This window comes from Lithobates pipiens, unplaced genomic scaffold (assembly GCF_037356315.1).
Source record: "Lithobates pipiens isolate NorthernLeopardFrog02 unplaced genomic scaffold, aLitPip1_a1.2 Scaffold_19, whole genome shotgun sequence".
NCBI lineage: Eukaryota > Metazoa > Chordata > Amphibia > Anura > Ranidae > Lithobates > Lithobates pipiens.
Genome location: NW_027507764.1, coordinates 543,722,963 through 543,795,051, shown reverse-complemented (window position 1 = coordinate 543,795,051; position 72,089 = coordinate 543,722,963). Strand labels below are relative to the sequence as shown.

Here is a 72,089-nt window from a genome sequence, read left to right as displayed (position 1 = left end):
GCAGCGAGGACGTCTCTGACGAAACGCGTACAGCGTCATTACGCACACTACGTCACTTCCGGTGCGCCAGACCCGTTGGAGCGCAGCTGGAGCGCACGCCGCACGCTCAGGGGTATTGCTCCGTGGCGAACCGGCATTTTTTCATCTTGGCTCCTGTCGGTGTAAGGATGCCTAACAATTTTTAATTTTTAATAATACAAATTCCTTTTCTTATATACAGCCCACTAACAGCCTAAATTAGCCTGGTAAACGGCCCCCCGGGGGAGGCAACCACCATTTATCCCCATTGCAGAAAGGAAAGTGCAGGTCTGGGGGAATAGGGCTTATAGGACTGAGTGCAGTTTCCTGCACATTTATGAAAAGGACTGTATGGTATATTTTTTAATTTTTATAAATTGTGTCTTTTGGTATATATATATTTTTTGCAATCTGTTTTATTTTTATTTTTGTTTTTTATTTTTTCATTATTTTTGGTTTTAAACAAAAAAAAAAAAAATTTTTTTTTACTGAAAAGGTTTTTGGTATATTTTCTTTGAGCCGTATAACCAAAATATATATACAGTGCTGTATTTGGTGCATGGTTTATAGACTGCATTTTTGGTGAAAAAACTTTTTTCTGTACAGAGCACTGTGAAAAAGTTTTTTGTATAAAAAAATCTTTTCTTTTTGTAATAAAGTATCTTTGAAGTGGCCAGTAGTCTCCCACTATTCTTACACAACTAAAAATACCTTTTTAAATTAAAGAAGAATATCAGACTGTTCCCCCCTCCCCCAATTATAATCAGAAATACTACACCATGAGGGGATTTTCTTTCCTTTGAGGAACCACTAGCGGATATAAGAACTTACCTGCATCTTCTAAAAAAAATCCTGAGGAGGACCTGTTGAAGACAGAACTGGATGGTGGAATCTCCGAACAAACGGGATACAGATTATAGGCGTATAACCCCCTAGGGGGTGAGTGGATCTGGTGAGTGGGGACCCTTGAGGGGGAACAAGCACGAAAGTCACCAATAAGCGCAGGCACTCTCACGAAAGTCACCTTCCTGTATTTTGAAGCAGCACAATTGCACATTGAGATATTTGATAGAAGATTGATTGTGGACTAAAATATTTTTATTTTCTATTTTTTATATTTTTCTCACTGATTTTTTTCACATTTTTTTAAGGATTGGTTCATATTTCACTGGAAGAAATTGTATATTTTTTTTGGTTTTTGCTTATAGCTTTAATTCTCATATTGGATATAATTGTATAAAAATTGTATTCTCATATTGGATATAATTGTATAAAAAAATTTTTTATATATACTTTTTACGCAAATCAACTTAGGGGGGTCATAGCGTAAAATAGTAATTAGCACAAGGGATGTGTATGTAAATTGTAGGCACGTTCTCTTCCCAATTTAGGGAGAGGCCTTAACACTACAAATTAGTTTAAGGTATCACGGAGGTTTGTGTGTGTTTTTTTGTTTTTAGTTTTTTGAGGTTTTATTTATTTATTTTTGATCAGGGCTTTTTGGCTTTTAAGTAATTTCTTTGTGTAAACAAACGATAAGGGTTGCCAGTTCACCTATGGTAGGTGATACAAAGTGTTGCATAATCACATTTGGTTGAATTTAAGGTGTTGGAAAAATAGGTTTAGTCTAATTATAATAGCTGGGATATAACATGAAACACGGTTTTAATCTATGCAGTCCCTAGGGACAGGTTAAGGTGACTGATATAAGTTTAAAATCTAATATTGTGAAAATAAATAGTCGGAGGTAGCGCCAATAACCCACAATCAATATCCATTCCATCAACGCAGGTTGTTGAATGCAGCCTGTGTACCTTAGGGAGGCAGCAACCTCATAAAACCAATTCCTATAAAACTTTCTAAACTGATAGGGTTAAAAATAAGTAAAAGAATTTAAATTAACAAAAAATTATATAGAGTATAAGGCTCTGGGTATACACAAATATCCATACATATTCCTGCTGATCGAGACCCATCCCATAAGCGCGGCTTCGCTTGCATAACCATCCCTCATTAATATGTCCACCCCGTGACCATCCTCACCTCACCACACTGGGCAGTCTCTCTGATATCTCCTGTATCCTGTCCGCCTGACCATCTCCTGTCCACATGACCTTCTCCTGTATCCTGTACGCATGACCATCTCCTGTCTGCATGACCGTCTCCTGTATCCTGTACGCATGACCATCTCCTGTCCACATGACCGTCTCCTGTATCCTGTACGCATGACCATCTCCTGTCTGCATGACTGTCTCCTGTATCCTGTACGCATGACCAGCTCCTGTCTGCATGACCGTCTCCTGTACGCATGACCATCTCCTGTCTGCATGACCGTCTCCTGTATCCTGTCCGCATGACCATCTCCTGTCCGCATGACCGTCTCCTGTATCCTGTACGCATGACCATCTCCTGTCTGCATGACCGTCTCCTGTATCCTGTCCGCATGACTGTGTCCTCTCTGCATGACCATCTTCTATCAGCATGATCATCTCCTGTATCCTGTCTGCCTGACCATCTCCTGTCCACATAACCTTCTCCTGTCCGCATGACCGTCTCCTGTATCCTGTCCACATGACCATTTCCTGTAACCTGTCCGCATGAACGTGTCCTGTCCGCATGACCATGTCCTATCCCCATGCCCGTGTCCTGTCCACATGACCATCTCCTGTATCCTGTCTGCATGGCCATCTCCTGTATCCTGTCTGCATGGCCATCTCCTGTATCCTGTCCGCATGACTGTCTCCTGTATCTTGTCCGCATGAATGTCTCCTGTATCCTGTCCGCATGACCGTGTCCTGTCCACATGACTGTATCCTGTCCGCATGACCATCTCTTGTACGCATGACCGTCTCCTGTCTGCATGACTGTCTCCTGTCCGCATTGCCATTTCCTGTATCCTGTCTACATGACCATCTCCTGTATCCTGTCTGCAGCATCTAACCATCTCCTGTATCCTGTCCATATCCTCTGACCACCTGTGCCATGTCCATATCCTCTGACCACCTGTGCCATGTCCATATCCTCTAACCATGTCCTCTGCCATGTCTGTATCCCCTGACCATATCCTGTATTTTTTGAAAAAGTCATGTGATCGTGACGCAACGCGTCAGGGAAGGAGCTGTGGTGTTGCACTTGTCACTTCCGGTCGCGGCCGAGACCGGAAGTTCGGATCGTAATACATCTATTCGTTGTTGTCTACTTAAATGTAAGTTGCTACTTTTCGCTATTAAAACGTTAAATCTGTATACTACACATGAGAGCCCCCCTGTCCTTTTGTTCTATACTATATGTATCGTACACCTTAACGGATGAGAGGTGAAGAACTTGGGAAAGAAAGATTCAGCTGGATACTAGCCGCTGGACGAATGTGGATGGATTAGCTTTGGCTTATAAATTGTGCTTCTATATCAAGTATTTGAGGTGAGAGGCTGGGGGAAACAGGTGGTGCACTGGCTTGGCACTGAATTGAATCACTGGATTGGCATACACTTTGGAAGTCACCTTTGTGCATGGACTTTGTTTATTGTTCACGATGCATTTGCATGAACTGGAATTAAAGAGCATTAATTATTTATAAATTTTTTTTTGGTTTTGAAAATGTAATTTTTTTTTTGCACATTTTTTAATGTCCTTGGATTTTATATTTTTTTTTTGGGCATGTATATATTATGTAAGCACATCTAATATCGCAGTAATTATTTTAGTTGCATCCATTGAATCGCACAGTTTGCACTTTGTGAGGTGATTTACACTTGTTGCACTTTATATATTTTTTAGTTCATTATTTATTGTAAATGTTTTTGTGGTTAGCGCCGCAATTTATTCATTTTTTACAGTAAAAAAATGGTGCCTTTTGTAAATTTTGCCAGTAAATTTCACTGGGGGGGGGGGGTTGGCAACACTGTTTGCAGTACATGAACTTTCACTGATTGTGGACTGTTTAATAAGCTTGTTGCACAAGTCACTTTATTACACTTTATTTATATCTATGGTTATGCAGATTTATAATTTATTTAATCTATATTGCGCACTATATTTGATTGGCTGCTTCTGACTGGCACACACTCACAACTGCACTTAAAACTTTTAAGTCATCATTGTGTGCGTTTGTGCCTGTGTGCCAGGCCCAAGCAGAAGCAGCCAATCAAATATAGTGCTCAATATGGATTAAATAAATTATAAATATGCATAACCATAGATATCATAAATAAAGTGTAATAAAGTGATTTGTACAACAGCTGTTCACAAATCACTTTATTACAGTTTATTTATGATATCTATAGCTATGCATACTTATTTAATCCATTAAGCACTATATTTGGCTGCTTGCTTCTGGTTGGCAATTGGCGCACACACATGAACATGATGACGATCAAGAAGTAGTACCTGGCTGCTACTGGGCTGCTATCCTTCTCCGTCGGCCGTCATCCCTTCCTTCTCCCATTCTCTCTTCTCCTCCTCACCTCATGTCACAGTCCCTGCTCCGGGGAGAAGATGATGCCGTGCAGAGGAGGGTAGGTGGAGCATTAGGCTGTTACTGTTACCCGGTCTGGCCAGTCATTGGACGTCATGGGGTTGCCTGTCACTCCCCTCCCCAGACCAAGTAGCAATATTAGCAATTGCCATGCAGATGCTGCACTCCGATGCAGGGCAATGCAGTAAAACCTCTGCCACTGCACAGTGGGGTTGATTTACGAAAACTGGAGAGTGCAAGCTCTAGTGTAGCTGTGAATGGTAGCAAATCAACTTCTAGCTTCAGCTTGTTCAATTAAGCTTTGACATAAAACCCAGAAGCTGATTGGTTTCTATGCACAGCTGCAGCAGATTTGGCACTCTCCAGTTTTAGTAAATCAACCAATGGCGGCTGGTGCTCCAAATTTTGGGGGCACAAACTAACATTACCACCCCCCCCCCCGGGGGGGAGGGGGTGAGTGGCGCCGAGCCCACCCTTTTTTGAAGCCTATTAGAGCCTCTGGCTCTAATCACCTGCTTCCAGAAAAACCCCATTGGAATCCATGTGTCTGGTGCCCCACATGTAGATTAGGGGGACGGATGCATGGAGGGGGGGGCGGCGCCCCTGCACCCCTAATGGATGGGCCACCACTGAAATCAACCCCATAGTGTGAATGAGCCCTTACCTGTGAAACAGTTCAGTCAAGTGGAGGACTGTCACTGCTGACAGGGCCAGTGTTTCCACCTTAACCTGGTCTGCTTTCCAGATTCGTGAGCTCTGGCCGTTTTAATGGCTGAGCTGCTATGATGTCACTCCCGCACATGCACAAAGGAGTCATGGCCACGGCACAGCGTTCTGAATGGACGGCACATTTGAGAATGCCATCCATTCAGAGCGCAGTGCACATGCGCAGGTGATGTCACCAGCTGTCACAGATGTGAATATCTTCTAAACCGTGCATGTTCAGGAGATATTCACTATACCTACAGGTGAGTCTTATTATAGGCCTACCTATAGACACAAGTGAAAAAGAACACAAATACAAAGAACACTAGGGGTGTAGGTATAAAACAGTCGTTATGATGCTGAAACAGACATCCACACATTTCGAATAAACACTGCAATGTACTTTATGTAGTTTCTATATTGTCATCGGCACCTAGTGGCCGTAATCCCTCAGTCACTGGGTGGCACTGACAATATAGGAACTACATATATTAGAGAAAATATGGCAATTTGTTTTTCTCTAAATGTGTGATATTTCTTACATCCACATAAAGAACGTTTTATACATAGACTCTTTAGTGTTATAAAATGAACTAGTTTTAATAAACACTCGCCCCACAAAAAAACATATACACACACACCCTCCAAATTAAGTTAAAAAAGGTGTAACACTTGATTTTGTTTTACAAGCAAATTTCAATAAGAATGGAGGAGGATATGACCTCTCCTATGTGCCAGTGCAAAGACCTAAGGGAGCAAACACCATGACTGAACATTGTCATGTGGCGGATGGGGTGTAATGACATTATCCGACTGGTGTTGGAGCTTAGAAAGGCAGAGATGCTGCAGCAGGCAGGAAGGAAGTTAGGGAGTGTTGTTGGGTAACTATACATTATTATTATTATTATACAGAATTTATATAGCACCAACAGTTTGCGCAGCGCTTAACAAAACGAAGGCAGACATTACAATTTGGTACAAGAGGAATCAGAGGGTCCAGCTCCCTAGAGCTTACAATCTAGGAGGGAGGGTCAGTTGATACAAAAGGTAATAGCTGTGGGGGATGAGCTGATGGTAGATATGGTAGGTAAGTAAAACAGTGTATCAGTTAGAAGCAGGATAAGTTTCTTTAAAGAGAAGGGTTTTCAGGGATCGTCTAAAGATGGATATATTAGGAGACAGTCGAACAGATTGGGGTAGGGAGTTCCAAAGGACGGGAGAAGCTCTGGAGCAATCGTGTAGACGAGCATGGGAGGAGGTGACAAAGGAGCTAGAGAGCAGGAGGTCTTAGGAGGACCGAAGAGAGCGGCTTGGTTGGTATTTTGAGACTAGGTTAGTGATGTAGCTGGGGGCAGAGTTGTGGACGGCTTTGTAAATTATTGTTAGTACATATAATTTTATTTGTTGGGTGAGTGGAAGCCAGTGCAGGGATTAGCAGAGAGGTGGATGAGTCTTGCAGTGGCATTCATTATGGACTGAAGGGGGGATAGTGTATGTAAAAGGTAGACCAATGAGGAGTGAGATGCAGTAGTTGAGACAAGAGATGACCAGGGCATGAATTAGAAGCTTGGTGGTATCATTGGTTAAAAAGGGGCATATTCTAGAGATGTTGCAGAGGCTAAGGCGGCATGATTTGGACAGGGATTGGATGTGGGCCTGACAGGACAGTTCAGAGTCTAGGGTTACCCCTAGCACCCTGGCATGTGTGGACGAACTGATAGTTGTGCCATTGATCTTGACAGAGAAGTCAGGGGAAGGGGCACGTGGGGGAGGAAATATTATGAGCTTGGTTTTAGATAGATTTAGTTTGAGGAGGTGGTGTGACATTCAGGCTGATATGTCTGTTAGTAAATCAGTGATGTGTGAAGAAAACTGATGGGGTGAGCTGAGGGGTAGAGAGATAGATTTGGGTGTCATCGGCATATAAATGGTAGTGGAAGCCATGGGAGGCTATTAGCTGACCCAGGGAGGATGTGTAGATCGAGAATAATAAAGGTCCAAGGACAGAACCTTGGGGGACCCCAATGGTAAGAGGTGTTGGAGAGGAGGAAGTAGAGTTGTAAGTGACACTGAAGGTGCAATGAGATAGGTAACATTGGAACCAACGGAGAGCACAGCCATGCATACCAAGCAAATTTAGTTTTTTTGAGGAGGAGGGGGTGATCAACAAAGGCAGTGAAGAGGTCCAAGAGTAAGAGTACGGAATAATGACTGTTGGTTTTAGCTGTTAGTAAGTCGTTTGTGAGTTTTAGGAGAGCAGTTTCTGTGGAGTGCTGTGGACAAAATCCGGACTGAAGGGGATCAAGAAGGTTATTCTCAATTAAATGATAGCTCAGTTGGTTGTAGACTAAACGTTCAAGGAATTTGGAGGCAAAAGGGAGTAAGGGTCTTAGGTTTTTAAGATTGGCGGGGTCCAGTGAGGCCTTTTTTGGTATGGGAATGACTAGTGCATGTTTTGGAGGGTTGGGGAAGATGCCAGTAGAAAGGGAGAGGTTGAAGATATGAGTTAAAGAGTGTAGGATAGAGTCAGAGGGTGACTATAGTATTTGAGAAGGAACGAGGTCCAGCAGGCAGGAGGTTAGGTGGGCATTAGAAAAAAGTTTGACTTCCTCTGTAGTAGTTGGGTTAAACAAGAGTTTAACAGGAGGACAAAGAGCGTAAAGTGAGGGAGACATGTGTAGAGTGGAGGAGATCTCAAGACAAATTGTCTCAATCTTATTTTTGAAGTGATTAGCAATCTCCTGGGCATTGAGTAAGTTAGTGGGTGGAGGGAATGGCGGACGAAGTAGAACATTAAAGGTAGAAAAGAGTTGATGAGGTCCACGTGAGAGGGTGTTAATGAGAGTGATCAAGTAAGTCTGTTTGGCAGCATGGAGACAGGAATGGTATTTATGGAGGGCAGATTTATATTGGCTGAAATCTTGCTGTGACTTTGTCTTACGCCACAGACGCTTAAGAGCACAGCTCTGTTTTTTGAGGCTTTTGTTAATGTCTGTCTGCCAGGGTTGTAGTGGTTGGGGCCTGATTCTGTGCATAGTGAGGGGGGCCAAGGTATCCAGGGTAGATGACAGTGAACTGTTTTAGATAGAAGTGGCCAGGTTGGGGCAGGACAAGGATGAGATTTTGGCATAGAGACAACCTGTAATAGAAAAAAGAAAAGAATGGTTAAGTTGGTGAAGGTTTCTATGGGTTAAGATGGTGAAGGTTAAGATGGCGAACGTACATACCTTGGGGGTCATCTAGGTGCAGACCATACCATATTACCCTGAATGGTCAAAGTGGTAGGGGCTCTTTCAGGAGTGTAGGCAAGTATTGTTTGTTCTACATTCCTTTATTTGCCACACACAACCACCACCACTACTACTACCACAAAACCTCATCAAGCTGCATTATAGGACACTCTAGCTGGCAGGAGCATCCACAGTGAGCAGAGGAGAAAGTAAACATTCATCAAATTCTTTCAGCAGATGGGATATGGAGAAGAGTCAGCTATTTTGTTAGACATGCTGGTAGAAAGTGATTGTGGAGGTATATCAAATCCTTTTGCCACTTACCTGCGGGAGTTATAGGGATGGAAATGGATGGGAACTGGTGTTTGTAAATCCATTGAGAGAGGCTGGATCATGTGCATACAAAACGCTTAAAGGGGAAGGCGCAGTAGACCTATTTCTCTCTTGGAGAAGAGATATTAAAAACGCGTTTCTTGTTCACGTTCTCTAGATTTAAAAAAAACAATATATATTATTTCATTATTTCAAATATTTTTATTTTTATTTCTAGTAGTGACTGATTGATGAGTAGGAATAATGTGGTGCTCCCTATCACTATCCTATTGTATGTATTATGTGAATAAATATGCGTCACTTTCTATAAATAATTCAATAAGTGCAGAAAATTATTATAATATGCCTCACTTTCTATAAATAATTCAATAAGTGCAGAAAATTATTATAATAAGTGCAGAAACAGACTGAAAAAATAAGCAAAAATTATATATAACGCCCTGTAATCACAATATATCATCAAAAGCTTCCATGATATAATTCAGTCCATAAACATCTGTAACTATATTATTAATAGAATAAAGACCCACATTAACTCCTTCTTCACTACATGCATAAACAATAAACTGTGTTCTCACTGTCATGCTGTCAGTACTAGAATCCCTTTAGGACCCAGCACAACTCACCTGACACAGCCTGTGTCTGGGAAACAACAGTGATTGGCCTGCTCACGTTTAAATCACCTGTATCAGCATTCAGTCAGCGCTCGTGTTAGAGTTCACTCGTGTTTGATCCAGCTGATATTTGCTCTGTGACTTTCGTGTTTGACCCGGCTTGTTTGACCCTCCGTACTTGCTTCTGATTCTGTACCGTTTGGATTCTGATCTACCTGTGTATGACCCAGCTTGCCTAGACTACGCTTTGCCTGATTCTACTAGTACCCTCATCTGCAGCAGTGAACCACAAGGTCCAGCAATCATCTATCCTCATCTACAGCAGTGAACTACAAGGTCCAGCAATCATCTATCCTCACCTACAGCAGTGAACTACAAGGTCCAGCAATCATCTACCTTCGTCTGCAGCGGTGTACTACAAGTCTCAGCTGACCTGCTCTGCTTAGACCTGCTCATGGTATGTGCTTTGAACTCTTTGTATAATCAGCACACCTGAACTGTTACTTGTTATCTGCACCTAGCCTGACATTAACACGAGCCAATACATAAAGGGAAACCTATCATGAATCCTGAACAGGCTCAGTTGTTTGCACAAGAACTTTGCTGTTTATCACATCAAGTTCAGGAAATGGCCACAGAGCTCACCAAGGTGCAATCTCCTTCTACTACCACCATTACTAAAACTCCATCTGAACCTAAAATTCCTTTGCCCGACCGGTTTTCTGGTGACCGTAAAGCGTTTTGCAACTTTAAAAACAGCTGCAAATTATATTTCAAGTTGAGGCCATACTCGTCTGGCCATGAAACTCAGAGGGTTCAAATCATTATCTCTCTGCTACAGGGTGACCCCCAGGCTTGGGCCTTTAACCTGGAACCTAACCATCCAGCCTTACTAACAGTAGATGCCTTCTTTGAAGCCCTTGGGTTGCTATATGATGATCCAGATCGTGCTGCTACTGCAGAATCGACCCTGCGTAACTTAAAACAAGGAACTACCACAGCTGAAATGTATTGCTCAGAGTTTCGCAGGTGGGCCCCGGAATCTGGCTGGAATGATGCAGCTCTCCGCAGCCAGTTTAGAATTGGCCTTTCAGATGCGATTAAAGACGCTCTGGTCAACTTCTCCTACCCAGCCTCACTGGAGGAGGCTATGTGTCTAGCTATTAGAATTGACCGCCGCCAGCGAGAGAGGAGGCGAGAACAAACAATGGCTGTGGCAAACTGTATACCTTCCTTACCACCTGATTATTCCATCTCCAGTGCCAAATCTGAGGAAGAACCTATGCAGTTAGGCTCCACCCGGTTATCTGCCCAGGAACACAAACGCAGGCGTAATATGGGACTCTGCTTATACTGTGGCCTCAAGGGTCATATGCTCCGTTCGTGCCCTACACGTCCGGGAAACGCCAGGACCTAGGTGATTGCGGGGAGGTCACCTTAGGTCTACTCTCATCTCCCCAGGGGGATAATCGCATACTTTTACCCGCTGTCATTCACTTTGGGACAGGGGCTCATGAACTGCTGGCCTTGGTGGATTCTGGAGCAGCTGAGAATTTTATTGATAGAACTCTGATCACCTCTTTGTCCCTGGAAACTCATGCTCTAGATTGTCCAGTCCGCCTGATCTCTGTGGATAATCGGCCTCTCTCACAAGACCTGGTGCTCAAATCCACCAACCCTTTCCAGTTACAAGTAGGGGCTTTGCATTGGGAGAAGATTTCTTGTCTTGTCATTGACTCTCCTTTCTTTTGTGTTTACGGGTTGCATCCTCGTGTGTGCTCCTTTGATCTTCCGCCCTCTGATGTTCCAGATGCCAACACCACTATTGAACATTTCTCCAAAATCTGGTCCGATGTAAATCATGCTATTTCCCGCTCTGTGCAGGCTTTTAAGAAAACTGCTGACAAGAAGCGCTTAAAGGCTCCAGAATATAAAGTTGGTGACAAAGTGTGGTTATCATCTCGGAATCTGTCCCTGCATGTTCCATCTAAAAAGCTTGGCCCAAAATTCATCGGGCCTTATGAAATCTCGGAGATTGTTAATCCTGTGTCCTACAGATTAAAACTTCCCCCATCCATGCGCATTCCAAATGTCTTTCATGTTTCATTGTTGAAACCTGTTCATTCCAGCCTCCTAGTAAATGAACCAGAACCTGTGGATATGTTGGACAGTCAAGAATATGAAGTGGCATTTATTCTTGATTCCAGACGAGTGCGCAATTCCTTACAATATCTTGTTCATTGGAAAGGGTTCGGTCCAGAGGATCGATCTTGGGTACCAGCTCGTGATCTTCATGCTGACCGACTTAAGAAGAAGTTCCATCTCCGTTATCCAAGTAAGCCTGGGGGTGCAGGAGCAACCCCTCGAGAAAGGGGGGGTACTGTCAGTACTAGAATCCCTTTAGGACCCAGCACAACTCACCTGACACAGCCTGTGTCTGGGAAACAACAGTGATTGGCCTGCTCACGTTTAAATCACCTGTATCAGCATTCAGTCAGCGCTCGTGTTAGAGTTCACTCGTGTTTGATCCAGCTGATATTTGCTCTGTGACTTTCGTGTTTGACCCGGCTTGTTTGACCCTCCGTACTTGCTTCTGATTCTGTACCGTTTGGATTCTGATCTACCTGTGTATGACCCAGCTTGCCTAGACTACGCTTTGCCTGATTCTACTAGTACCCTCATCTGCAGCAGTGAACCACAAGGTCCAGCAATCATCTATCCTCATCTACAGCAGTGAACTACAAGGTCCAGCAATCATCTATCCTCACCTACAGCAGTGAACTACAAGGTCCAGCAATCATCTACCTTCGTCTGCAGCGGTGTACTACAAGTCTCAGCTGACCTGCTCTGCTTAGACCTGCTCATGGTATGTGCTTTGAACTCTTTGTATAATCAGCACACCTGAACTGTTACTTGTTATCTGCACCTAGCCTGACACATGCAAGGTAGTTCCCAACACCTTCACTTCAAAGTGCTCACCTAAAGGAACATACGTTGTTAGGTCAAATGCACTTGGACTTCCTAGGGGTATGAGTAGGTTGATGTTCCTCCAACACTAGTGTCCTCTAAAGGCCCGTACACACGATCTGACTTTTTGACAACAAACATGCAAATTAGCTGTTTTAAAGGCAACATCCGACCGTGTGTACGCTCCATTGGACAAACTTTTTCGGTTTTCATCAGACTCTTGTTGGCTGTGCGAATGTACAAACTTTCCGACAACATAAGTCCGATGGAGCAAAGTCCGATCGTGTGTACAGAAAACCACCGGACTTTACAAACACGCATGCTCAGAACCAATGCAAAAGATCAGACAACAATACAGAAGTTGACCAAAGGTGGCGGTAAACAGCAGTAAAACCACGTGATTTGGTGAAAGATGGCTGAAAAAGTCTGATGGTGTGTATGGTTAACAGTGAATAAGAAAGGTAGTGGTGCGCTGTACGTAGGGAAAGTATATCTATTGGTAAAAGCAATATATAAAATCCACAATAAGGGGATATGCAGTAAACAATACAGGTATACTAAAAGGGTATGCCTATGTGGCTAATTTAAACAACAACACTCATTTCTACTAATAATCTTCAACATAAATACATAAAATAGTGAAAATTCATATAAAATCCAAAGTGCAGCGTGTTGCGATCGTGAAATCGCATAAAATGCAGGTGTTCCACTGTGTCACTGTGGCTGATTAAACAATAATACTCGTTGCTATTAGTATAAAATCTACAACATAAAAACGTAAAATAATGAAAAAAAAAAAAAAAGAAAAAACACAGTATAACATTCAAAGTGCAGTGTGTTGCGATCCTAAAATCGCATAAAGTGCAGGTGTTCTGCTGTGGTGCGCATAGGCAAACCTTCAAACATAGACGGTAATTAGGTGACAAAAATATAAGTGTATCAGACAACAGTCCGTTTCAGGTGCAAAGTGCTGCGATTATTCTCAAAATCGCATAGGGTGTGACTCCTTCAACAAGATATACAATGTGGAGCTGTTGCAATGGGAAGGACAGTGGTGCTGGTGGAAGGGGATATAACCTTCGTGGTCCCGTATATACCAGTAATGGATGTCCCCTTACCTTACCGCTGTAAGGTAACAGCGCATATATAGAGAGCTTTGGGATCCTTTAGCGGAATTTTCCCTTTAGTGTGGGGTGCCCAGGTCCTGACCAATGTTATGGTTCCTTTAAGGGGGTTTCCTCTGCGATATTGCAGTCAGGGTTCCTCAGTGGTGTGGCATATGCATGGGTTTAAGCAGAGATGGAGGAAGAATACTCCATAGTGTAAAGTGCTTCAACAGGTTTAATTTTATTTAAAAGGTTTAAAAAATACTCACAAACAAACAGTCTGTACAAGCAGTGTATAAACGAGCTGCGGGCTCGGTCTACGTCACTTCCGGTCGCTGTGTCCCGACGCGTGTTCGTCACGGGTCACGTGACTTCATCAGGGGATAAACACAACTGTAGGAAGTGTCCTTAAATAGCTACAAAGCGCTAGTATATGGCAGCCATTATTGTGGAGACCCGGAAGTCAGCCGGCGGCCATTTTGTTGGTGTCTGACATACCTATTGTGATTAAAACCCGGAAATGGATCAAAAGCACTCGCCCATTTAATATCCATAATACAGGAAATGCGGCCAGTGCCATTAATTTGGTTATATATCACAGAGTAATTGGTTATATGTCACAGAGTGATTGGTAAACATGCTAAATATAGGGGACCGTCTACATATGTAAATATTATTAAAAAGATGTGTGAACACAGATAAATTTAATCTGTATATAAAAGCAAATTGCTAATTAAGGGACGTTTGAGTTTTGAGTCGCATCTAAATAAACCATACACTTGTTAAAATATAAAATATATATTGATAAGTATATAAATATATATATATATGTATATATATATATATATATATATATATACCAATAAGTATATATATAACTATAAGGGGAAGGTGAAGATAAAGATGCATTTAATATAATCAGAGGGGAAAAAAAATTATAAAAATTTCTAGAAAAAATCTTTTTAAAAAAAATTTGAATTTTTTTTTCGAAAAAATTGATAAAACATTGATATAAAAATCGCATAATTAATAAATATATCAAAATTATATAAACGTACCCGGAAATGACGTATATCGCCGAGTAAATAAAACCATTCATCTAGAGGTTATATTAAAACATGAGAATAATGGACATAATAACACTCATTAATCATAAGAGAGGAGGGGAAGGGAGGGTGACTGTAAAAAAACGTGAAAAGCCTATCCATAATGAGGGAAGTACCCTGAATGTGCCTACGATTCTACTCAATTATATTCAATAAAACAATTAGAGCAGAGTAGATTAATTTTCTATTTTCCTGGAATAAAACTTGCTGGTGCGATTTAAAAGTCGCTAATAAAACAGTTGAGGTCAAACTCAATATTCAATCCATTTGGTGTCAATGTATCTAATGTATATAACCATTTGGATTCGAGTTGGCTCAGGGTGCGGACCTTATGTCCACCACGCCAATGTTTCACGTAGGGCTCAATCCCCCAAAATTTTAGTTGTGACGGGTCCTTGTTGTGGTGGATTAGAAAATGTTTGGACACGTTATGTTTGTCGAAGCCTTTTAATATGTTTTGCACATGTTCTTTTATACGTGTTCTTAATGGTCTTTTAGTGCGCCCAATGTACTGAAGTCCACAACTGCACTCCAGGGCATACACGGCCCCCACGGTGTTACAGCAGATGAATTCATTGATGGTATAGGTATCGCCAGTGCTTGTGGAAGTGAACTCCTTTTTTCTTTTCATTAGGGCGCTTAGTTTTTGTGCAGGCAAAACACCTCTTACAGGGGAAGAAACCCTTCCCTGTGAAAAAGGTGAGTCCTCTCCCTGGGGGATCTGGGATGCTCTTCACGATCTTGTCCCTAATGGTAGGGGCTCTTCTATAGATGAATTTCGGGCAAGTGGGTAAAATATCATTCAAGAGTTTATCGGCTTTTAGTATTTTCCAATTCCGCTTAATGATTCTTTCAATCTGTTTATGTTGGATGTTATAGTCCAAGATGACTGGAATCGTATTCTGTGATGTGGCATTGTTGGATTTCTTCTTTATCGGGTTTTCCCGACTTAGTTTTCCTACTTCTGTAATTTTTTGGTGTGTATGCTTAACAAGTTCAGGGCCAACGCCCTTTGTACAAATGTCCATGGGAAAGTTTGTATAAAGTCCGATCGTGTGTATGAGGCTTTAGATTTTCAATTTCCTTGATGGTATTAATGGGCTTGTGTCTCTTTATGGGACACTCCGTTTCATTTCCTTGGCACTCAGTCACTCAAAGAAACACAGGTGGGTATCCATAGTGTAGAAGGTATAACAATATAGAATTTTTTAAAAGAAATACACTTTCATTTAAAATCATATATGGAAAAAACCCTCATGATGGGAATTTAATGGCGTCACCCGGCTCCTCCCACATGTTACATCACTGCCCTCGTCACTTCCTCAGGGACTGATTGAGGTGTACAGGCACATATGGTGATTGATGGACATTTATTTGCACAAAGTTTCCAGCGTGATGGACAATATTTACTACTGGTAAAAACTTTATTTCGGTGTTGTAAATATTGCATTGTATTTTAGGGGGTGTTAATGACTACATTGCACTTTTAAAGATTTGTATTGAAAGGAATGGTTAAAAAAAAAAAAGAAAAGAACATCAGTATTTGCAATTGAGTCTAAATTTGCATCCCAAAGAGCAGTTTTACCCTCTGAACCTCTTGTAGTTGCAAGTACTGAGGGTACAAAGTTGTATGTTAAAACAGTTTTAGCGGAGACCTGACAGGCCCTCTTTACAATTACCATTTCCATTTACGATGACTCCTCTCCTCCGCATCAGGCCATGTGTTCACTTTTCTTTCTTTCATCACTTAGTGAGCCGTCTAGAATCCTCTGTTATGAATTGCAAATTCCTTTCTATTAAGCTTGCCCAGGCAACCGGCTGTAACCTGCAAGTCACATGAAGTTAAGAGATATGGATTTCTCAGAAACAAGTTTGTCCATTTTAAATTGGATTACTGTATCAACTGAGTGGGAACTTAGCGAACGGATTCAATTAATTTCTCTGCAGTCAGATTTTATTAAACCATATAAGTAAATGTTTGTCATAATATTTAGAAACCTACCCGCCACTTACAGCATTAAAAAATGATACATAATGTATCGTTTTAAAAGGAGATAGCAATTCCCCCCCCACCTAATTTTCCAGGACAGAATCTTGAAGGCGCACCTTTTATTTCCCCTTTAATTAGCGGCGAGAGCATTGATTTAATTTCTGCCCTATGCATCCACTTCATTTGTTTCCATCAAAGTTTCAAGCTGCATCATGGACGCTGTAGACGGCAGTAAGATTAATCACTCTTTTTTTCTTCCACAGTGGAAAGATGCATCTCAACATGTCAAATGGAAAGTGATTTTGATAAATTTCCACTTTATTTTAACATAGTGTTAGGGCCAAAGCGCCATGACGGTGGAATAAAATACAACAGTATTCTAATGAACGATTAACAATATTACACACTATGCAACATGAAAAGTTTATCAAGCAAGAGATATCAATGGCACCATATTTATTGTATGAGGAAAAGAAGAAATGGGGAAGGGAAGAAGAAAAGGGGAAAAAAAGGAAGGGAAGGGTAGGCGAGGGGAAAGGGAAATGAAGGGGAAGAAAACAGAAAGGAATGGAGAGGGAAAGGAAGGGAGTGGAGGAAAATTATTATTGTACACCATTTATATAGCGCCAACAGTTTACGCAGCGCTTTACAATGTGGAGGGGGGACAGCACAATTACAGTACAATACAGAAGGGATAGGAGGGCCCTGCTCATAGAGCTTACATTCTAAAGGGGGGGGGGGGGGTTTGGTGGTGGTACAAAAGGTCATAGTTACATTGAATGATTTGATGGGGAAAAGAAAAAGACTAGATGGGGAAATGAAGGGAAAGGAAAGGGCAATAAGAAAAGAAAAAGAAACAAATGGGGAAGGGTAGAAGAAAAGGAAGGGGAAGAAAGGAAATTAGAGGAAAGGGAAAAAATTGAAATAAAGGGAAAGGAATGGAGAGGAAAATGAATTATATTAATAGCACCATATTTGTTGAACAAAGAAAAGAAGAAATTGGGAAGGGAAGAAGAAAAGGGAAAAAAGGAAAGGAAGGGAAGGGAAGGGGAAAGGGAAGGGGAAGGAAATGGAAAAGAAGAAATGGGGAAAGGAAGAAGAAAGGGGAAAAAAGGAAAGAGAAAGTAGGGAAAGGAAAGAGAGTAAGAAACAGAAAGGGAAAGGAATGTAGAGGAAAAGGAACGGGAGAAGATGAAAATTAAAAGAAAGGGAAAGTAAAGGACATGAATGAAGAAAAAGAAAGAAAGGGTGGGGAAGGAAAAGAGTGAAAATAATGGAAGTGAACAGAAATTAAAGTAAAGGGAGGGGAAGGAGAGGAAAAAGTTATTAAAAAATACAACCGTATTTTAATGAATGATTAACAATATTACAATCTTTAACGTGAAAAGATTATCAAGCAAAAGATATTAACAGCACCATCTTTCTTACAGGGGAAAGAAGAAATGGTAAAGAAAAGGAGGTGAAAGGAAAGAAAGTAAAGGAAGGAAGAAAAGGGAAAGAAAAGCAAAGAAACGTAAAGGAAATTAAAGGAAAGAAGAAGGGAGGGGACAAGAGGAAGACAAGGGAAAGGAAAAGAAAACGAAATTAAAAAATACAAAATATTCTAATGAAAAATTAAAATGGTTGTGATGCCTAAACATTTTTTACCTTAATGCATTCCTTGCATTAAGGTAAAAAATGTTCAGGTGTCAGCATCTCTCCCCCCTCCTTTTTCTTACCTGAGCCCTCATTGGATCCGGGGCCATGCACGTCTGGAGCTCTTCTCCCCCCTCACTTCCAGGGATCACTGGCTTTGCTGGAGCACCAGGAGCCATTGGCTCCCAGTGCTGTCAAAGCCGGTGACGAGGAAGTGAGACACAGCAGCGGGGCTCGGGTGTGAGCATGCATGAGTGCATGAAAGCAGAAAGCGGCTACCCATGGGGGCACTGGACAGAGGGAAGGGTCCAGAAGCGCAGATGGGGGACCCGAAAATAGGAGGTTTGTGCAAGTAGGTAAGTATAGACATATTTGTTATTATTTATTTTTTTATTACCTTTACAATCACTTATCAATATTACAAACTCTGCAACATGAAAAGTTAATCAAGCAAAAGATATTGACAGCACCATATTTGTTGTGCAGAGGAAATAAGAAAGGGGCGAAGGAAAGGAGAAGAAGAAAGGAAAGAAAATTAAGGGAAGGAAGGAAAGGGAAAAGAAAAACAAAGTAAGGGAAAGGAAATGAAAGAAAAGGAGAAAGAAGGGAAAGGAAAAACATGTAAGTGACAGGAAATAAAAGTAATAGAAAATATATAAAAATGAAAGGAGAGGAGGAAAATAAAAAGAAAGGAATGAAAGAGAAATAAAAATTAGAGGAGAGGAGGAAAATAAAAGGAAAAGATTGGAAAGGAAAGGAAAGGAAAGGACATTGAAAGGGTAAGGAGGGGAAAGCAAAAGATGAAATAAAATTTAAGGGAAGGAAATGAAAGTAATGCCGCGTACACGCGACCGGACTTTCCGTCAGAATAAACTCTGACGGTCTATCCGATGGAGTTCCGATAAAACGGACTTGCCTACACACGATCGCGCAAAAGTATGTTCATTTATAACGCAATGATGTATGATGGGACTAGAAAAGGAAGTTCAATAGCCAGTAGCCAATAGCTGCCCTTATGTCTTATTTGGTCTGTTGCAATAGCATACAGACAAACGGTTTTCCCGATAGGAATTGATTCCTTCGGGAAGATTTAAAACATGTTCTATTTCCAGGCCCGTCATAATTTTTGAAAAAAAAAAGTCAGATGAAGCCCACACACGATCAGAATATCAGAATAATATATGGAAATGGTTCCATCTGGCCTTTTCTGCCGGAAAGTCCAGTTGTGTGTACGCGGCATAAGAGATGTGAAAGAGAGAAGAGGAAAGGAAGGCAAGGGAAAAGAAGGGGGAACAAAATACAACAGAATTCTTATGAAGGATTAACAATATTACAAACTCTTCACCATGAAAATTTTAAGTAAGAGATTTTAACAGCATCATATTTGTTGTACAGGGGAAAGAAGGAAGAGGGAAGCAAAGAAAAGAGAAGAGAGGAGCAGTGAGGAGATGAGGAGAGACGAGAGAGAAGAGCAGAGAAGATTAGAGAAGAGAAAGGAGAGAGTAAAGAGGAAAAAGGTCAGAGGAGAGAGGAGGGGAAAGAATTAAATGTTCTATAATCCGCATAATGTCCTAAGATAGGCAGCAGCAAATAAAATCAGTAAGTTAAATGCTAATGCTACTTAGAAAACACTGCAGCAATGCTTAAGTCAGAGAGTTTACTGAAATGTAGTTGACGTTGGTTGAGAATGCCTTAAAATAAGAAAACATCCTTTTTATCATCAGCAGTTTCTATGCTCTGTATAGCACTTCCTCTGGTGTACGTGGGTTTTTAGTGATCTACAGTGTTTGTAGTGTAACACTTATCCTCTTATTAATGGCTTCTCAGGGAAGAAGCTTTCTCAGTGTTATTTGATTCAGATCTTTGTATGACAGGAGGTATCTTGAGGGCTGTTTATGAATAGAGAGAAGGTGAATTCGACTTGTCTCATCCTTTCAGCTCAGATTCATCATATATACTCTTTCTCCTGGGATTATACAGCATGTAACTGCTTTAGATTGAAATATAAAATTCACTCCTTTTTTGTGATCCCCAACCTGTTCAGTTTTGAGCTGTAGCCTATTTATCATGAAATGCTCTTTGTAAAAATAATCACTGCAAAAAAATTGAACAAGACTGTATCATGCTGGCCATATACGCAAATTTTCTACTAATTTCAACCATTTTCAATTAGATTTCAATCACAGAAAAGACCAGATGGATTAACCAGTTGTTAACAGGTTTCCTGGATACATTTAGTCATTTTAATCACAAGAAACTAGTAGGAAGTTGTTGCAAACACTGCAGGCCGCTGGGGATGGTCTAAGTTAGGTCTTATCACCAGCATTTCTTGACCTGACATGTGTCCTGGATCTCCTGCATGATGCTGAGGGTCTAGAGATGACCATCTACGCCAGTAGTGCTGGGCTGAGTGATCTCCTGTCTGATGATGTCTGGATAGTTCTGATGTCATTTATCAGAATTCGGGGCCTGGTGCTAGTAGTAATGAAGCACTACTTATCAGTTGCTCCCACTGATCACCAAAGAAAGGGGGCACTTACCACTGCCCAGCAATAAAAGGGACACTTACTCATGACCAGCAAGAAATAAGGCACTTACCAACATCAAGGGGGGTTTCTACCAGTGATAAAAGTGGGAATTTACTGGGGGCCACCAACAAACGAGTGCACCTTTAACTTACTACCAATTGGGGTGCACTAATCGCCAATGTGTAGGGCACTTCAATATCGACCACTAACAAAAGAGAGCACAAACCACTCAACCTACCATTGCCCAGTAAAGAAAAAGAGCACTAACTACAGACCACTAACATAATAGGCACTTTACCGCTGACCACTAACAATAGAGGGCATTGACCACCAGTGTAAGGGGCAACTCGCCATTGACCACTAAGGAAAGAGAGCATTGACCACCAATGTAAGGGGCACTTCAACACTGACCACTAATGATAGAGAGCACTAATTGCTGATGACCAATGTAAGAGGCACTTCACCACTGACCACGACTTACATAAGGGAATTTCACCACGGACCACCAATGAAGAAAAGCACTTACCAATGACCACCACTAAAAGGGGGCACTCACAGCTAACCACAAATGAAAAAGAGCACTAACTACCATCATATGGGGCACTACACCAATGACCACTAATAAAAGTTAGCACTAACCACTGATGACCAATGCAAGGGGCACTTCACCACTAAGCACCGGTGAAAAGGGGTATTTACTACTGACCACCAATGTACATGGCACGTCAATACTGATCGATAAATAAAAAGAGCATTGGCTGCCAACGTAATGGGCACTTCACCACTGGCCACTAATGAAAGAGAGCATGAACTACTGAAGATCAATGGAAGAGGAACTTCACTACAGACCGCCAATGAAGGGGGGTATTTACTACTGACTACCAATGTAATCGGCACTTCACTGCTGCCCACTAATGAAAGAGAGCATGAACTACTGAAGACCAATGTAAGGGGCACTTCACCACAGACCACCAATGAAGGGGGCATTTACTAGGGGTCGACTGATTATCGGAGCGGTCGATTAAGGACCGATATTCCCATTTTACAAATAATCTGTATCGGTCAGAAATGAATGCCGCGTACACACGACCGGACTTTCCGACAGGCTAGGTCTGAAGGGATTAGTCCGTCAGACAATCCGATCATGTGTGGGCTAGTCCGATCGTTTTTCGGGAAAAAAATCTGATGGACCGAGAAATAGAACATGTTTCAAATCTATCCAACCGACTCAATTTCCAACTAACTAAAAATTGGGAAAACCGTTCATCTGTGTGCTAGGCCGACGGACCAAATACAACGCAAGGGAAGCTATTGGCTACTGGCTATTGAGCTTCCTTGTTTAGTCCTGTTTACGCCATCACGTTCAAAAGGAATGGACTTTTGAATTAGTCCGTTCGTGTGTGGCCAAGTCCGTTAGTTCGAAAAGTCAGTCGGAAATCCGCTGAAAGTCCGTCGGGAAGACCGTCGGACCCAGTCTGCCAGAAAGTCCGGTCGTGTGTACGCGGCATTATCGATATTACCAATATTGGTCAGACCTCCTCCCCCTGTCCACATACGGCGCTCACTGCAGTCTCTGCCAATCTCTGTCAGTGGTGTGGCGGGCAGTGATGGATCATGTTATTGTTGCTGTTCCACCCCTACAGCAGGGCCTGCGAAGGCTTCTCTTGACAGAGCTGCAGCCGTGGGTGAGCAGAGAGATAGTTACATCATCTCTTACCGCCTGCATGTGGAAGTTTACCCACTCGGATGCGCTGTGGAGAGGCTGCCAAAAGTAGCGCAAGTACCACATGCTTTTTGTTGCCATACATTGGGTCACAGCAGTAAATTAGCGTTCCGCAGCTCTTCCCTGGTCGCAAGTGCTAACTAGAATGGAAGCTACCAAACTATCCAAACACATTCACCACACAATGTATGATACTATGCATATTTATGATAATAAATGGAAGCATTGGAATACCATTTTTTTATGACCTAGTAATGTACTTCTAAGATTTTCTCATCATATGTTCAATTGTCTATACAAAAACACATTGATAACGGTACGCTTTTTCAATGTTGATCCCCATTTTCTGGACTTCAACAGTTCACTATGTCTGTAGCTGCTATATCCAATTCAAAATACTAGACTTTGTCTGTCACATTGACTGTATGTACATGATCTTTCAATAGAAGCTTTTGTAATCAAAAAAAGTAGCGTAAGTAGTGACAAGCTGCATTTGAGTGGCAGGTGACAGTGGCAAGTGACATGCTGCATCTGGGTGGCAGGTGACAAGCTAAATATGAGTAGCAGGTGACAGTGGCAAGCTGCATCTGCTGGTAGGTAACGGCGGCAAGTGACATACTGTATCTGGGTGGCAGGTGACAGTGGCAGGTGACAGTGACAAATGTCATGCTGCATCTGGGTGGGAGGAGACTGACGTACAAAATATCGGCACCTGTTATTGGCTATGGGCCTGAAAGGTGGGCGAAAATCTGTTTTGGTATCGGTATCGGCCCTGAAAAAACTATATCGTTCAACCCCTAGCATTTACTATTGACCACCAATGTGAGGGGCACTTCACCAATGACCACTGATGAAAGGGAGCATTGGCTGCCAATGTAGGGGGCTCTTCACTACTGACCACTAACCACTGATGACTAATGTAATGCCGTGTACACACGATCAGACTTTCCGGCAGACTTAGTCCGGCGGACCGGAATTAGTCGGACAATTCGATCGTGTGTGGGCTCCAGTGGACTTTTTTTTCCCCAAAAGTTCGACAGACCTAGAAATAAAACATGTTTCAAATCTATCCAACGGACTCAAGTCCGACGGACTAAAAATCAGGTAAACCGTTCGTCCGTGTGCTAGTCCGACGGACCAAATACAACGCAAGGACAGCTATTGGCTACCGGCTATTGAACTTCCTTGTTTAGTCCTGTTTACGTCATCACGTTCAAAACGAACGGACTTTCGAACAGACTTAGGCCGCGTACACACGGGCGGACTATCCGTCCAACTAAGTCCATCAGACAATCCGACAGACAGTCCGTCCTACTTTTGAATGAACGGACTTGACCACACACGACGAACAGACAGTCCGCTGAAAGCTTGCGCGATGACGTGTACGGCACGTACGACGGGACTAGAAATACGACGTCCAATACACTGCAATGCAACCTTGGGCCGTGTAAATCCTTTCTGAGCATGCGCCATACTTAGTCCGTCGAACTAGCCTACTCACGAGCGGACTGTCCGCTGAAACCAAGTTTGGACGGACAATATTACGGAAATTCCGAAAGACTTAGTCCGTTAGACTGTCCGCTGAAAAAGTCCGCTGAAGCCCACACACGAGCGGATTGTCCGCTGAAACACGTTTCAGCGGACCAAGCCCGTCAGACAGTCCGCCCGTGTGTACGCGGCCTTAGTCCGGTCGTGTGTGGCCAAGTCCGTTTCGTTCATAAAGTCCGTCGGGAAGATAGTCGGACCTAGTCCGTCAAAGTCCGGCCGTGTGTACGCGGCTTAAGAGGTACTTTACCACTGATGCACTTACTACTATCGACATAAGGGGTGCTTTCCATTGACTACCAATAAAGGGGATACTTACTGCTAACCACAAACGAAATGGAGCACTAACCAGTAACCACCCAAAAAGCAGCCACTGCACTGAGACTTGCAGGTAAACCAAACTCAAACACAAACAGCGTTTGGAACAAATATATGTGTTTGAGCAGTAGTATTTAAATGTAAAAAAACAGCATTCTAATTCCTAAATTTTCTAAATGTATTTATTGAAACCTACCTTTGTTTATATAAAGAGATGGAAAAGAAAAAATAGAGACTATAGATCTTTTTGGTCTTAGTCTACAAAATAAATAGATAGAAAGAAAGCCAGATACAAAGTTTCCCCCCCACTCAGTTCTGCTTTCCAATAAAAGAACCCAAAATAAAACTGGCAGAAATCTCAGCTTGCATACATATGGAAATATATTGGAAAGATATGAAGGTGCTTCTGTACAACGCTGTCTGTAGAATTGAATGCCTCCTTGTTCTGCACACCTGTAGTCTAAACGGGCAGGAGTTTGATGCTTTATATGTAACTGGTGCCATCATTTTTTTTTTTTTTTTTTTTTTTTATTTAGTGCATATAGGTATTAAAATAAATGAACCCATCTGTAAATACAGAATAAAATCAGTTGTTGTGTGTTCTATCCATAGGGGGCAGTAGGTTTCCATGCTGAGCTGTTAGCAAGGCTAAAAGCAGATGAGCCATAAACAGTACACAAGGTATTTATTCAAATGTTATTAGGGAAAAAATAGAAGGTTCAGTCATTCATCTATATAATGTGCTTGCTGGAAACAGCCCATAGATAGCAGATTACCTCTCACAGTCCCAGGACAATATGTGTGTGCGTGATTTGCTGATTTACACCATGTCACATTAATAATGTGTTCACACAGAATCATTCCAATTAAATCCGCCGTGTAAAATTCCTTGTGACACGTTACTTCAATTCACTCACATAGAGAAAACATAAAACAGACCGACCGAGGAACATGGAATGAGAATTAATGCATCTAAGAAGACCGGATGATCCTCCAGAAGACTGTGAGACTGATATGAACTAAACATTTATATCCAGGGACATTTATCATTAGGATTAAGATACAGCCTGATCCATGCTAGTGCTGAGTCTCATCAGGCAGGGATCAAGCTGTGTAGGCCTTCACAATCAACAGTAATAAGCACACTGAACCGTCAATCGGAGGAAAAAATAATGAGACTATTCATGGGTCAGAATCACTCATTGCATGCAAAGACTTTCCGACATGTTGGAGAATCTTTGCACAAACAACAGCCAATCCCCATAGATTAAAGTAGGGGCTAAAATCTAACGAGGCAAATGGAAACATGGTCAAAGTGAACCTCAGTTGCTCTGAGATAAGTTTGAAGATCAGCATATATGTTCTCGAAAAAACATTGAACTGTCCAAGCCTAATGCAGGCCTTAGAGCTCATCTCTACGACCCTCTCCATTGGTATAATCCAATGTTATCTCTGAAATTACCTTCCCAAACATCAAATGCTGCAATTGTATGTGGAATGAAAAGGTTTTTGGGAAATTAGATTGTTCTTGCATGTGCAGTTGCAAAATTGTCATAAATAAGGATGAGCTCAGGCGTGTTCGCAAAGAGGCAACCTTCTGGGACCTGTGACGTGTCCCAGAAGATTGCCTGGGGGGGCGCCTAGGGAGAGAGGAGGAATCGCCTAGGTGGCCGAGAAGCAGAAGAAGGAAGTGGGACAGGAAGTCCCTCTCTAAAGTAGGCACCCCCCCCCAAAAAAAAATTGCATGCCAAATGTGGCATGTAAAGGGGGCGAAGAGTGCTTAAAGTGGAAGTTCCACTTTTGGGTGGAACTCAGCTTTAAGCAATAAAGGTAAGTTATTTACCTGTCCACATCCTGTAATTGGAATGCAGAAAAAACATTGCTGGGACTTTGATACAGTACATAAAGAGTAGTAAGAGGACAAAAATATTCCAAGAGCTCGCTGACTAAGATTAGGCCACTCAACAGACAAAGCTATCCTCCAGTGGGTACCAAAAAAGTGCCAGAACAAATAAAAAATAAATAAAAAAAAGTCCAAAATAAGTAATTAGTTCACACTAAGAAAACAACAAATGCATTTCTGAAGCCAGAAGAAACCCCCCTTCATCAGAGCTTCAGTTAAAATAAAAACCTTGAATGGACTCAAAATAGGTGTTCCCTGTGTGAATCTATGTATATAAGTTAATTGCTGTAGTAGGAGAGTTGCTAGCCAGCAGCAACTGCATGAGCAATCAAAGCTTTGCTGCTGGCGAGTAACTCTCTTACTCTGGAAATAGCCATCCCCTCCTGTCGTGCCCAAATCTGACAAGGAGCTGCTTCATAGTAGCAGTTTATCTCAGCTCTGGGCACTTTTCACAAATAAGCAACAGCAAGAGGAATGCAGAGACTGATACTCCTCCCTCTGCATTGCTCTGGCTGTTGGCTTGTTTGTGGATGGTGTCCATAGCTGAGATATGCTGCCATTATGAAGTTGCCATCTCTCTCCTTGCTGTTGTCAGATCGGCCATGGAGGGTGGGGGGTCATACAGATCTGACCTCATGACTAGACTTATAAAGCTGTCAGTAAAAAATGAATGACAGATCTTCTTTAATGAATATGTAACTAATTACTTGCCATTTTTAATGTTTGCCAGGAGTTTAGCCTACCTTAAAGGATGTGACTTCAAAACTCCTTGAAAACATTTTAAAAGGATGGCAGCTTCCATATTTGACTCATGATGCGTTTCCTTTAAGCGGAATTAAACCTACACCAATTTTTTCTTATTGGGCTTCATATGTGCTTGTAGACAGGTGCCTACTTGGGGGGTACACACTTATCCACGTTCTACCTCATGTAGTAACTTTTGTACTATTTTGTTGATTAACATTTGTTTATTTGGCTGTCCTGAGGTAAGGAAGGGGTTAACGTGCTAGCTCTCAAGTGTTCATGGCTCTGCCCCCTTTTGGCGGGCTATAAATACAAGTCTAGGCAACCTACCTGGGTTCTTGGGTCTTGGGGAGGAAGCTACTGTAACCACTTTTGTGGAAGAACCATTGTCTGGTGACTGGGGGGACCAGCTCTCGTTAATGGACAGCAGCGACCACAGCATATTTCAGTCACCCTCTGCGCACATCGGACCCTGGATCGTTTAGGTGCTCAGACTTTCTGCGGAGGAGAACCGCTATTATGGTGATTATCGTACAGCCTCTAAAGCTTACCTGCCTGCCTGCAGGTCATGGTCGTGGGACCCAGTTAACGTCCTTTTCCTGGTTGCGGAGATATCTGAGCAAATATGTATGAGCACACACACACACACTGGACATTCCTTATGTTCCTGAGGCACTCTTTAGAGAGAATGAGAACATGCTGCAACAAATCTATGACAGAGTTGTGTAGGAATACCTCTGTTTACCGGCACCATTTCGCAACTTGGACAGACTGATCAAGTGGTTGCAAATTTTCATATGGTCTATGGAAAGTTGAGTTTGGGTCAGCATATCTATATAGACCCGATTAAACATATTAAAAGGAGAAGAACAGCAAGCCAAAGCTGGTTTGACTGTACTTCTCCTGAGGATCACAGGAGTGCAGATAATTCTGCACTCCTGTGACCTGTTTTCAGCCAACTGCGGGCTAAAGCCTGTTGTCAGATTTGGTCACAGAGCTGGTCCACCCGGCTCAGCCTCTCAGTGAGCTGCTGGGAGCCTGAGCCAGCTGCTCCCATCCCCTCCTCAGCATGCGGGGGGTGAGGTCAGAGCAGAGAGTGGGTGACTGGCAGTCATGGCTCTCTGCTCAAAGCAGCAGGGAGAACTGAGTGATCGGCGGTGTTTGATCGCTCAGTTCTCAGCCTTAGAGACAGCGGGGGAACAGATGCTGCATATACCTAGGTAAGTGTGATTTAAAAAAAATACCATACTTGGAGCAGACCACCCCGTAGTCCAACAAATTGGGAGATGTCACTTGGTCTATGGTGAGTGGGTAAGCTTTTCCAACCCTGTATATTATATTTCACTGTGGAGTTTGTTCTTTTTTCTAAGTAATCAATTTTATGCTACAAGTAATGCATCCCTTTATTTTGCCTAATGTACTTTACTGCTGTGATAATAAATGTTTATGGTTGTAAGAGGTATTGTGTTGTTAGATCCAAGTACAGATCAACCATTAAGGGGGCGGAGTGTAGGCAGGTGCCTAGTTGGGTGTACACACTTTACCATGTTCTACCTGATGTAGTTACTTTTGCACTATTTTGTTGATTAAAATACATTGTATGTTTTAGTGAGTTCTTGTCTAGTTGGCTGCTCGGAAGCCAGGAAGGGGTTAATGTGCCAGCTCCCAGGTGTTTATGGCACTACCCTCTTGTGACAGGCTATAAATACAAGGGGGGACAACCTAGCCGGGTCCTTGGGTCTTAGATCCTGGAGTTGTTTATGGACAAATCTGTGAGAGACTGTTTTATATTGCTCTGTCTTTATAAGAGTTTTCAAGTAAAAGTTCTAAAGTTACAATTAGGTGCCTTGGGTGGGAAAAATAGAATTTTTACATCATACTTACCTGTAAAATCCCTTTCTTTGAGTACATCATGGGGCACAGTTAGGCTAAAAATCATTACCTACTGGGTTATACTTCATCTCTAGGTGAATGGACACTGGTAGACTAAAGGTCTTTAGACAGGAAATGATCCCCCATATAACCCCTCCCATACAGGAAGTACTTCAGTTTTGTAGCACCCACTGAACCCTCATAAAAGAGGGGAGGGAAAAGGAATTTTACAGGTAAGTATGACGAAAAAAATCCTATTTTCTTTTTCATACATCATGGGACACAGAGTTAGGCTAATATTCATTACCTACTGGGACCTGCCAGAGCAGTAGCCTTGAGGGGAGGGAGACACCCTGCCAAACAATAGCCATCAGATCTTATACGGCAGCCTGCAGTAGACTGTGGCCGAAAGCCGAATCCTCAGCTGCTCGAACATCTACTTGATAAAATTTTGTGAACATATGCACTGAAGACCAGGTAGCAGCCTTACAAATCTGAGTCACAGATACCTGATGACAAAAAGCCCAGGAGGTACCTACACCCCTGGTAGAATTAGCTCTTACCCTAAAGGGAGGAGCTTTACGTTTCAGACCAAAGGCCTGAATGACCAATTAGCAGACCCAATTGGCAATGGAAGCCTTGGAAGCTGCCTGCCCCTTTTTGGGTCCTTTTGGTAAAACAAAAAAGGAGTCTGATCCTTGGATCTCTACAGATCTAGACAAATAAACCTTGACTTCCCAGACAACGTCCAAGGAATGCAGTGGTCTCTCTTCCACTGAACGAGGCTAAGAGAAAAAAGAAGGCAAAATAATGTCCTGATTTAAATGAAAGGCTGACACCACTGTTATCAAAAAGGATGAAACTGGTCGTAACATGACCCTGTCATGATAAAGGATCAAGTATGGTTCCCTGCAAGAAAGGATGGCCAACTCCGACACCCTTATGGCCAAGCTGATAGCCATCAGGAAGATTAGCTTGTGTGAGAGCAAGTCTAATGGAATTTCATTGATAAGTTCAAATGGTTGTTTCTATAACACAGACAGCACCAAATTCAAATGCTAAGGACACATAAGTGACCTAAGGGGGGGAAGCAAACGAGTTGCCCCCTCATAAAGATTCAGACCAGCGAATGGGAGGCTAAAGGCCTTTGGAAGAATATTGACAGGGCTGAAATCTGACCTCTGATTGTACTCAAAGCCAATCTGATTTCCACAGCTGACTGTAGAAAAGAGAATTTTCCCAATCACGTATTTCCGAGGATACCTTTTTTGTCTTCACAACAAGCAATATGAGTCTTCCAGACCTCATGATAGATCTTCCTGGTGACAGCTTTTTTAGCATTCACTAGGGTAGACACCACTGGTCCCAAGGTGCCACGGTCCTTTAACACCCTAGCTTCAATAGCCAGGCCATCAAATTTAGAGTCTGTAAATTGGGGTGGAATATAGGACCTTGAGACAGTAGATCAAGACGACGTGGAAGAGTCCATGGCCCGTCTATTGTCAGTCTCAAAATCTCTGGGAATCAGGGCCTTCTGGGCCAGGCTGGTGCCACCAGAATGACTGACTGGAACCCCCTATCTCCGAATCCTACGCAACAAATGTGGAAGGAGAGGGATCGGAGGGAAAGCATAAACCAGAGAGTACTGGCTCCATGGAACTACCAGAGCATCTGCTCCAATTGCCAGGGGATCTTTTGTTCAGGACACAAATTGCTGTAGCTTGTTGTTGAACCTGGATGCCAGTAGGTAGACCTCTGGCCATCCCCAACGATGGCAAACTTCCTGGAACACCCCTGGGTGTAGGGACCATTCCCCCTTGCAGATCTACTTGCAGCTGAGATAATCTGCCTTCCAGTTCTCTACTCCTGGGATATGGACTGCCAATAGAATCGGCATGTTCCTCTGCCCAGGCTAGAATGTGGTTCACCTCCTTCAGAGCTGAACAATTCTTGGTACTGCCTTGGTGGTTTATATAGGCCACTGCAGTGGCATTGTCAGACTGAACCCTGATAGAGCAGTCCTAAAACTCCACCGTCCAGGACCGTAGGGTCAGACGTACTGCCCGTAACACCAGGACATTGATGGGCAGGATTTTGTTTTGTCCTTGACCATTTCCCCTGATCTTTGAGCCCTTCTAGGGTCGCTCCCCAGCCTGAGAGACTGGCATCTGTAGTCAATACTCTCCAAGTTACCGAGAGGAAGGATTTTTCCCTTTTGCACGTTCTGATCCTGCAACCACCAGTTTAGGCTTAAGTGTGCCCGAGGAGATAAGAACATTGGATAATCCAGGGCTTGTCCTCTCCTGTTCCAAGCCAACAAGATGTCTTGTCATAAAGGCCTGGAATGGAACTGGGCATAGGGCACTGCCACGGAGGACACCATCCTCCCTAGAAAACTCATACCGAATGGAGGGTTGTCTGGTGCCCCTAACTGACGCACCTGACCCTTCGGGGCACCGATCCTTATGGGCGACAAAAATACTCTTGCTTAGACCGTATCTAGGATCAGACCTAAATACTTTAGACTTTGAGCTGGTCTCAAGGTTGACTTTTTGGTATTTATGATCCAGCCTAAGCTTTCAAAATACCACATTGTGCATGGTATGCTCTGTTCTAGAGCCTGTAGTGAGTGATCTCTGAGCAGGAGGTTGTCCAGGTACCTGAGCACCAAGATCCCTTAGGCCCTTAAAAGACTCAGTACTGGTGCTAGGATCTTTGTGAACACTCTTGGAGCTGTGGCAAGCCACAAACTGAAAATAACGTTCCTCTACTGCAAATTGCAGAAACCTCTGCTGAGGCTGAAAGATAGGTACATGTAAATACTCGTCTTTTCTATCGATGGAGGCTAGAAAGTCTCCCATCTGGAGCGAGGCTACAACTGAGCGGACAGACTCCATCCGAAAGGACTGGATTAGTAGATACTGGTTGAGGGATCTTAGATCCAAAATGGGCCTCATGTCCCCGTTTGGTTTTCAAACCGTAAACAGGTTTGAGTAAAACCCAGTGCCTCTTTCAGATACCGAAACCTCTACAATCACTCCTTGATGCACTAAATGATGTAGATCAGATTTTTTCAGACGGATTTTGTGCCAAACTTGTCTTGCATACACACGGTCGGACAAAGTCGATGGAAATTCCGAACGTGCTTAACGAGGTTACATACAACAAGTACGTCTGGACTATAAACAGGCCAATAGCTGTGGTCTCTTAATTTATTCTGAGCATGCGTGGCACTTTGTCCGTCGGAAGTGTCTACACACGATCGGAATTTAAACGATCAGATTTTGTTGTCGGAAAATTTTAGATCCTGCTCTCTGACTTTCGTGTGTCAGAAATTCCAAAGTCAGATGGAGCCCACACACGATCGGATTTTCCGACAACACAATCTGATCGCACATTTTCCATTGGAAAGTCCGACCGTGTGTACAGGGCATAAGTCTCTCTGAGGGGGAACCCCCACAATTCCAGCTTGTAACCGCGGGATATAGTTGAGGTGACCCACTCGACCTAAACTATTGTTCTCCAAATGTCTGCAAAGTGGAGCAGCCTTCCTCCGACCTGATAGAGTGGGGGCATCACCTCAAAAGGAGGGCTTGGTGCTGGGTTAAGAAGAGTTTTGGATCCCGGGCTTTTTCTGGCCCTGTCCTTGCGGCTTGTCCCTGATTCTAGTGCCCTGTTGGCACCAGAACTGCCTTGGCGCTGAAACACCTGAGAAAGCAGTCCCCGAGGTTTTAAATTAGGGACACCTGGTGCTTTTCTTCTCAGGAAGTAGAGAACTCTTCCCTCTGGAAATCTTTTGGATATATTTGTCCAAATGATCACCAAATAAACATTCCCCATGAAAGGGGGAACCTGCCAATAACGTTTTACAAGGAAGCTCGGCTGACCAGTTCTTAAGCCACAAAAGCCTGCGCATAGGTACAGACAAGAGAGCCCAACGAGAAACCTGCTGTATATTGAATCCTTTAAGTCGCCAACAGCATAACACAGTGCTCAAGGAATATCTGTCTTATTTTCAGCCAGATCATCCGTCTGACCTGATCCTTTACGGACTGGCAGATACCAACTATTGCAACAGCTGGCTGAATAGCTGAACTGGCCAAAAAAAGGGAAGCCTTTAATAATGACTCCAATTTCTTATCAACAGGGCCTTTCAAGCCCTGTGCGTTATCTACCGGACAAGTTAAGTTCTTATTTAAGTAAGAGACTGCTGCATCTAAGGCTGGCATGCTCCACTTCTTAACAAACTTTTCATACATGGGATATAAAAGGGAAAACCCTTTAGGAGTAACAAAAATCCTGTCAGGATGTTCCCAATCAGAATACACCGCCTGTTCCAACAATGGGTGTAAAAGGAAATGAACAAAAAATGCCCCCGTTGATGCCCCTGTTGATGACCATTTGAGTCGAAATGCGTAGGGATGGCTATCTGAGAGTCCCATACTGCCTTTTTTAACGATTTTATGCTATTTTTATTACATTTTTGTGTCCTTTTTCATGTTTCCTTGATTGGGAGATATTTTCCAATAAAACATTATTGGCTGATCTGCACTATATGGAGCACTTTTTTCCTCCTTTTTCATGATAATTTCGGTACTGGTGAGCACTGACGGGGTGAATTCTGAAGCTTTGGACGTGTGTTGAGACCACTTGCGGCCGTGAACATATCCCTGGGATCGGGATTGTGTCATTTCATTCAAAGACAACCACCTAGCATCTTGGTACCACACCCAAAAGATCACCCTCTATGCACATTTGACCCACTGCCAGATGGTATGTGTGTCTACCTCTGCTGGTAAGAGTACCTTATTAAGTTTCCATATTACTGATGTTCTCCGTGTTATAAGCATCACTCCCATGTGCAGTCATCACCTCTGAGACACCACGGTTGATTTACATCTGGATTTAATTGACTGAGAGGCAGACATCAACTGGATATCTTCTTGTCCAGATTGCTCAGAAGCAGACTCATCCGCCAGGCCCTTCACAGAATCCTGAGCTTTTAGCTCTTCCCCATCCTCAACCCATTCCTGCTCCAAACTAGGAGGCTTCAGGGAGGGGGATCTGTCACGCTTCTTGCCACTCTCCTGTATGGGAGGGGTTATATAGGGGATAACTTCCTGTCTAAAGACCTTTGGTCTTCCAGTGTCCATTCACCTGGAGATGAAGTTTAACCCAGTAGGTAATGAATATTAACCTAACTCTGTGTCCCATGATGTATGAAAGAAATACAAGGAGGTCTGGAGCCACATCTAACTCCAGTCTGCTCTTGGGGGACTTCATTTTGGTGGGTACCCAGTCAGGGTGCCGAAGACAGATCATGGACTGTACTGAAAGGACCTTACATTATTTACGAGGTATGAACTGGGCAGCATGGAGAAAGGAATAACTAGAGTTGTGTAGGGAGAAATCTGTGAGAGATTGTTTTATATTGCTCTGTCATAAGAGTTTTCAAGTAAAAGTTCTAACATTCCAATTACGTGCCTGGTCTGAAGTTCTTTAGAAAGGGGTGCATGCATAGGCATATCAAAAGAACAGGGCTTAGTATGGGGAAGAGGAAAAGTAGTGAAGAAACAATACAAAGGTCTAACATGTAGTGGTGTGGAGTGGAGGAGGTTATAATTGACATTGCTAAGGGTAACCGTAGTGATGTCGGGTGCTGAAGCAGCTAGCCAGCGGGAAGTGGTAATGACAGCCACAGGTGACGGAAGGCCCTTGAAGATAGAGGGCAGTTTTGAACCCCTCTCTAGTGACCGGTGCTCCACATACAGGGACCAATATCATGGCACAGGGTGTTCTATGTACCTAGCCTACGAAGTCACAGAAGAGAAGAAGAGAGAGCGAAGGCCCTCTGAAGAGGGGAGGCTCAAGAACATGTGAAGAGGCAGAAATGATGTGTGTGTAATGCCACGTACACACGACCGGACTTTTTGACAGCAAAGGTCCGACGGAACGAGTCCCTCGGACAATTCGATCTTGTGTGCGCTCCATCGGACCTTTGCTTGGCGGACTTTAGAAATAGAACATGTTTTAAATTTTTCCACCGGAACTCCGCTGGACCCAGTTCATACCGAGAAATCAGCTCGTGTGTATGCTAGTCCAACGGATGGCAGCTATTGGCTACTGGCTATGAACTTCCTTATTCTAGCCGGTCGTATGTCATCACATTTGAATCCGTCGGACTTTGGTGTGATTGTGTGTGGCCAAGTCTGTTCATTCGGAAAGTCCGTCCGAACTCCGTCAGAACTCTGCCGAAAGTCCATCGGACCTAGTCCCTCGAAAAGTCCGGTCGTGTGTACGCGGCATTAGTGAGAAGTCTCCTATAGTCACTGGGATTAAGACATACAGAAGTCAGAAATGCTGCATCCATGGGAAGAAGTCAGAGTACGGTTAAAGTGAAATGGGAATCACTGAGAAGCGAATCATACACAAAGGGTTAACTGTGCAAGTCAAGTCTGCTCGCTTCTAAGACGTTTAGGTTTAATTCCAAGGGTAAGAAATAAATGCAATTATGCTACAAAATACAATAAAGCTGGATAAAGGGTATTTTTTTATATGCAAAAAATTTCAATTAATAATTCAAATTTATATGCACAGAAAAGGGTAGAAAAAAAGGAAACGGATTTGTTGCCATTCTCCAAGCACAATTATGCAACCTTCCCTTATATAAACGCACACTCACCAAGGAAAAATGGAGCTTGGAAAAAAAAAAAAGCCGCAGACAAGATCGTTGGACACATAACAAGAATCTTCATTAAGTATGGATTTTTAAAGGAGGCATCTGATCAATAGCCACTGAAAGCCTTGTATCTACCGGCATCAGATTAAATCATAAAGGACTCCCAAGAGGGCAATGGAGCATTTCAATCTCCCACTCAGTGAGATGAGATTACACTCTGCTCTACCATTAAAGTGGAATTTTACTGTACTATAACACTTTCATTGTGCCTCCATCTTAATATTGCCCCTCTTAAAAGCCTTTCGGTGACAAGCTGAAGCTAAATTTAACAAGCATTTGAGCAATCTATGCTATCAATGCACATATCTGCTAAGCCATTAGAAATTCTTTGAAAGGTAAAAAAAAAAACATAACATTCTTAGGACTGAATAATTATACAATTGCACAACCAGTAATTCAAATCTAGAAGCCAATGACATTTTTTTAGAGGGATACGTGTAATTCTGCAGAAAACAATATAAAAGCCTCAACAGGCAGGGTAGGAGCTATAATTGTTTGCCACTTTATCTACCACTCTTCTGGAATTTGTCCAGCCCGTGTTTATATACTGATTAATCTGCGGCAACCACTGGGGCGTTATCAATCACAGCATGGCCTTTCTTAAAGATATCATTGAAAATCCTTCTTTATAGAGCATATTGGACTTTTTAGGTGCCAAGCTAGGATATAACTGAGGTCAAAATAAGTGAAGTTTATATTGCCATACATCTTAAAATCACATAAAAGAAGAGCAGTCCATGCAATTGTATACACCAATATATCAATAGATCACTTTAATACCCCCATATATACCCTCAAACATCCACTCATCAGCAAACTTGTTTATCCTTAGGGATGTATAAAAAGAAGGTTATTTAAATTCAGTTGGAGGCGATTCCCGCATTGGGATGAGGATAATTCTCAATGCGTTGAGATCATACTTCATCAGAAGATATAGGAGATATATTTCTTAATGAAATATTCAACCTTTCTAAAATAAAGAAATAGCTAGGAGATGGGGAAAGACATAAAACCAGAGGATGTAGAGCAACAGTAGGTTGGGACATAAGCAAGGATTTTTCCTTAAACAAACACATTAAAGTGATACTAAACTCACATTATATAAAATAAAATAAATGCAAAATGTTTAATTATAAGTAGGATGTGCCTTTCTATATCTCTCCTTCTTTATTTCATCCCTCAAAGCTTTTTTTCTACTATTCTCAGACTTCCTGTTCTAGGGTGGCTATGTACGTTCTCTATGCCCCCTATGTGTATGTGAAGATCAGGGCTATCTTTAATATTGATTGGACCCCCCCCAGAATCCACTTAACTATTTGCGGGCAGCGTGGGCTGAAGGGGTAGCTGCTTTGGGCCCCACAACAATAACTGGACCCGGGGCAGCTGCCCCTTTTGCCCTGTGTTAAGGTTCGCCCTGGTGAAGATAGCCACCCTCTCCTGTTTGACCCCAAGATAGACTACACATCTACCCGCAGACTCGTTCAGTTCTATGAGAATTGTAGTTATCGTAGATTAGATTGTGTGACCAGAAATAATGGCAGTACTCACTCTACTCCAGTAGTAGTGGGGTGCATCACTGGAGGATTGGGAGCATGTACAGGACAAAAAAGAAGCCTGAAAACATAGATAAGAGACTTTTTAAACATAAAAAACAGAGCCATTATATAGACTTGATATTTTAGAGAAAACAATTGAGAAAAAAATTACATTTATTGTCACTTTAAAGTGTTACTAAACCCACAACAGTAAAATCAGTCTGTATATGCAGGGGTTAATCCTTCACATTGTTTAAAAAGGCTGTTTGATCCTGGCTTCTCTGATCCTCCCCTCCTTCCACTGTCCCCTGATAATTTCCTGATAACACAGAGTCTATGGAGTCAGGCTGCACATGCTCAGTTTGATGTGTATTGCTAGAGAGTTTTTTTTCTTGTTTTTTTTAGTGCATGTGATCGGCACAGGACCAAATCAGCACTGTCCAGACAGAGGGTCAGGGGTCCTACAGTCTCATGGGGCAGTCAGAAAACTCTTCCTACAAGCTTTAACCAGTGCTTGGCTGGAAACTGCTGAAAGTCACAAGACGGCTCTAACTGCTGATTAGAAAATTTATTTAGCAGTTTATATTTACTAAAATAATTGCATTTCCATGTTTTGTGTACTGTGGAAGACCAGATATAGTGAATATCCTGGGTTTTATAACACTTTATGGTTAGGGCGGGGCTGAACATTACTGCGAAGGAGCAAACCCTAATACAAAACAGTTATCCTATGTTTCTAAGCACTTGAGGGACATACATGGAGGGAACATGTCACATACTTTTATTTCCATGGAATAGAGAGAGTGACAGAACATTGAAGGGGATGCGATCTTCCGGCTTCATACTGGAATACCCATTGGACTTAATTACCGCCGGATGTGGATCTTTATTTACATTTTTTTTTTTTTTGCTGACCTATCTGCGGCTATGGTTACTGCAAGAGCTGTATTATATTTTTTTGTTTTATGTATGTTTTTTGCTCACTTGTTTTTCTGCTTTCCTATGGGGCAATTATGTCTAATTAATGTCATCTGTGATTTTCTTTGTGACATTTAATATAATCTGGCAGAATCCAGCATGTATCTATGACCCTTTAGGCTAAAACATCGGCTTTTCATGCAGGGCTCTGTTTTTAGCCTTATGTATCAATAAAACAAATACATTTTTCACACTGGAACTTTTTGTGATGTGGACTTTCTACATGGGATCAATGGGATATGCGTTTCCATCTATTTAACAGTGTAACTGCCAAATACAGTTGCATTAACTTTGGATTTTGTAGAGGGTGGGCAAGCAGGCACTTTAAAGTTGGCCAGACATGGATCGAAATTCATCCACTTTATGAATAGGCACTGTGGCTGTACAAAAGTTTATCTACCAATCAACTGCTGCACAACCACCCTCTTAGATTTTCCCTGCTTGATCAGCACCGTAGGTTATAGGCAGCAACGCTGATCATTGTAATACAAATGCTCAGTGGGAGGATTCCCCATCCACCTTGAGTGTGTGGATGGGGGAATCAAGTCATTTGGCTGAATGAAAAAACCAAAGCCTTGTACACCACTACTATTTTTTTATTTTTTTCCTTTAACCCACTGGCTGCAGGAGCCCCCCATTCTTACCTGAGCCTGATCTGATCCGATCCAGTGAAGTGCACAAAAGCAGTGTCTGGCTCCCTCCTCATTAGGCAGATTGATAGCAGTGGCAGCCATTTGCTCCCACTGCTGTCAATCAAATGCTGAAATGAGGGAGTGGGGGGCAGGGCCGAGTCGCCCGGTCTGTGTCAATAGACACAGACTGTGTGGCTCAGGAGCAAGCATGCATGGGTGACCCCAGGCCAAAGAAGGGGGGCCTGGAGCGCCGGTAGCGGACCCCAAAAAAGGAGGATCGGGGCTGCTCTGTGCAAAACGATTGTGCGGAGCAGGTAAGTATGACATGTTTGTTAATTTAGTTTTAAAAAAAATTGAAGGTTTAATATCACTTTAAGGCTGCCCAATTGTTTTGAATAACAGAAAATCAGACATAACCGATCTTTTTTTTTTTAACACAGCACACCACATGTTCATCATTTGGGTGCCAATTAAAATATATGGCATCAAGACACAATACGCATTTTATTGCAGCACATAACTGAGAATGGGCTCTTCTACTTTTTTTTCACATGAAACAAGACAGTTTTTGCCTGCATACGTGACAAACTGGTCTTTTTTTTCATTGATAGTTGAATACACCATGGCATAGGCTACAATTACTTTGTAATAGATAAATGTAGTAAGTAACGACCCATCTCACCTGTATACTCCGGAGCACACATTTTATACCGCAAGTTTTTTTTTTTATGTTAGTAGTAAAACATATTCATAAATGTGATCATATGTGAACAGGAGCTCGGAGGTAATTAGTGACATCACATAAGTGTTGTCATGGAAACCAAGGTTCTATGATTCTTGAAAGACTCATAGAAAGCCCATCAGCTGCTCCAGCTGTGAGCTGGGATGTTCCCTCTTCCTCCCATCAGAAGGATGTCATCCTGATCACTTATAGGAATTAAATTGCAGCGTACTGGATATGCCGTAAATACACCAGGAGCACGAGTCATTAGCAGAGGGCACCATTCCCTGCACTTTATCCTATCAAATGCAACTTCAAACACGTCATCCACTTAGCTAAAGAAGACACAAAGTCACATTCTGTTCTAGAAATATAAACCCCCTGCGCCTTTTCTCTAACCTCGTACTTTTTTTACATGACAGAATATCCAGTAAAAAACTACATGTGAGAGAGCAGTCTATACACGGATATGCATGTAAGTGTTCCCTCCTACATCATAACATACTCTGTGTTGCAAATTTGCAACCTGTTCTACACTGAGCAAAATTATAAACGCAACACTTTTGTGTTTGCCCCTATTTATCATGAGCTGAATGCAAAGATCTACAACTTTTTCTATGTACAAAAGGCCTATTTCTCTTAAATATTGTTCACAAATCTGTATAAATCTGTGTTGGTGAGCACTTCTCCTTTGCCAAGATAATCCATCCACCTCACAGGTGTGGCATATCAAGATGCTGATTAGACAGCATGATTATTGCACAGGTGTGCCTTAGGCTGGCCAAAATAAAAGGCCACTCTTAAACATTCAGTTTTATCTCACAGCACAATGCCACAAATGTCATAAGTTTTGAGGGAGCGTGCTATTGGCGTGCTGACTGCAGGAATGGCCACCAGAGTCTTCCCTTTGATTGAACGTTCATTTCTCTACCATAAGCCACCTCCAAACGCACTTCAGAGAATTTGGCAGTACATCCAACCAACCTCACAACTGCAGGCGGGGGGGGGGGGGCTCCGGCGTGTTCGCACAGCCCATGTGCAGAGCCTGCGAGGAAGTCGGCACTGCGCTGCGCTAATCACATGCAGTGAGACATTTCCCAATCTCTGCAGCCGCGCATTGGGACAATGTCTCACTGCCTGTGATTAGAAAAGCACAGTGCCCACTTCCTGGCGGGCTCTGCACGTGGGCTGTGCGAACATGCTGGAGCTCATCCTTACCGCAGACCACATGTAACCACACCAGCCCAGGACCTCCACATCCAGCATCTTCACCGCCAAAATCGTCTGAGACCAACCACCTGCTGACAACGGCTGCAACAATCGATTTACATAACCAAAAAATTTCTGCACAAACTTTCATGAACCGTCTCAGGGAAGCTCATCTGCATGCTTGTCGTCCTGATCGGGGTCTCAACCTGACTGCTATTTGTCATTGTAACCGGCTTAAATGGGCAAATGCTAACCTTCCATGGCCTCTGGCACTTTGGAGAGGTGTTATCTTCATGGATGAATCCCGGTTTTCACTGTACAGGGCAGATTGCAAACAGTGTGTATGGCGTCATGTGGGTGAGCGGTTTGCTGATGTCAACGTTGTGGATCGAGTGGCCCATGGTGGCGGTGGGGTTATGGTATGGACAGGCATATGCTATGCACAATGAACACAGGTGCATTGATGCCATTTTGAATGCACAGAGATACCATGACAAGATCCCGAGGCCCATTGTTGTGCCATTCATCCACGACCATCATCTCCTGTTGCAGCATGATAATGCACGGCCTCATGTTGCAAGGATCTGTACACAATCCCTGGAATCTAAAAAAATCCCAGTTCTTGCATGGCCAGCATACTCACCGGACATGTCACCCATGGAGCATGTTTGGGATGCTCTGGGTCGGTGTATACGACAGAGTGTCCAGTAACTTCGTACAGCCACTGAAAAGGAATGGACCAACATTCCACAGGCCACAATCAACAACCCGATCAACTGTATGAGAAGCACATGGGCTACACTGTGTTAGGCAAATGGTGGTCACACCAGATACTGACTGGTTTTCAGACCCCCTTAACCCCCCCCCCAAATACAGTAAAACTGCACATTTTAGTGCTCATGCACACAGACGTTTTAAAAAACTGGCTGCAAAGCTAGCTCCGACGCCTGGAAAAATCGTCGTTAAAAACGTGATTTTTACCGCGTTTTGCATTGGCGTTTTTGCGCGTTTTTTAGCGTTAGCGTTAAGTAGCGTTTTTTAAGAAACACATCTCTTGGCTATAGCACTCAGAAAACAAAGAAAATATGTTGCGCGTTTATGCGCGTTTTCCCGCGATTCGCGTTTTTACAGCTCTAGCTCCACGCCACGGAACGCACTGGTCCTGGTTTTTTTTTACAGCTTAAAAACGCCTATGCCATTTGCAGCTCAAAAACGCCTAGGTGGGCATGAAGCCATAGACTAACATGGACAGCCGTTTTTAAGCTGCAAAAAAAGCTCAAAAAAGCGGCTGTAAAAACGTCCGTGTGCATAAGGCCTTAGAGCGGCTTTTATTGTGGCCAGCCTAAGGCACACCTGTGCAATAATCATGCTGTCTAATCAGCATCTTGATATGCCACACATGTGAGGTGGATGGATTATCTCTGCAAAGGAGAAGTGCTCACCAACACAGATTTAGACTGATTTGTGAACAACATTTGAGAATAATAGGCCTTTTGTGTACATATAAAAAGTTGTAGATCTTTGTGTTCAGCTCATGATAAATAGGGGCAAACACAAAAGTGTTGCTTTTATAATTTTGCTCAGTGTATATTATAGGAAAGTGTTAGAATCCTAACAGACCCAAACTATGACCTGTGGACCATATCCGCCCCGATACAGAATTGCATTGGCATGCAGCTAGGGTCAGGTTCCCCTTTAATGTGGGCCCTGATTTAAAGGGGGACCCTGATGCAGATTCTGATGTAAGGGGTGGGGCTCTAATGAGGACTGTGGGTTAAGGAGGACTTTGTATATGTTATATTATGTATGCACATCTAGGAAAGAATCCAGGCCTTTTTTAAAGCAATCTACTGAGCTGGCCAGAACCAGCTCTTGAGGGAGTCCATTCCACATGTAGCACTGACCCCCGTAGGAGCTGCTGATTTTATTGGGCTTACCGTTAACTTCTTGACCTCGTCTCTGTCTAGGGTTTTCCGTGGTAGATGGCCCAAAGAAATGTAGAAACTGACACTGGATCTTCTTTTGGGTTATTTATTTGAAATAGAAAAAAGATCTCTCAGTTTAAGGTAGAGCGTTAGGAGGAAGTTCAGGTACTTTGGACTGTCAAAAATGGAAAGTCTTTATAGAAAGAATCCAGAGAATAACTGTTTAACAGCTGGAATTTCACAACCCCCGGATAGACCTCCTCTCACTAGGCCTAGCAGCCAGTAGGGTGTTAAGTAAAGTATCTTCCTCAGACTTGAGCGTAGAATACTTAAGGAAAATTCTCTGCCACAGACTTTAGCGTAACTGAATGAATGAATGAAATACTTGTATAGCGCACAATGCGAACTGAATCGCCTCTAGGCTAACTGAGGGACATAGACACATTTATAGAGCTATCATATGGTACCAGTATTTCTCAGCTGGTCCGGCGATACCGTATGAGTGTGGATCCATGAAGTGTCCTTCAACTGAGCCTCCAGGCTCCTTCAGAGAAACCAGCCTTGAGCATAGCCTTCTCCTGAAGAGTCCTCCCCTGGATGCTTCTCCAGTTGCTGGGCCTCTTCTTAGGTGAGACGGCACCGGACCACCCTTCAATCACCAGGCCTTGACATCCATTAAGGCCTGTCCCTGCAGTTGCGTCACTTCAGGCTATCCAGCTTCGAGACTTGGAAATGCATGGAACCGCACCCCAGGCCAGGAGGGCCATGGGGGCTGGTCAGGAGGACCAGAACCAAACAGACCGAAAATCCTCTGGCACCGGAACCCCATAACATGTGATATCAGCACCTTAAATACCACCTCCTAGAGTGCACAGCAGGAGAACACTCCCAATGGGCTGGTTCCGAGAAAACGTAGCACTCAATACACCCAGCTAAACTGCATTCTATCACTTGCCAGCGGTGACAGCGACACCTGCGACCAAGGAGAACCCAGTGCAACCCAGCTGGACTGGTACTGAAATCATAATTTGGTAAAATTAGCCCTAAAACCCAACTGTGGTTCCAGGAATATTAATTTTCAAAACATATATTGCATGCTCGTCAGGAGCCACACATTTTCACAGCTCTTGCTTTAAAGAAACCTTTCCGTATTTGGAGATGAAATTTCTTTTCCTCCAGATGTAAAGTGATCCCCCTTGTCCTCTTTGATGACCTTAAAGAGAATAACTCAACACCAAGTTCACTATATGGACCAGTTATGTATTTTTAAATATGTTGATCATATCCCCCCTTAAAGGAGTTGTCAAGGCAGAAAGTTTTTGATCTTAATGTATTCTATGCCTTAAGATAAAAAGCCTTCTGTGTGTAGCAGACTCCCCAGCACCCCTAAAACTTATCTGAGCCCCCTCTCTGTCCAGCGATGTCCCCGAATTCCTCAGCCGTCCCGGACTCTCCCTCCTGATTGGCTGAGACACAGTCACGGCGCAATTGGCTTCCCGTGGCTCTCAAAAAAGGTAAGTTAGCCAATCAGGGGAGAAAGGGGGCGGAGCTGAACAGCAGCTCCGTGTCTGAATGAATATACGAGCTGCAGCTCAGCTCAGGTGCCCCCATAGCAAGCTGCTTGCTGTGGAGGCACTGGACAGGAGGGAGGGGTCAGGAGCAGCAAAGAGGCACCTGATAAGAGGGGGGTTCAGGCTGCTCTGTGCAAAACCAACTGCACAGAGGAGGTAAGTATAACATGTTATTTTTGTTATTGTATAATGTTGTTATTTAAAAAAACAAAAAAAAAAACAAGACTTTACAAGTGCCTCTTATCAGTTTGATTGCCCTTCTTTGCACTTTCTCCAGTTCCGGGAGATCCTGATAGATATAGATGGAGACTCTGATGATGTGATTCTGACATTAGGGGGAACTCTTAAGGGAGACTCTGAGGAAAGAGGGTCTCTGATGGGGACCTTGATATATAGGGGGGCTTGCTTTGTTTTATTGAAGTTCTTTATGTTTTGTTTAGAACCATATCTTGCTGATTAAAAAAAATATATATTCAAGCAAAATGTATTAATTCATTCATTATGTATTGATTTATCAAAAAGATTATTTTTTTTGTTGGGGGGGGGGGGGGGCTATGAATAATTATAAAATATACAATATGACCCTTGTACTGAAAAGTTTTGAGACCCCTGGTTTAGGTCATACTGATGGGCCACGCCATAAGAACAAACTGTAATGCCCCGTACACACGACCAGACTTTTCAACATCAAAAGTCTGACGGAATGATTCCGGCAGACTATTCGAACGTGTGTGGGCTGCAGCGGACTTTTGATTTGCAAAAGTCTGACAGACTTTAGAAATGGAACATGTTTCAAATTTTTCCGACAGAACTCTGCCGGACCCAGAAATCCGCTCGTGTGTATGCTAGTCTGACGGACTAAAACCGACGCGAGGGCAGCTATTGGCTACTGGCTATGAACTTCCTTATTCTAGTCCAGTCATACGTCATCACGTTCGAATCCGTCGGACTTTGGTGTGATTGTGTGTGGCCAAGTCCGTTCATTCGGAAAGTCCGTCAGAACTCTGTCAGAACTCCGTCAGAACTCCGTCGAAAGTCTGCCTGACTTAAGTCCTGTCGTGTGTACGCGGCATAAGTGTGGAGAAAGGGAGTAGGAAGAATGGAACAGAGAGAGAAATGTAAAGCAAATGAAAGAAAAAAAAAAAAAAAAATGAGTCAACACAAACCAATAAATCCCAAGCCACATGAAATATACTTACCCGTTCCCTCTATGCATCTATAGGTTTCAATGTACTACCCTAAGACGCACTTCGACCATAGGTAAGCACATACATTTCTGTAAAGGATAACCACAGTATTTAACATAGATCTAAAAACACAAATGCTGAAATCTTATATAAACTATAACATCTTAAAATGGTTATAAAAGTAGAAAGCCACAGAATGCATTAAGGTAAAAAAACAAAAAAAAAACTTCTCCGTTCAGCTACCCCAGCCCTTCCTAAATACTTAGTCCAATCTTGATCCAGCGCTGTGCCCAAGAGCAGCATTTCTCTCCACTCCGTTTCTGCTGCTATCAATCACAGCCGGTGAGGAGAGAGTGGGTGGGGTAGGGCCAAGCCATGCTGTGTGTGTCTATGAACACAGAGGCTGACTCGGGATTGAGCAAGCACAAGCGCCCCCTTGGGGGCACTCGGCAGATGAGAGGAGCCAGGAGCACCAGCGGGGGACATGTGCACCTTTCTTTGATGGGATGACAACTGTCTTTCAATTGTGCACCTGTGATTTGTTTCAGCTGATGATGGATCAAATACATATAGACAGGAAGTTGCTGAAAGAGGTTAGAGAAAATGAGTCCTTGCCCAATCTCCCCCATAGTTCTTGAATTATAATTATTATTATAATACAGGATTTATATAGCGCCAACAGTTTGAGCAGCACTTTACAACCTGAGGGCAGATAGTTACAATACAATTCAATATAGGCGGAATCAGAGGGCCCTGCTCCTTAGAGCTTACAATATGATTTTGTTTTTTTTTCCAGCATGACATTCCCCATATTCTCCCGCTTGGGTCGTACCCTCCAGTGTTCTACAGAATTACCCACCAGGCAGGCAACAGATGACATGTGGAGTATACTAGAAGTGTTTCCTTTTGCACAAAAAAGGGTTTATCCAATTTTTTGGGAAATGTCACATGCGTTGTTTTTGAAGATATGTCAAAGAAAAGCAAGTTCTAGGAAAAAAGAATTTTGGACAGTAAAAATTTTTGGACAGTAAAACTGGAACAGTCACCTGACCCAGCGACTGGAACAGGCTTCTGTCTAAATGACACACAAAGCACTTATTCAGCGTACACACGACCGGACTTTGACGGACAAGGTCCGACGGTCTTCCGGACGGACTTTCGGCGGAGTTCCGGTGGACTTTCCAAATTAACAGACTTGGACACACACAATCACACCAAAGTCTGAACGTGATGACGTACGACCAGACTAAAATAAGGAAGTTCATAGCCAGTAGCCAATAGCTGCCCTGGCGTCAGTTTTTGTCTGTCAAACTAGCATACACACAAATGGATTTCTCGATAGGAAATGGGCCCAGCGGAGTTCCAGCGGGAAAATTTGAAACATGTTCTATTTCTAAAGTCCGCTGGATTTTTGGCAAGCAAAGGTCCGATGGAGCCCACACACGATCCAATTGTCCGACAGACTTGTACCTTTGCTGTCAAACAGTCCGGTCGTGTGTACGCAGCACTACAGTATTTTATTTATTTGTTACAGTTACTGTACTTATATAACACTGTCTATGCAGTGCTTTACATATATTTTGAAAATCAGTCCCTGCCCTCAAGGAGCTTACTATCTAAGGTTCTTAAAGAAAAGCTGCATGCCCCCCCCCCCCCTAAAAAAAAAAATTAAAAGTCAGCAGCTACAAATACTGTAGCTGCTGACTTTTCCCATAAAGACACTTATTTGTCCAGGGATCCAGCATCCTCACCTGAACCAATTCTCCAATCAGCTTCAGAAGCCGACGCCGGCATCTTTAATAAGGGAAACAGGAAGTGAAGCCTTGCGGCTTCACAAACTGTTTCCTACTGCGCATGTGTGAGTCACACTGTGCCTTATGAGCGGTCCTGTAGTCTTCTGGGACCTGTGATGTGTCCCAGAAGACTGCTGAAGAAAGAGGGGGGGGGGGGGGGGTGGCAAACTTCCGGCTCAGTTCAGAGCCAGGTACCCCCCCTCCCCCAAAAAGTGCTAAATGTGGCGGGGGAGGGTGCAAAGAAGCTTTTGGGTATAGCTACGCTTTAACTAATTTTTGTAAATATACAGTACATACAGTTTGCATACCCTGGCAGAAATTGTAAAACATTGGCATTAATATTAAAAATATGACTGATCATGCCAAAAAGTCTTTTATTTAAGGATAGCAATCACCCCAATAAGCCATTTATTATCAAATAGTTTTTTGGATCCTTTTTAAATCATAATGATAACAGAAATCACCCAAATGGCCCTGAAAAAAAAAGTTTACATACCCTGGAATGTTTGGTCTTGGTACAGACACAGAAGGTGGCACACACGGGTTACAATGAAATTAAAGGTTAATTTCCCACATTTGTGGCTTTTTAAACACAATTAGTGTCTATGTATAGTCAATGAGTTTGCTAGCTCTCACATGGATGCGCTAAGCAGGCTAGACACTGAGCCATGAGGAGGTAGAAGAGAACAGTCAAAAGATATGCGTAACAAGGTAATGAAACTTTACAATGATGGAAAAGGATATAAAAGGATATAAAAGGATATCAAAAGCATTGAATATGCCAGTCAGTACTGTTCAATCACTTAATAAAAATTGGACAATTTGGGGATCTCTTGATACCAAGCCAAGGTCAGGTAGATCAAGAAATATTTCAGCAACAACGGGCACAGGAACTGTTCAGGATACAAAGAAAAATCCACAGGTAACCTCAGGAGAAATACAGGCTGCTCTGGAAAAAGACAGTGTGGTTGTTTTTAACTGCTTAAGGGCCGCCTCCTGCACATATACGTCGACAGAATGGCACGGCTGGGCACAATCACGTACCTGTACATGGCTCTTTAAGTGCCTAGCCGTGGGTCGCAAGCAGTGTGACCGTGGCCACGGGACCCGCGGACCCGATCGCCGCTGGTGTCCCGTGATCGGGTCACAGAGCTGAAGAACGAGGAGAGGTCTGTGTAAACAAATCTCTCCCCATGCTTCCTACTGTGGCTGTCACCGATCGTCTGTTCCCTGTTATAGGGAAAGACGATCAGTGACGTCACATGCCAAGGCCACGCCCCCTACAATAAAAAAACACATAACGTCACACATAACCCCTCTTCGCCCCCTAGTGGTTAACTCCTTCACTGCCAGTGTCATTTACACAGGAATCAGTGCATTTAACTAGCACTGATTGCTGTATAAATGACAACGGCCCCAAAAATGTGTCAAAAATGTCCGATGTGTCCACCATAATGTCACATTCATAATAAAAATCACTGATCACTGCCATTACTAGTAAAAAAAAAAAAAATAATAATAAAAATGCTATAAAACTATCCCCTATTTTGTAAATGCTATAACTTTTGCGCAAACCAATCAATAATCGCTAATTGCAATTTTTTTAACCAAAAATATGAAGAAGAATACATATCAGCCTAAACTGAGAAAAAACATTTTTTATATATTTTTTGGGGATATTTATTCTAGCAAAAAGTAAAACAATATTGCATCTTTTTTAAAATTGTCGCTCTATTTTTGTTTATAGCGCAAAAAATAAAAACCACAGAGGTGATCAAATACCACCAAAAGAAAGCTCTATTTGTGGGGAAAAAAAGACGGCAATTTTGTTTGGGAGCCACGTCGCACGACCCCGCAATTGTCAGTTAAAGTGACGCAGTGCCAAATCGCAAAAAGGGGCCTGGTCCTTTGGCTGCAAATTGGTCCGGGGCTTAAGTGGTTAAGGAGCACAATATGATGATACTTGAACAAAAAAGAGCTGCATGATCAAGTTGCCAGAAAGAAGCCTTTACTGTACAAGTTCCACAAAAAAGCCTGGTTACAATATACCCAACAACACCTTGACATGCCTCATTGGCTTTTTTGTGGAATTGGCACAGTAAAGGCTTCCTTCTGACAGCTCAACTATGCAGCTCTTTTTTGTTCAAGTATCATTGAATTGCGCTCCTCAAAAACAACCACACTGTATTTTTGAAGAAGAGCCTGTATTTCTCCTGTGGTTACCAGTGAGTTTTTCTTTGTATCCTGAGCAATTGTTCTGCCAGTTGCGGCTGCAATCTTTCGCGGTCTACCTGACCTTGGCTTGGTATCAAAAGAGCCCTTAATTTTCCACTTCTTAATAAGTGATTAAACAGTACTGACTGGCATATTCAAGGCTTTGGATATCTTTTTATATTCTTTTCCGTCTTTGTAAAGTTGAATTACCTTGTTATCATGAGGAGGTTCTTTTCTACCTCCCCGTGGCTCAGTGTCTACCCTTCTTAGTGCATCCATGTGAGAGCTAACAAACTCATTGACCATTTATACACAGACACTAATTGTGATTTAAAAAGCCACAAATGTGGGAAATTAAACTTTAATTGCCATTTTAACCTGTGTGTGTCGCCTTCTGTGTCTGTACCAAGGCCAAACATTACAGGGTATGAAAACTTTTTATCAGGGATATTTGGGTGATTTCTGTTATAATGATTTTTTAAAAAAGGTCCAAAAAACTATTTGATAATACATGGCTTCGTGTGATTGCTATCTTTAAATAAAAGTTTTTTTTTGGCATGAACAGTCATATTTTCAATATTAAAGCGGAGGTCCACCCTAAAGTGGACCTTCCGCTCATTGGAATCCCCCCCCCCCTCCGGCGCCACAATTGGCACCTTTCAGGGGGGAGGGGGGTGCAGGTACCTGTACAGTACAGGTATCTGCACCCACTTCCGGGATAGCTCTCTGCGGAAGTCCCCCGCTGCCTGCTGGGAAACACACAGATCCCAGAGGCAGCGGGTCCATCCTTATTGCGCAGCGCGACTCGCGCATGCACAGTAGGGAACCGGGAAATGAAGCCGAAAGGCTCCACTTCCTGATTCCCATACCCAAGATGGCGGTGGCAGCACCCGAGAGACGATCGAGAGATCGGCTTCGGGTGCCGACATTGCGGGCGCGCTGGACAGGTAAGTGTCACTATTTTAAAAGTCAGCAGCTGCAGTATTTGTAGCTGCTGGCTTTTAAAAAAAAAAAAAAAACGCGGACTCCCGCTTTAATGCCAAAATGTCACAATTTCAACCAGGGTATGCAAACTTTTGACTCATGACTGTAATTTAGACGGGAGCCAATTAACCTATCAGCATATCTTTGGAGTGTGGGAGGATGCCAGAGTACCCCACACAAGCACGGGCAGGACATGCTAACTCTAGGCAGGTAGTGCCATGGTTGGGAGTGGAACCAGCGACCCTAGTGCTGCTAGCCAGATGTGCTAACAACTTAGCCACTGTACTGCCCACTTTTCAAAGCTAAAGATAAAGGGGCTCGTTAGAATTTCTGTATATGTCTTAATAAAAAATAAGGGTAAAGACTCTTGTTTTTTTCTGGAAGTAGTTTTAACAAGATCCATATGTATACCAAGTGATACATTAGTGTGATAGTCAGTGGGAAGAATGCTCCTTACACTTAAAGAGGGATTTCACTGTAAAAAAAAAAAAAAATAATTAAAAGCCAGCAGCTACAAATACTGCAGCTGCTGACTTTTAATAAATGGACACTCACCTGTCCCAGGATCCAGCGAAGTCGGCAGCTGAGGCCGATCGATCGCTCAGCTCTCGGTTGCTGCCGCCGCCATTCTAGGTGGGGGAATCAGGAAGTGAAGTGTTGCAGCTTCACTTCCTGGTTCCCTACTGCGCATGCGCGAGTCGCGCAGCGCAATAGGAATGGTCCGCGCTGTCTCTGGGACCCGTGTGTGTCCCAGCAGACAGCGCGCCAGGACAGGAAGAGGCATAGACTCCCGTGGGAGTCTATGCCCAGAAGTGAGTGCAAATACCTGTCTGCATCCCCCCCCCTGAAAGGTGCCAACTGTGACACCGGAGAGGGGGAGGTAGGGTGGAACCCCGCTTTAAGGTCATTGGGAAGAATTACCTCCTTACAGATAGCTAAAAAGATTAATGATGTGTAGAGGAACCCTAGGGTTCCATGGAATCCTGGTTGAGAAATTCTGTTTTAGAGGTTGCTAGGGGTTCCCTAAGCAATTTCTGTCTCTCAGATCAGTAACCATTGACACCAATGATCTTTTTAGCTACATATAAGGGAGATTCCTCCCAATGACCACAAAAGTAAAAAGCCTCTTTCCCACTGACCACCAGAGTAAGAGGCGTTCTTCCTATTGACCGCCAATGTAAGAAAACAAACACTCTTCCCACTGACCAGGAGTATTCTTCACAGCAGTGTTAATTTCATAGACTAAACCAGTTTTGTCCACTAAATTAATACTATTTTAGTCGACTAAAATACGACTAAAACTAAAACAATTGAGATGACTAAAATACACCTAAAACTGAAATGGCATTTTAGTCAAAAAAGAGTATGACTAAAACTAAATTGAAATTTGACGTCAAAATTAATAATGGCCCCTAGTGCATGTTTTTAACCTATACCATAAATAATAACATATTCGATTTTTCACTCCAGCAGCATATAATGAGTTTGGAAATTGTAGAGAAATGATGCATTATAATTTAACTACACCCGTTCAATTTTGCTCATCACCAATGTAAGGATCATTCTTCTCGCTCATCACCAATGTAAGGATCATTCTTCTCGCTCATCACCAATGTAAGGATTCTTCTCGCTCATCACCAATGTAAGGAGCATTCTTCCCACTGATCACCAATGTAAGGAGCATTCTTCCCACTGATCACCAATGTAAGGGACATTCTTCCTGCTATTTACCAATGTAAGGAGCATTATTCCCGCTCATCGCCAATGTAAGGGGCATTCTTCCCACTCATCACCAATGTAAGGAGCCTTCTTTTTGCTCATCACCAATGTAAAGGGCATTCATCCCACTGATCACCAATGTAAGGAGCATTCTTCCCACTGATCACCAATGTAAGGGACATTCTTCCTGCTCTTTACCAATGTAAGGGGCATTCTTCCCGCTCATCACCAATGTAAGGAGCCTTCTTTTTGCTCATCACCAATGTAAAGGGCATTCATCCCACTGATCACCAATGTAAGAAACATTCTTCCCGCTCATCACAATGTAAGGAACATTCTTCCCGCTCACTGATCACCAATGTAAGAAACACTCTTCCCACTCCCTGATCACCAATGTAAGAGACATCATCACACCATGGGCTGTACATATTTTATTAGCAATGGTTCCCTGAGATAGTTAGCAGTAAAGAGTGCTGCAGCAGCAACCCCCAATCCAAATCATCCACCATGAATAAAAAAAAAATGTATATATGTGTATATGTATGTGTATATATATATATATATATATATATATATATATATATATATATATATATATATATATGAAAAAATAAAAGCATAACTGACAGCCCACAGGAAATCAGAATATGATGGTGGCAATGCAATCACAGACAATAGATAAGGAGCCTCATCTTGAACAGCACTAGACCAGTGAAAAGCCATGATTTACACCTCTCCCCACTGGAAGACAAACACATGGAACGGGCCCTTTCTGGAAATATATGCAGCTTGTGCTGGGCTATGACTAGCAGATAAATACATGTTAGGATATCTATCAGCTAACTGCGAGAAATAGAACTCAATTAGCTTGAATCAATGTGGAGAACAGTGTGTAAATTACCCTAGAGATCAGCCTGTGCTATATTATACTGTCTAGAAATAATAGTATCTCTTATTTAACATCAAGCCAGCGCAGAAGACGTATACTCTGGAAACGCGCTGGCGGCTCTCTTCAGAACGCAGTGGAGCACGGAAAGCATTAAACACAAGCAAGCAGAAGAGACAGTTTGACAAGAAAGACAAGAACAGAATCCATCTGCTTCTCACGTGAAATACTACTCTCCAAAAAATTTGAGCCATTTTTTTCAGGTGTTCATAGGTTTATTTAGAAACATATTACATTGTAAAATGGTGTCTCTGTATCATTTCACACCATTATACGATTAGCTACAATTTTCTCCGCACTTGGCATTTATCTACAGTAAATGGTGCTTAATATAACAATGGTGTAAAAAATAGGATTTTTACGTCATACTTACCTGTAAAATCCTTTTCTTTGAGTACATCATGGGACACAGAGTTGGGCTAATATTCATTACCTGCTGGGACGTCCTGTGTATTATCTTGTTGAGTAGTGCCAGGAAGCTTGTTGTTAGGTAATTTGGACAGGGTATAATCCCCAATCTTCATTAAATTTAATAGGTACGATGACCGGCGGGTGTGGAGAGGCGATTTGTTGTACATCTTGCAGCATGTATGGGTTCCTTGATCACCCGATCGAGGGTAAATACTGCTGTGCAAAATGTAAGCGCGCTGTTTCCCTGGGAGCCCAGGTTCTGAATCTGGGGAAGCAACTGTCAGCACTGAGAAGTCCCTCCATACTAAAGGAGAGCCAGCAAAGTACACGGCAGGTGCTGGCTGGGGCCAGCACAGAGGTGGGTGGAGACAAAGAAGCGCAAGCACTAGCAAAGAGTAGATGGGTGACAGTCAGGAAGGGTAGAGGGGGAAGTGTCAGGGAGGCCGATCCATGGCTGGAGCATCCCAATAACTACGCTCCATTGAGTGACATTGGTGAAAGCAGTCAGGGACCAGCACTGCTGGAGCTGAGGGGCTCTCCTAGCTTCTGGGGGAAGAACTCCTCCTGTCAGAGTGGGGGGGGGGGAGTGAAGGGAAAGGAAAGACAGATTCTAGTGGTAGGGGACTCAATTCTTAGAAGGACAGAGAGGCCAATCTGCAACAAAGACCTGAAGCGCTAAACAATATGTTTTCTACCGAGCACTTGGGTTCGGCACATCACAGATCATGTGGACAGATTACTGGGAGGGGCTGGGGAACACCCAGCTATCATGGTGCACGTTGGCACCAATGACCAAGTCAGAGGCAGATGGAGTGTCCTAAAGAACAATTTTAGGGACTTAGGAGCTAAATTGAGGAAAAGGACCTCCAAGGTAGTATTCTCAGGAATACTACTGGTACATCGAACCACACCAGAAAGGCAGAGGGAGATTAGGGAAGTAAACAAGTGGCTGAAGAGCTGGTGTAGTAAGGAGGGGTTTGGGTTCCTGGAGGACTGGGCCGACTACTCAGTCGATAACTGGTACTATAGAAGGGACAGACTGCACCTAAATGAGGAGGGTGCAGATCAGCTGGGCATGAGGGTGGCCAAAAAGTTAGAGGTGTTTTTAAACTAGGCGATGGGGGGGGAGTATCCAGAGGTAGAGATAGTCAGCGCAAAACATATTCCAGAGGGTAGTATTGGGGGCATTAGTGGTAGGTTGACCAAAGCACATAAACCCAAGGTAAGTATAGTAGCAAGTCCTAGTTGCAATCTCAGAACACCCAATAAGAGGATAAAATGCGACTGGTCTAAACTATGTGGCATGTTCACCAATGCCAGGAGCCTGGCGGACAAGATGGGTGAACTAGAGATACTCTTATACGAGAAGGATTAGGATTTTGTGGGAATTTCAGAGACCTGGTTCAACAGCTCTCATGATTGGCTGGCAAACATTCAAGGGTATACCCTTTATCACAAGGATAGAGAGGGTAAAAAATGGGGAGGGGTATGCTTATATATCAAAAATAATGTACATGTAAATGTGAGAGATGACATCACTAAGGGAGCTAGGGAGGAGGTGGAATCCTTATGGGTAGAGCTCCAAAGGGATGAAGCTAAGGGGAAACTAATACTGGGAGTATGCTATAGGCCCCCTAACCCGAGGGAGGGAAGAAGGGGAGACAGATCTCCTATCACAATTTGGATTAGAGGCAAGGATGGGAAGTGTATCATAATGGGGGATTTTAACTATCCAGACATAGACTGGGCGGAGGGAACCACACATTCATCTAAGGCTCGCCAGTTCCTAAATATCTTGCAGGACAGTTTTAAGGGTCAGATGGTAGACACTCCAACTAGCCTATTACTGGATCTACTGATTACCAACAATACAGACCTGATCACGGATGTGGAAATACAGGGCAATTTAAGTAACAGCAATCACAGATCAATTGGCTTCAGTATAAATCACACAAACAGGAAACATAAGGGGAATAAGAAGACACTGAATTTCAAAAGAGCCAACTTCCCTAAACTACGAGCCTTGCTAGAAGGCATAAATAGGGATAAAATCTTAGGAACAAAGAACATGGAGGAGAGATGGGTTTGCTTTAAGAGCATATTAAATAAGGGCATCCCATTAGGAAATAAATTAAAAAGAGCGAACAAAAGTCCTGGATGGCTTAACTCCAATGTAAAAATGCATATAAAAGCAAAGAAGAAGCCTTCAATGAATACAAGGTTGAGGGATCATCATCAGCATTCAGACTTTATAAAGAATGCAACAATAAATGTAAGGGTGCAATAAGGACGGCTAAGATAGAACATGAAAGACATATAACGGAGGAGAGCAAAATAAATGCTAAGAAATTGTTTAAGTATGTAAACAGTAAAAAAAGGGAGGACAGACCATATTGGCCCCATAAAGAATGAGGAAGGACATCTGTTACAAAAGATGGGGAGATGGCGAAGGTATTGAATTTATTCTTCTTCTCAGTCTTCACAAGGGAATCGGGGGGCTTCAGTAACCAACACTGCAGTTTTTATCCTCGTGACACATCACAGGAAGCACCTCCATGGTTAACAGAGGACAGAATTAAAATTAGACTTAGGAAACTTAAGATTAATAAATCAACAATAGATAGCAACAGGGGAATGTCAGCTTCTGTTGTTATGCAGGATACACATATACAATTATTACAAGCAGAAAATACTATATTAGCACCAGTGGTATCAATAATGAAACCATCAGTGTCATCTGTAGGGCCATTGGGCTCTTTAAGTACTGGGGCAGGAAAAAATCTACAGATATCAAAAAAGGATAGTGCGGATGCCATAAAAAACATGTGGGAATCGGCTTTGGAGTCACAAGAACCGATTGAGTTTGTAGAATCAGTAGTTATAAACAAAGTGCCTAACACCTCAGGTATAGGCGCATTAGATATGCATATGAATGTGGGAGGACTCGAGGATGGCCTTCAATACTCAACCCCATCCCCCCCGTTGTTAGGGGGATATACTCCAGTAAATATAGTGAATAATGAGAATATAGATGGGAACCCAAAAGGTGACATAATGGGTGATGAGTTGGGATCAGAAGTGGGGGATGTTCGGACCTACTTAAGAGCACTGCCCACTCGCCATGAAATGGAAGCCTTTATCCAGCGTCTAGAACATGGTTTCCACAAGGAGATTCAATCTGTACATAAAGAGCTACAGGCAACTGGGGAGAAAATAACAGAAGTTGAACGTTCTGTAGACAAATTAGGGGAGCATGTACAATCTCATGAACAGCGTATAGATACCCAGGAGTCTCATATTCATACACTATTTCAATTATGGGAGGACCAAGACAATCGTAATAGAAGAAATAATATTAGGATTAGGGGACTGCCAGAATCAGTTAGAAATGAAGAGCTTGCTATAACAGTTAACCACATTTTTATCTCACTGCTGGGGAAACCAGAGGAATCAAATTTGGAACTTGATAGAATACATCGGACAGTGGGACCACGTAAACTAGATCCAGATAAACCAAGGGACATAATATGTCGAGTACATTTCTATAAGGATAAGGAGGAGATTATGAGAAGGGCAAGAGAGAGGGGACGAATTAATGTTAATGGAGCAAATATACAATTGTTACAAGATCTATGTCAATTTACTTTGGAGAAGAGGAAGGCGTTAAGGCCTCTATTAATAATGCTGCAAGATCGTAACATTGTATATAGGTGGAATTTCCCTTTTCAGCTACAAATTAAGAAAGATGGCAGGTGGCTAAATTTACGTGATCCCTCTGATATTCCCGCTATACAAACTGCCTTGGGTTTACATGATCTTCCATTAATAACTTGGCCCAAGACTTATACACAGTTTAGAAGACCGGAACCCCGGGAGGACAATAGAAACAATCAATCAGAAAACCCAAAATCTAATTAGGCAGAGTAAAACAGCTGGCGAATTCAAGTGTTATTTGAGTAATAGCTATTTAATCTAACAATGAATTGAGAATTGTCTTTTCTTGGATTATTATTATATTTGTTTATGGATGCCCATTGTTACTGTACAGAGCCTCCCTAAGTGCTCCATAGCTCTTTCCCCTTATAGGAATCACCGTCCCTCAGGTAGGGTTTGGTGTTTTTTTTGGGATAGATCCCATATTGGGTGGGGTTTTTTTTTTTTTTTTTGGTAATTTAGTTAACGTTCCCCTGGGTAACTTAGGGATCGGGGAGAAGGAGCTTCTCCAATTTTAGAGAGCACAACTCTGTAACTCTTGCGCCGGGGGTGTGGGGGTCTTTTTCTCTTTTTTTATCTCTCTCTCTTCCCTCCTGTTTCTTTTTCCATCCTTCTTCCTTCTTTCTTTAGTCCACTCAGAATTTGATATGGCAGCGATTTTTTCCTCGCCAGTATCACTAAAATTATGTACCTACAATATTAAAGGTCTTAATAATAAATCAAAAAGAGGTCAGATTTTATATAGTTTGCATAAAGCTAAGGTAGATATTATACTCTTTCAAGAGACCCACTTTCGAAGTGACAATATTCCTGTGTGTTCTCGTAAACACTACTCGCAATGGTTCCATAGCACTATGTCGAGTTCAAAATCAAGAGGGGTCTCTATTGCTTTTCACAAGCGCTTACCAGTTCAGAATTTGGAATATAGAGCTGATTTAAATGGAAGATATCTGTTTCTTAAAATCCGATTGTGGGATAAAATTTTCACGATTGCAAATTTTTATATTCCAAATTGTGATCAAACTAAGGCAATTGTGAGTTATCTAGGCCTTCTAGCAGATTTTGCAGAAGGTACGGTTATCGTGGGAGGAGATTTTAACTTAGTACTGGACCCTTCACTAGATACGTCAGCTCAACGATCAAATATTTCATATTCTCGTTTGCGGGCACTTAAAAACAAACTTTTTGAACATAGGTTGATGGATCTCTGGCGAACCTTAAATCCTAAAGATCGTAACTATACATATTTTTCTTCAGCGCATAAAACATATAGTAGAATAGACTTTTTTTTAACTGGTCCTAAGTTATTGGAATGGAACCCCTCTGTAGAAATCGGGTCATTTATTTGGTCCGACCATTCACCAGTATTCTTAACAATAGTACCCCCTCAGACTCAGGGTACTAATTGGTCGTGGCGTCTGAATGATACACTTATGCAAGATCAAATCTGTCATAAAGCAATTACAGAGGCGATTGATAATTTTATCTCCGACCATGAACAGGATGAAACTGCCTTACCCTTGAAATGGGAGGCTTTAAAGGCAGTAATACGAGGGGTGTTTATTCAACATGGTTCTCGTCTTAAAAAAGAAAAATCAAAAATTATCGAAAATACGTTATTGAAGCTCCATTCTTTGGAAACTCGACATAAAACCCACTGTTCTCCAGATATATCAGCCAATATTTTCTCTACGAGGATATCTTTACTACAGTTATTCAAATCATCTCAGAACTCATACCAACAAAGACGTGCAGTGGGAAGATATAGATCTGAGAATAAGTGTGGGAAAATGTTGGCTGATATGTTACACCCACGTCAACCACAGACCTTTATACCAAGTATAAAAAAATCATCAGGGGAATTGACATCTGACCCATGTGAGCTCCAACAAACTTTTAGGGAATACTTCTCAGCCCTCTATAATTTGACCCCATCATCACTAGGGGAGGATGAGGGAGTTGGAGACAATATTATGGGGGAATATGTAAGGGAGAATGCTATTCCGACAATAGATAGTGCTACTGGGGAATCTTTGGATTCTCCATTTACACTTGAAGAGCTACTAGAAGTAATTGCCAATACTCCAACAAATAAGAGTCCAGGCCCTGACGGGTTTACATCAAAATTCTATAAGACGTTTAAAGAACATATAGCTCCGTTTATGCTTCAAGTGTTTAACTCTATTTCCTTTACGAACCAATTTTCAACACAGACTCTGGAATCTCATATAACTCTGATTCCCAAACCAGAAAAGGATTTGACACTTTGTTCTAGTTTCCGACCCATATCATTGATTGGGATAGATTTAAAGATATATGCTAAACTGATTGCACTCCGTCTTCAACCATTGCTTCCAAGCTTAATACATACAGATCAGGTAGGATTTATTCAAAGTAGAGAAGCACGTGATAACACGATTAAAACTTTTTTGTTGATGAACTATGCACAAAGGGCTAAAATTCCAGTATGCCTTCTCTCAGTTGATGCAGAAAAGGCATTTGATCGGGTGGGATGGCCCTTCCTAAAACATTCTTTAATGCAAATAGGACTGGGGTCAAATATATTCCATAAGATCATGGCATTATATACTAAACCGGTAGCTAGAATAAAAATTAATGGTTCATTAACAACAAGTTTTAATATACAAAATGGTACTCGTCAGGGATGCCCGTTATCCCCTTTACTCTATGTTATAGTAATGGAATATTTAGCGACGGCTATTAGACAGAACTCTTCCATTTCTGGAGTCCAGATAGAACAGAGGGAAATAAAAATGGCTTTGTTTGCTGATGATCTATTACTTTATATCACTAATCCACACATTGCAATTCCTTCTGTTTTGTCTGAATTCCAGCGGTTTGGGAAACTGAGTAATTTCAAAGTAAATATATCAAAATCAGAAATCCTTAATGTGTCGCTCGTACCCGAACAGGTTAAAATGTTGAGAGCTAATTTTAAGTTTAGGATTTGCTCTACAGCTGTAAAATATTTAGGTGTTAAAATCACCCCAGACTCAAACCATTTATACTCAATGAACTATGTTCCTCTCCTGCAACGTACCCTACAAGATCTAAAAAAATATGATGTTAAGCAATATTCATGGTTTGGGAGAATTAATATATTAAAAATGGATATAATACCGCGGTTTTTGTATTTTTTTCAAACTATCCCAATTGGTGTCCCCAGATCTTTTTTTTCCACTTTACAATCGGCTTTTACAAAATTTATTTGGGGACATAAAAAACCAAGATTACAAAAGAAATTATTATCATTACCAAAAACGAAAGGAGGTGCGGGTGCACCTGATCTATACTACTACTATGCTTCGGCTGTTCTGACTAGACTGGTGGACTGGTTTTATTGTTTGGAAACCAAACAATGGGTAAAAATAGAACAAGGGTTGAATCAATTGGATCTAAAGGCATTGCCATGGTTAGACTTGTCTGATAGCAATTTAAATCGTGAGCTGTTAGAATCTATGCCTTCTCTCACATCTCATGTGTTGAATGTATGGGGCAAAACAGCTATAAAATTGGAACTTTCTTCTTATGTAGGACCTATGACATCTCTATTTGGCAACCCTTTATTTCCACCGGCATTAAATAGGACAAGTTTTCTTATATGGAATAGGGAATCTCATTATAGACTGAGTAATATTTTATGTCAGGGGACTATTCCGTCTTTATTAAATTTATTCCCTACTCAGCGACCAACACCTATGCAAATGTTGGAGTTTTGGCAGTTGCGGTCATTTTGGTGTACAATACGATCAAGTAAATCTCTGGGTAGAGATTTAACACAACTTGAAACTATCCTGACACAAGATCAAAAACCAAATCATGTTATATCAGTACTGTATAAGATGTTTATTATTAAAAATCACCCGGAGCCCCCAGAATACATAAGTAAATGGGTTAATGAGATCAACGCTCAAATTGAGGTTGGGGAATGGGAGAAGGCATTTAATTTTTCTCACTGTCTATCACCGTCGATTAAAGCACAAGAGACGAACTACAAACTGCTCTCAAGATGGTACTGGAGCCCAGTGACACTTCACCGTATATACCGAGAAAAATCGGATATATGTTGGCGGTGCCATAGAGAAAAGGGCACATTGCTCCACATATGGTGGGAATGCCCCCTAATTTTTAGATTTTGGGAAAAGCTTATGCAATTATTTACAACAGTCACTGGGGAGGCAATCCCGAATACACCACAAATCACCCTCCTCTCTATGTTACCAAGAACATATAAAAATGTTAAAAAGAATCTACTAGGATACTGGTTGACGGCGGCAAGAACTGTGATACCGCGGCACTGGCGATCAATCCAGTCGCCTACGATAAATGAATGGGCTCTAGAAATGGACAATATAGAGAGAATGGAGATACTCTTAGCACAAGAATTAGATACATATGAAAGATGCCTCTTGGTTTGGACTCCATGGAGACAACATAGGAAGTTGGTAAAAGATTAAGGAACTGGGAGGGGGGAGGGAGGGGTCCGTGGAGGAGAGAGAAGTGGGGGAGGGGGAGAGGTTAGATATACAATATCCCCCTTTCCTCATCTTTGTTGGTGTTCTTTTTTTTTTTTTTTTTTTCCTGGGGAGGGAGGGGGAGGGAGGGTAGAGGAAATAAAATAATAAATGTGATTATTATGCATGTAATTAATACATATGTTTGAATATTGTTTAATTGTATGTAATGCTTTATAATAATTGAAAATAAAAATAGAATTGGAAAGATTAATAAATCACCGGGACCAGATGGCTTGCACCCGAGAGGGTACTTAGGGAATTCAGTCAAGTAATTGCCAGACCATTTTCCGAATTTTTACTGACAGTCTACTGACTGGAATGGTACCAGCTGTTTGGAGAAAAGCCAATGTAGCACCAATATTTAACCACTTCAGCCCCAGAAGAATTTACCCCCTTCTTGACCAGACCACTTTTTTGCGATTCGGCACTGTCGCTTTAACTGTCAATTGCGCGGTTCTGCGACATGGCTCCTAAACAAAATTGACGTTCCTTTTTTCCCCCAAATAGAGCTTTCTTTTGGCGACATTTGATCACCCCTGCGGTTTTTATTTTTTGTGCTATAAACAAAAAAAAAAGAGCGACAATTTTGAAAAAAACACATTTTGTTTTACATTTTTCTATAATAAATATCCCCCAAAATATATATAAAAAAAACATTTTTTTTCCTAAGTTTAGGCTGATACATATTCTTCTACATATTTTTGGTAAAAAAAAAAAAAATCACAATAAGAGATTATTGATTGGTTTGAGCAAAAGTTATAGCGTTTACAAAATATGGGGATAGTTTTATGGCATTTTTCTAAAAATACATTTTTTAAATGGTGGCAAACAGTGATTTTTATCGTGACTGTGACACATCGGACATTTTTGACACATTTTTGGGACCATTCTCATTTATACAGCAATCAGTGCTATACAAATGCACTGATTGCTGTGTAAATGACACTGGCAGTGGAGGGGTTAACCACTAGGTGGCACTGTAGGGGTTAAAGTGGATGTAAACCCAATGTCATCCTTTCTAAACTACTGCCATAGGGGTTATCCATAAGGATATACATGCCTCCTGCATGTATCTTTACCTGTAAAATGTCTTCCCTCTGTCTGCTATGAGACCCGAAAAACTGCAGATTCTGTGGGCGGGTCTGTTGTCTGGAGCTCGCTGGGTGGAGTCGTGATGTCAGTAGACTCCCCGCCCACCTCTACACTCCCCTTTTCAATATGCATATTCTCCTGTGTATTTCTTACACTGAACTTCTGCTATGATCTCTAACATCCAGTGAAAAGACAGTAAAGTAACCACATGACTTCAGCATGCCAAATCATGCTGAGGTGGGGAACATCCAATTTTGGCAGAAGAAAGGAGTGGGAGGGAATTAAATTGGGTTTACATCCACTTTAAGTGTGTCCTGGGGATGTTTCTAACTGTGGGGGGGGGGGGGGGCGGGGGCTGTGTGTGACACGTCACTGATCGCTGCTCGATCGCAGGGAGCAGAGATTAGCGACACTGTCACTAGGCAGAACGGGGAGATGCTCATTTACATGAGAATCTCCCCCTTCTTCCTCCCCATGACGCAATCGCAGGTATCCCCACGGCGATTGAGTCCATGTGACCCGCAACCCGACTCGTGTAGCTTGCAGCGGGTGCGTGCGCCCGCTGGCTGCCTCTTAAAGGGCAACATACAGGTACATGATTCTGCCTGTACGAGTCCTTCTGCCGACATATATCGGCGTGAAGCAGTCAGCAAGTGGTTAAAAAGGGCCCCAAATACATCCCTGGGAATTACAGACATAGTTACATAGTTAGTAAGGTTGAATAAAGACACCAGTCCAACCTGAATGAGTGTCTACAATTGTCCCTATCCCTGTACATTGCACAATCACATTGGTCCCTACCTCAAGGAGCCCACAATCCAAGGTCCCCATTCATATACTAGGGCCAATTTTGGGCAGAAGCCAATTAACCTACCTGCATGTCTTTGGAGTGTGGGAGTACCCGGAGGAAACCCACACAGGCACAGGGAGAACATGCAAACTCCAGGCAGGTAGTGGGTTGGGATTCAAACCAGCGACCCTTTTTACTGCTAGGCAAGAGTGCTAACCACTATACCACTGTGCCAAATGGTGAAATGATGTTGTTTCAACTTTCCGGATTATGGCCCCAACAGTGCTCACTGAAACATTCAGAAGTTTTAGAAATCTGCAACCAATGTCATCAGTATGTTTTGCAACAATAAGGTTGCAAAGGTCTTGAGAGAGAGAAGACATGCAGGTCCAAAGACATGCAGGTAGATTAATTGGCTTCTGTCCAAAATTGGCCCTAGTGTATGAATGGGGACCTTGGATTGTGGGCTCCTTGAGGGTAGGGACCAATGTGGGAGTGCGGTGTATGGGGATAGGGATTGTTGACACTCACTCAGGTTGAACTGGATGGACTGGTGTACCCGGAGGAAACAGGCACAGGGAGAACATGCAAACTCCAGGCAGGCAATGTCATGGTTGGGATTTGAACCAGCAACCCTTTTCACTTCTAGGTGAGAGTGCTACCCACTACACCACTGTGCCAACCAGTTAGCCTAACATCAATAGTATGTAAACTCTTGGAGGGGATGATAAGGTACTATATACAAGTTTCCTCAGGAAGGATGTACTGGAAATGGAGCGAGTACAAAGAAGGGCAACAAAGCTAATAAAGGGTCTGGAGGATATTAGTTATGAGGAAAGGCTACGAGTACTGAACTTATTCTCTTTGGAGAAGAGATGCTTGAGAGGGGATATGCTTTCAATATACAAATACCATACTGCTGACCCCACAATAGGGATAAAACTTTTTTGCTGAAGGGAGTTTAACAAAACTCGTGGTCACTCATTAAAATTAGAAGAAAAGACCCCACAATAGGGATAAAACTTTTTTGCAGAAGGGAGTTTAACAAGACTTGTTAAAATTAGAAGAAAAGAGGTTTAACCTTAAACTACGTAGAGGTTTCTTTACTGTAAGAGCTGCAAGGATGTGGAATTCCCTTCCACAGGCGGTGGTCTCAGTGGAGGGCATCGATAGTTTCAAGAAACGATTAGATAAGCACCTGAATGACCGCAACGTACAGGGATATGCAATGTAATACTGACATAATCACACACATAGGTTGGACTTGATGGATTTGTGTCTTTTTTGAACCTCACATACTATGTAAATATGTAATATGTTTCAGACTGTAGGCCTGAATGACCAATTGACGGACCCAATTGGCAACAGAAGCTTTAGAAGCTCCCAGCCCCTTCTTGGGTCCTGTTGGTAAAACAAAAACAAAAGACAAAACAAGAAAAGAGTTTAATCCTTGGATCTCCGCAGATCTAGACAAATAAACTGCAACTGCCTGGGCAACGTCCAAAGAATGCAGTCATCTCTCTTCCGCCGAACGAAGCTGAGAGAAAAAAGAAGGCAAAATAATGTCCTGAATTAAATGAAAGGCCGGCACCACTTGTGGCAAAAAGAATGGAACAGGTCATAACACGACTCTGCCATGGTGAAGGATCAAATACGGTTCCCAGCATGAAAGGGCTGCCAACTCTGACACCCTTCTAGCCGAGGTGATAGCCACCGGTAATTTGATTTTCACAGCTGACTGTAGAAAAAAGAGAATTCTCCCAATCACATATTTCCGAGGATGCCATTTTCTGACTTCACGCCAAGCAATATATGTCTTCCAGACCCAGATAAATCTTTCTAGTGATAGCTTTTCTAGCATTGACTACAGTAGACACCACTGGTCCTGAGATGCCATGGTTCTTTAACACTCTAGTGCTCAAGGAATATCTGTGTTATTTTCAGGCAGATCATCCTCCTGGTTAGGTCTATCCGGCCATTTGACCTGATCCTTTACGGACTGGCAAATACCAATTGCTGCAACAGGCTGAATAGCTGAACTGGCCAAATACATTGAAGCCTTTAATAATAACTCCAATTTCTTGTCAACAGGGTCTTTTGAAGCCCTGTGCGTTATCTACCGGACAAGTTAAGTTCTTGTTTAAGGAAGAGACTGCTGCATCTATGGCTGGCATGCTCCATTTTTTAACAAACTTTTCACCCATGGGATATAAAAGGGAAAACCTTTTAGAAGGCAAAAAGTCCTGTCAGGATGTTCCCAATCAGCATACACCACCTGTTCCAACAAGGGGTGTAGCGGGAAAGTCTGTGGGACCTGGAAAGGTCTAGAGATCCCAAAGAGGACCAGGGGGGCTCAGTCACCTCTGCAAGAGGCAACTTAAAGGCAAAACGAACCATTTCAGTCAGTCAGGATCAAAAACATCTGCGACTGAGAGGCAGACTGAGTGGATATCTTCTTGTCCAGATTGCTCGGAAGCAGACTCACCTGCCGTGTCCTCCACCGAATCCTGAGCTTTAAGCTCTTCCCCATCCTCAACCCATTCCTGCTCCAGACGAGGAGACTCCGGGGAGGGTGATCTGTCACGTTTCCTGCCACCCTGCAGGATGGAGGCAATCATGCCCGCAATCCTGTGCTCTAACCCAGCTAGGGCTAAGGACAGTTCATCCATAGTGATAAAGGGTGAAGCAGCAGCGTTGACTGTAGGCACAATACCAGATAGGCGCAGATGCTCAGATTGCCCGGGAGCCTCTGGTCTTTCAGGGGATACAACACCAGGGTTACGACTAGGTTCATCAGAAACTACTGTGCCCTTACCTGTGGTGTTAGTCCCACTCCTCTTTTTGAAAGACATTCAATGCCTGCAAACAAAGAGTACTTGGGTGTAATTAAAACACCTCAGAAGGAAGACCCTTTAACCGATTCCTGCCAGCCAGCCGTCAAATGATGAAATGTCATATGACGTCCACCCAGAACGACTACTCTCACACGCCCATGGGGGCGCACATTGCGGCGATGCGGTGTGTCAGTCTGACAAACCGCTACACCAATCTAAGTAAACCGCCTCTGACGGAGGCTCTTTACCATGTGATCAGCTGCGTCCAATCACGGCTGATCACGATGTAAATAAAAAGAGCCATTGATCGGCTTTTCCTCACTCGTGTCTGGCAGACCGATCGCTCTCCTGAAGGGGGGGTCTGTGCTGATAGTTTATCAGCACAGCCCCCGCTCGGATGTCCACCCAGGACCACCAGGGATGGCCACCACACTGGACCACCAGGTATGCCACCCTAGACCACCAGGGAAATGCCAATCCTCAGTGCCCATCTCCAATGCCAGTGCCATCAGTAATGCCTAACAATGCCATCTATCATTGCTGCATATCAATACCCATCAGTGCCACCCATAAGTACCCATCAGTGCAGGCTTTCAGTGCCCATCAGTGTTACCTATCAGTGCCGCCTATCAATGCTCATCAGTGCCGCCTTATCAGTGTCCATCAGTGAAGAAGAAAACTTACTTATTTACAAAATTTTATAACAGTAACAAAAGAAAAACTTTTTTTTTTTTTTGTTTAGCAAAAAAACAAAAACGCAGAGGTGATCAAATACCACCAAAATAAAGCTCTATTTGTGGGAACAAAATTATAAAAATTCTGTTTGGGCACAGTGTGAAAATTGGCTTGGGCAGGAAGGGGGTGTAAGTGCCCTGTATTCTTCACCCTTCACAGTGGGTTTCTGTCACTTGGGCCTTCAAGGACTGCCTACACTTTCATGTTTAGGGTCCACCCTCTTCGACCTGTACAGCACCCTGTAGGAAATGCCTTAGCACTTTAGTGTCCAGGATTTTCACTCTGCAGGGTTTAGAGCCCAGAGGTCACGTTACAGGCAAACCCCTACAGGATCTTGAGTCTTTTTTGCGAGGCTCGGGTGCCATTTATCTAAGCATAAAAGCCTGTGTCCAATGGATCCGATCGGTCAATCCCTTGATTAATTTTTGGAACAGTTTGTGGGACTAGAGAGCTGGAGCTCAGAGAGCTCAAACAAACTGTGCCATGCACCTTGCAGACACTGGTAAAAAACGAAAGTACCTCCTGTATGGGAGGAGTTATATAGGGGATCACTTCCTGTCTGAAGGCCTTTGGTCTACCAGTGTCTATTCACCTAATGATGGAGTATAACCCAGCAGGTAATAAATATTAGCCTGACTCTGTGTCTAATGATGTATTAAAAAGAAAAAAATAATTTCTGGCTTAAAAAGTGGACCTGCCATCAGATATATTTTTTCATAGTAAGTACATACACACTAAGTGTCAGGAAAGGCGTGGCTGTGCAGCCGAAATTGCACAGCAGAAGCGCACATTAACGGTGCGTCGGCACACATGTGTGCCAATGCACACACGCGCGCCTGTCACCAGCGTTGGTGCCAATGGGGCTATTTAACCACTTCAGCCCCGGACCATTTTGCTGGCTTAATACCAGACCACTTTTTGCGATTCGGCACTGCGTCACTTTAACTGACAATTGCGCGGTCGTGCGACGTGGCTCCCAAACAAAATTGACGCCCTTTTTTCCCACAAATAGAGCTTTCTTTTGGTGGTATTTGCTTACCCCTGGGGATTTAATTTTTTGCGCTATAAACAAAAATAGAGCGACAATTTTGAAAAAAACGCATTATTTTTTACTTTTTGTTATAATAAATATCCTCCAAAAATATATATAAAAAAATTTTTTTCCCTCAGTTTAGGCCTATACGTATTATTCTACATATTTTTGGTAAAAAAATCGTAATAAGCGATTATTGATTGGTTTGCGCAAAAGTTATAGCGGTTACAAAATAGGGGATAGTTTTATGTCCCCTTCTCACCTGGGAACAGGGAGGCCATCACCCCTGCAGACGGGGACCCCTTCTCACCTGAGGACAGGGAGGCATCACCCCTGGAGACAGGGACACCTTCTCACCTGGGGATGGTGACTCCATCTCCCCTAAGGGCAGGAACCCCATTTTCCCTAGGAACAGGAGCCCCATTTCCAGACCATGCTGGCTGGCATCAGCCAACCTTGGGTACCGGGATGGGGGAGGGGGCAGTAACATCGGAATCCCCAGCCACCTGCTCCCTCAGGGTGAACTGGCTTTGTATTAGTGAAGCACCTTAACGTAAGGTAAACCTTTACTGTTATTATTACTGTGTTAGAATTATTATTATCTTCATTTATTAGCAGGTGAATGCGGCCCTCCATGCATTCGCATACATTGAATCCGGCCCTTAAGTGGAAAAAGGTTGCTGACCCCTGCATTACAATGTGGCCCTTGTCAAAGTCACTCAAAGCCTTACTTGCCAATTTTTTTCTGCTTTCGATACATCAACTTCAGGAACAGCATGTTCACTTGCTGCCTAATATATCCCACCCACGTTCAATCTTATTCACTTTACCTGTCAATGGTCTGATCGGTGTAAGTGCAACACTTGCAGTTTTCTTTTACCTCTTATGCCACGTACACACAATCGTAATTTTGGTCGGAAAAAGCTCTGATGGTTTTCCTGACGGAATTCCGATGGGATTTCGCTCAAGCTGTCTTGCATACACAAGCTCACACCAAATTCCAACCATCAAGAACGCGGTGACGTACAACACATACGACGGGACTAGAAAAAAGAAGGTCAATACCCACTAGCCAATAGCTTCCATCTCCTAGTTGAATCTGAGCATGCGTGAGTTTTTGCGCGTCGGAATTGCATACACACGATCGGAATTTCCAATAGGAAGTTTTTCCATCGGGAAAATTGAGAACATGTTATCAATTTTTTGCTGGTGGAAGTTTGGACAGCTAAATTCCGATGGAGCATACACACGGTCGCATTTTCCGATGAAAAGCTCTCATTGGTCTTTTTCTGGCTGGAATTCCGATCGTGTGTACGTGGCATTACAGAGAACACAGTATACCCCCCAACAATGCCTTCATCATCTCTTCTTTATTGTAGGAAGGAGCCATCCTTGTTTAGGTATCGGTCGATCAGCCCCTGCTGCAGCTTTTCATCGTGTGACTTACTACAATGTTGCAGTCTGATGTCTGGGCAAGGGAGACTCAGGAAATTCTTTTTTTTTGTCTGCAGCAGACTAATGACATCTTTGCCTATGAATATAAAAGCCTGAAAAAAAAAAAAGAAAATTAATGCAAACACTCAATTTAACGTAGAACTAAAAGGTAAAACTTTTTTGTTTGTGTCATCGGCGCTAAAACAAATAAATACGCGTGTGTTTTGTTGTATTTCTTTAAATGTATGTGTTGGATTCAGTCATAGATTCCCAACCGGATAAACGATATGTTATTATAATGGATAACTGAGCCAACCCTAAAACAATTCTTAACAAATATACCTGTGAAGGTGAATACTAATTTACATCCATGAATTATGAATCAATCAATAATAATTAAACCATGGGAAATGCTGTGTAAACTATATAGACAATTGAAAAACTGTGTGACCAATGAAAATATACAGTATCTCACAAAAGTGAGTACACCCCTCACATTTTTGTAAATATTTTATTATATCTTTTCATGTGACAACACTGAAGAAATTACACTTTCCTACAATGTAAAGTAATGAGTGTACAGCTTGTATAACAGTGTAAATTTGCTGTCCCCTCAGAATAACTCAACACACAGCCATTAATGTCTAAACCGCTGGCAACCTCTAAGGGAAAATGTCCAAATTGGGCCCAAAGTGTCAATATTTTGTGTGGCCACCATTATTTTCCAGCACTGCCTTATCCCTCTTGGGCATGTAGTTTACCAGAGGTTCACAGGTTGCCACTGGACTCCTCTCCCACTCAATGACGACATCATGGAGCTGGTGGATGTTAGAGACCTTGCGCTCCTCCACCTTCAATTTGAGGATGCTCCACAGATGTTCAATAGGTTTTAGATCTGGAGACATGCTTGGCCAGTCCAACACCTTTACCCTCAGCCTCTTTAGCAAGGCAGTGGTCGTCTTGGGGGTGTGTTTGGGGTCATTACCATGTGGGAATACTGCCCTGCGGCCCACTCTCCGAAGGGCATTCATGTTGGCATTCATGATTCCCTCAATGAACTGTAGCTGCCCAGTGCCGGCAGCACTCATGCATCCCCAGACAATGACACTCCCACCACCATGCTTGACTATAGGCAAGACACACTTGTCTTTGTACTCCTCGCCTGGTTGCTGCCACCCACACTTGACACCATCTGAACCAAATAAGTTTATCTTGGTCTCATCACACCACAGGACATGGTTCCAGTAATCCATGTCCTTAGTCTGCTTGTCTTCAGCAAACTGTTTGCGGGCTTTCTAGTGCATCATCTTTAGAAGAGGCTTCCTTCTGGGACAACAGCCATGCAGACCAATTTAATGCAGTGTGTGGCGTATGGTCTGAGCCCTGACCGGCTGACCCCCCACCCTTTCAACCTCTGCAGCAATGCTGGCAGCACTCTACTTCCCAAAGACAACCTCTGGATATTACGCTGAGCACATGCACTCAACTTCTTTAGTCGAGCATGGCGAGGCCTGTTTTGAGTGGAACCTGTCCTGTTAAACTGCTGTATGGTCTTGGCCACCGTGCTGCAGCTAATTTTCAAGGTCTTGGCAATCTTCTTATAGCCTAGGCCATCCTATGTAGAGCAAAACATTTTTTTTTTCAGATCCTCAGTGTTCTTTGTCATGAGGTACAATGTTGAACTTCCAGTGACCAGTATGAGAGACTGAGAGTGATAACACCAAATTGACACACTTGCTCCCCATTCACACCTTAGACCTTGTAATATTAACGAGTCACATGACACTGTGGAGGGAAAATGGCTAATTGGGCCCAATTTGGACATTTTCACTTAGGGGTGTACTCACTTCTATTGCCAACGGTTTAGACATTAATGGCTGTGTGTTGACTTATTTTGAGGGGACAGCAAATTTACACTGTTATACAAGCTGTACACTCACTACTTTACATTGTAGCAAAGTGTAAATTCTCCAGTGTTGTCACATGAAAAGATATAAAAAAATATTTACAAAAATGTGAGGGGTGTACTCACTTTTGTGAGATACTGTATATAGAAAAGAAAGTTCCAGTGCTCCTCTTCAAATAATATAGAAAAAGTCCCAGTGCTCCTCTTCAAAAATGGATAGTTAAACCCACGTGCACAAATCGAGATCCATGTTGAAACAAACTTCCACCAATCCGTGACCCACCACCACCTTCCAAAATAAACACTCGCCAGAAACCAGTAATAAAAAAGCCTTGATTTATGTCTGCATCAGCTACTCCTCATTAGAATATACCAAAGGTTTCCCAACTGGTATCTCAATATTCATTCCATGTGTCTCCACTTTTAGATGATCTTAAAATCTCATAGGAAATAAAACGGCCATCATTGAGCAACTTCCTTTACTTTCATTTATCAAAAAATATAAAACAAAAAAAAACAGCCCGCCCTATTAGACCCCTTTCACACTGAGGCGTTTTGCAGACGCTATAGCGTTAGAAATAGCGCCTGAAAAGCACCCTGAAACAGCAACTCCAATCACTCCCGAGGGCTTTCACATT

General features: G+C 42.6%; 1 long non-coding RNA gene across 1 annotated transcript; it reads right to left on the bottom strand.

Moving 5' to 3' along the window:
• Positions 1 to 15,534: 15,534 nt before the first annotated feature.
• On the bottom strand, positions 15,535 to 69,661 carry LOC143998390 (uncharacterized). The gene is made up of 3 exons (XR_013277900.1): positions 69,559 to 69,661; positions 37,099 to 37,164; positions 15,535 to 16,378 (listed from the first exon to the last, which is right to left on the bottom strand). It is a non-coding gene; the product is annotated as an uncharacterized LOC143998390 (long non-coding RNA).
• Between the last annotated feature and the right edge of the window lie 2,428 nt (positions 69,662 to 72,089).